Below are 72,089 nucleotides of genomic sequence, written 5' to 3'. Positions count from 1 at the left end.
TGAATTGCCACCTCCAAAAAGGAGGTGACCTGGTAAGGCAACTTATGAGAGAGCATCCATCAGAATTGGGGTGTCTTGTTCATCTTTAAGGAACAGGTGTAGCTGTACAATATTAAAAGACAGAACATGCAGATCCTTATTTAGATGTAGCCATTGAGATAATTGAAGTACAAGTCATAACTTTCCACTGCATCATGCCATGATCTTACCAAACACAGAATTGACAGTATTGTACATGAATATGCAGATCAAATTTTTCAATATTTTGTAGTCACTCAATTATCCTTCAGTTATTATTAATGAACATAATAAGGCAGGCAAATAATGATTCAGTGCCCTCTTATAATTCATCCAAAAGAGGTGCTATTTTTCTCCCTGAGAAAAGGTCAATGATCATTTTAGAGCTCTCAATCACGTGTTTATGGTTTATATGAAGGTTTGTTAGGTGCTAAGAAAAATGGCAGGAAATTCACATGCTCAGACATGGCTGTTATGTAATATAGCTTTGTGCTCATATCAATTACATTCATTGTCTCGACTTGAGTTCCTACAAGTTGCAGCAGGGATGTGACTTCCACTAAGCAAAGCATTAGCTAGGATCCAAACCTCCTATTGAACCATATATTGCAATCTGAAAGAAGTTGCTACAACTTGCTATCTATGGCCAAATCTACAAATTATGGTCATAAATACAACTTATCTATGCTCTGACTTGGCTGTTATGTAATCAAACTTAGTGTACATATCAATTACATTCCTTATGGTGAAGTGTGTCCCCAAAGGATGCAGCACGTCATTTGCACTAAGCAAAGCATGAAGAGCTAGGATTCAAACCTCCTATTCAATCATGCACATAGGAATCTGAATGAAATTGCTGCACATTGCGATCTATGGCCAAATAAATGAATATTGGCCATATAAACAACACAAAGGGTTCCAGCTAAGCATTATCACTTATTACAAGTTCGACACTTTCCCATTACTATGCAGAATAGGTGCTTTACCTAGATTTCACAGTTCAAACTCTCACAAAATAGGCTTCTTTCACCAAAAATTAAGAAATAAGGTACCAATATGCTGGGTTTGCTGTCAGACCATGGAGTAGAATGAATAGTGCATTACTAGCAAACGTTTCTCCAACAAAGACTTCAAATCAAGAAGGGTTAGAGACAATACAACTTGACATGAAATGGAAAACATAATAGGTCAAAAGAAAAAGGCCTAAAATTAACATCATATCACTCCTTTTGTATAAAATCTATTTGCAAGGCTGAAGCTCAGAGAAATACCTGTCATAGTAATGTTGTAACTTTTTGGTAGAAAATCTCAGAGTCTGCACATAAATCTGAGTGAGATAGCTCCACTGTTGCTGGGATAGTTCAAATTCAATGTACTTATCCCACACGGAATGACACAAGTAATCCTTGCCAACAAATGACAATCCCCTTCTGAACAATCTGTTAGTTGATGGTCCGTCAAAGGTGTTAATCAATTGAAGATTCATGTTGCTTTCTTTTGTTAGCAAAAAAAAAAAAATCTCAGAATATTATGATGAGGATGACAATGACGATGCAAGAAGTAAATTAATTGTTGAATCACACTATAAGTGATATACCTGGAATAGTCTTATCTCACTGCTAAGGTCGCTAATCAACCACTCATCATTCAAAGGTGAGGAATTCTAAGAAGATGAAAATGAGAATTAGGCCTCAAGCAACTGACAAAAAGAGGCTTGCCCCTCCACACTCGTAGCACTGGCGTGTTCTCAAGATGAGCACAAATAAGCACATGCAAACGAGCAAACACACACAGAGACAAGCAAGCACACAAACTCACACAAGCACAAGCATGAACAGAGAGAGACAGAGAACAGCCCCAAACACTCGCTTTGAATGGACTAGAAGATAAACCTTGTATGAGTTCAGCAGGCAGTAATCTAAAAAGATCAGATCACTAAATTAATAATTGGGTAACATATAGAGTACTCTACAATTGAAAACCAAATATTCCAATTTAAAATAGAGCATACAAAGTATCATCAGAGTAAGTTGAGGATAATTTTGGTTATTTTTCCATTTTTGCTAGAAAACGTTGCAGCATACACTCAAGAACATAAACAATAAATCCATCTCCAGTAATGGTTCCACATAGTACAAAACACAAGAAACTGATCAGCAGTTCAAAAAAGTTTCAGCATATGAGATTATGTGCAACAATATCACGTAGCTAACTAACTATATAATGTCAAAAGATTTATAAAAATTTTAAAAAGGTCTTGTTTTGCTAAAGGAATATATATCAATATACAAAGTGGCATAAATGCAGAAAGCAATGTAGTTTATGTGTGTCATAAATGGAAGTTCAGAGAAGCACATCTTCAAAATGATGACCATTAGAACACAATTTGACTTTTGTTGAAAATTTGAGAGATGCAATGAGAGTCTACAACTCGATCTAAACAAAAAGTGTTGTACCAACAAATCACCTCCGGATGGCACACCCACAGGGTATACACATATCTAGTAATCTTTTCTTTCCCTTTCTTTTTCAATGTTTGGAATGGAAAAATTTAAGTTATTTCAGTAATAAGAGATACTTCTCATTAAAAATTCATTAAGGATTCCTTGTCAAAGATCAGCTAAGAACCTAAAAGTAAAAATCCAAGTCTAATCCTCAAGTAGCACTAACAATCATTCATTTTTGCATTAAAGATAACTGTAAACATCAACAATATGGAAGCCTGGAAGACATGATGGCTGCAGGGCTATTGATCAAGTTCTTAAGCATGTAGAACTGCCATTACCTACGAACATCATCTGGATCCTCAAAAGCCAACATGCTGAAGTGACAGTACTCCACCCACACATCAACTGAATAAGTTGCTGACAGTACAGCTTGTTCAAACACATCAACAACCTTTTCAATACTGCACAAGCGCATAGTGTGATCTGCATACTTCCTCCAGTATCCATGGCACAATGGGAACTCACACAAGAAAGAGTCATACACCAGGCGTAATTTCTCTATGTCATCCTGCGCAATATATCAAACAAATGCTATTGACATAAGCAAATAATTCCATAATTTCTCGTAATGATAAAGAAGTTTCAACGGTGCTTGCTGATTCACACGGTGTTCCTTTTCCTTTATTGGAGGAAAAGAAAACAAAGGACCTTTGTGTTTAGCCGCCACCATTGAGTTTTACTTCAGATTGATGCATTCCCATTAAAAGGCATAATGGCCATTGGCGAGCTATTGAACTCTAAATCATAAAAACAAGGCAAATGTAGTTTCATCAATAAATTTAATCTATTGATCATAGACTGCATGACAGTACTTAATGCACATCTAATATAAATCATGACGCACTTAAATTGAGAATTTGCAAATAGAACTGCTAAATCAACAGAAAAGAACATATTTTCTTAGGAAATAAGAGATCTTGAATTAAATATGGACATTATTGACCACCAAAACTCATGGCTTCTAAGTGTCTTTCAGGACCATAAGTAAGTGAGGTAGTTAAAATTGCTTTTCCACTTTAAGGATGGTGGCTTACCCTTGAAACATGAAATTAGATCATAGATGACAATCTCATAGAACCAAAATAACATGACTTAATAAAGCCATGATTCCGTAGAACAGACATATGAGTAAGTATGAGGAGTGGAAGTAGATATTCAAAAGATCAACTTGATAATGCAGAATGCACATCCATACAAGTAATAACAGAAGCACTCAAGCTATTTTTGGAGTCATTACATCTATCTAGTTACTGAAAAGAAAAACATATGAGGAGCATGGACATATTTTGGACCAAGTTATGAATGTTCTTCACAGGAACCGACTTTTTAATCTAATCTTTTTATGAAACTCTGATCAGAGAAGGAAACAGCTATAAGGGAGTAATCCTTGTACCTCAAGCCATGGGTGATGCTTGTAGCTTTTGATGTATTGGCCTCATTTTGCAGGAGATTCTTTCAAAATTTCAATACTATCACTAGTCTATAAAAGAATGCCTGAAAAGATTTGAATTCGAGTGATCACTGGATGTGCACAATACCTTTTATCAAATTGGACAGCAAATCATTAAGGTGTTGTTTTGGTACTGCCAGAATCTTAGCAAGTTTACAAGGTGAAATGATTTAATAGCAATTTGATTTTTTAACTCTATGGAATAGACTTTAAAATTTATCATCAGCGATATCATCTAGCATTGAAGAATCCTTTCTGTTTACTCAGAACATGGCTCATATAATTTAAGCTTTCAAGGTCCAGCTTAACAACTGCTATTTATTGGAAGTTTAATTTTTCCATGAAAAAAATCTATGGAGACACAAAGTAGTAAATGCACTAAGTAAATTGACCATGTTATCGTTAGATATCAGCATGCAATTCACATGGTTTAAAGAGTTAGAGAGAAGAGGGTACGTGATTGCCATTCAAGATGCATGAAGGCCTTTTGGTTCGAAGAAATTAGAATGCACACAAATAATTCTTCTCGCAGAGAAATTATCATAAATCTCCATTAAAATGCTTGAGGAATTAGTAACGATTAATGATGGTGGAAGACAGCTATAATTGGCCCAAGATGTATAATGATGATTAATGATAACGTTGAGATTCCCATAACCAATCTAGGAACATGAACAAGTGCTGTGGATCAACACTGCAACATAGCAAGGGTAATTATCTATTCCAGAATGTCCACTTCTTTCATGCTGCTAAGATTTCTTTGAGTAGTAAGACAAGACTTGTTTGGAGTTGCCCTGATATTTGCACTTCAAAGATTTTCAACTGCTGGGTCATTCACTATTTCAAAGGAACAGATTCGGATGGAGTTGCTAGTGCTAACTTCCTATATGAGATTATGCTGATTGCCAACATCAAATAACTCCTAAAATAATTATTGGTGAATCGACTGCGTATCCCAGCTACCAACAATTAGTAAAAGAAGCTGGGGATAACATCTTTGAAGATGTATCCCTAGAATCACCAAAGCTTCCTTCTTTCATTAAATGGTTGCCAATGCAAGGAGATTGACATGAGAAACTGTGAAAACTCTAAGAGTGACACTATTCTTTTATGGTTAATATAATTTAAGGCCTACCCCTTCTTACTATACTTTCCCTAAAGTATACCTGTCTTCTTTATCTACATTGAAAAATGGAATCTCTTGCACGTGAGGTCATGTATCTAACATGGAATTTCAGTGCATTGTACCGGGGGAAATCCTGTACAAGAAAATCTGGGCCCAGGCTCATCTTAAGCCTTTTAGATCATTGATTATACGAGGATATCTAGACACTGGCCAATCATAGGGGAGGCAAACATCACCCAATTTTTACTCAAGCGAAACTAACAAGTGGTTAGAAGGCAAAGTACTTAATGCTTTGAAATTCAGACCTTCTTAAACACAACGGCAGATAGACATTCGGAGCATATTCTCACATCAACCCAACCGTCCAAACTTTTGGAATTCGAAAACTATCAAATTAGTAAAGCCGATATCCTCAAACAAAAGTTCCAGGCCTAGGATCAACCAAATCCGAAGGGAAACACGCTCTACTCCGCGACATTAATGTCAATTACACGCAGGCAGTGTTCAGTTCAAGCACGTCAAAATGCAACGTCCACAGAAGTTTCGGCGGGGAACTGTGGACTCACAGGATACGCATTCTCCACGGCCGAGATCAGCGAAGTCCAATCGTCGAAGCTCAACGAGCCGCCCGCCACGAGACCGCGAAGCTGGACCTCATCAAAACCACCTGAAGAGGGGAAAACAACAAAGACAAAAGAGCAGCAGCAGCAGCATAAGCCTGACGCTCGAACCGGCCAAGAAAGTAGTCAAACATCACGAACTCGCGACAACCGCAACCGCAACCGCAACCGCGTCGCGCGCGATTTGCTTCAGGCGAAATCGTCGGATTCCGGCTCGGAGTGCGTCGCGACGGCGAGCAAGACGCGATCGATAGCGCTCGAAGAGCTCGCCGGAGAGAGAGAGAGAGAGAGTACCGTCGAATGTGTGGGACGCCATGGGAGGGGGAGGAGGAGGAGGAGATTGGGGAGCCTCCACCTCCATCGGACGAGAAGAGCTTCGCGCCGCCGTCTGTCGCCGCTAGCCGGAGTAGAGACTGAGAAGAAGCCCGCCGGAGTGGCGGACTGTAAAAAGCTGCTTCCTTTTATTTTTCCTTTTTTTTCTTTTCCTTTTTGGGATATAAAAACAATTTAATTCGTTTCTCTTCTTTTTTCTAACTGTTTTTTTTTTTTTTTAAACCAAAAAAAAATGTGAATCACTAGGGTTTGCCAAGAACGACTCAAGGGCACGGCCATCGTCCCTCCATCTACGATCCTTCTAACATAGAATAGGGAGATGGGGATTTAAATCTCCACATTTTCAGGAAATTGGGGTGAAAATGATTTTGTTTCAAGAGTGGATTTCGACTCATACGCCCTGTAAGGATACAGAGCAAAATTCTAAGAGTGAACGTTAGAATAAGAATAAAGTAAAACCAACTAAACAAAAAAATGACGTACTTGATTTTTTTCCTCAAATTCAATTTTTTGTTTTACCGTGTTTTCCAAAATAAATGGCACCTTCAATCTAATTTTATTTGATTTTGACCACACGAAAAATCCAATTTATCTAATCAGAGCCGTGTGTGCTTGTAAATAATGTGTATGACGTTTCTTCATTTTTCAAATTTTAAAATCTCGCCCAATTAAGAAAAAATCTAAAAAGTTCCCTCTTCGGTAGCACCTAAAAAGTTGCTTATAGCAGATTGAATATTATGTATAGAGAACGTATCCATTTTTCCAGTTGGTAGCTCTTTCTTTTTTATGCAATGAGCATAGCAAGTCCGACATGATCATGATACATTTATATGTGTTTGTGTGTGTGCCATGTTGCTCATCACGAGCATGGCCACAATCACATCGCATTAAAATATCATACAAGAAATAAAGAAACCTAGCCAAAACCTACGAACCATTCATCGCCAATGTTGTGGATCGAACCACATGCTTGTAACCCATAAGCCTCTATCGTCATGTCACAAAGAGTGCTAAAATGGAAAATATTATCTAAAAGGAAAAAAATCACCAAAAATCTCAAACTTTGTCTAAAGTAATAAATTTACCCCAAACTTTCTTTTGTGACATGAAAAAAATCTCAAACTGTTCAAATTGTGACATATTTACCCCATTAAGGGTATTTTTTTTTTTATGTTTTTCCTTTTTTCTTTTTTTCTTCTTCTTCCCTCCACCGGTCATGGCGGAGGGAAGCCAGCGCCCGACGCTGGGTGTCCGACGAGAGCTGCCCTCGCCGGCGTCGGGCGAGAGCCATCCTTGCCCTCGCCAGATCTGGAGAGGGCACCCCTTGCTTGAGTCCGACGAGAGCATCCCTCGCCAGGCCCTCGCTAGCCCAGCTGAGGGTTGCCCTTGCTCGACGCCAACGAGGGCCGCCCTTGCCTGACACCAACGAGAGCAACCCTTGACGAACCCTGACTTCCCTCCATTGGCTCCACCATGGCCGACGGAGGGAAGAGAGAAAAAAAAAAAAAGAGAATTTTTTTTAAAAGTAAAAAAGACCAAAATGGCCTTTAATTTAGGGTAAATGTATTACACGATAAAAGTTCAGGGTTTTTTGTATTACCAAAAAAAAATTAGGATAAATGTGTCACGGTTAGCAATGTTCAAGATTTTTCACGTCACAAAAGAAAATTTTGGGTAAATCTGTTACTTTAGGCAAAGTTGAGGGTTTTCCGTGGTTTTTTCCCTATCTAGAATAACTTATATCTATGATTAGTGACTAAGTTTTACTTATATTATCATCGTGATTAAACTAATTTATAAGACTAAATTGACCACTAATTGCTAGCCAAATTATATTAAACTATGACATTTGTCTTTGTGACCCATTTCTATTTAGCTTTCATTTGCATATGATATAATACAAGTATTGCAAGCAACAAGGAGCTATAGAAGTCATCCATTCAGCAAGTATCACTAAAATTGTGAAATTAGATGCCAGAGTAGAGATCATTATGACCAGCAAACATTTATCTCCTTTTGTTAAAATATTCATAGGAATGTACCTCAAGAAGAGATCCAAGATGCAACTGAGATTCGCACTGTTGGAGTTCAATCGTTTAGAATGGGAATTCGAAAATGCTACGGTGAAAGATTAGGAGACAATCCAACAATATTGTGAAAGATTAAAAGAAGTTGTGGCAACTAGTTCACTAGTTAAAAGGTTGTAGAGAATATATTGATGACACTTGCAATAAAATATCATCTGGAGAAAATGTACTTATAAAAAAAGACTGCGTTTGGCAATCAGGATAAAATTTGGGATAGGATATGATAAACGTTTGGTGCTCGCTCAGAATAGGATAATGTCGAATATAATTGGGATATAAACAGGATAAAATTATCCCATGGAGAGGTGAGATAAATGTGGATAAGATTTCAAATGTCCATAATAGGAAAGTTATTTTTCTTGAATAACAAACTTATTAAATTAACAAAATTGAAATTATATTTCAATATAAATAATATTTGAATTCTAATTTAAGAAATTAAAAATAAAAAAATAAATTTATTTTTAATCAATCTTAGTTTAATTTATATATTCAACTTTAATTCTATCTTATAATAAACATTCAATATATAAATTAAATATATATTTATTATATATTTTAGGTATTTTTGTATTTTGGGTATGTTAATACGGTTTACTATTTGATAAAATTTTATTAAAGAATGATGAAAGGGGAAAAAAGAAATAATAACGAAAATTATATAAAAAAGAGGAAAAATAAAATAAAAATAAAATGAATTAAGGAATAGTGTCACGAAATATTTTCAACATCTCCGTTTATGAACATTTAGGTTCATTTATAATGATATGACATTTATATCAAAAAAATGTACATGATATGATGTGAATATATCCGACTTTAATACTGCAATTCACCAAATAATTGATAAGATATAAAAAAAAAAATCCTAGGATTTCATATCCTATCATATCTAATCATATCCCGATTAAGGGGTTATGGAGATGACTGTATTAATTGATAAGGGTCACCAATATTTCTTGTGCTATTCTTTGTTCAGTGGTATCTTCTCAACAAGCCCTCATTTTATTTTACTTGCTCTTTTACCCACCACAATATTATTGGAAGGTCTCATAATTTTCATTTAGCATTTTTGAATTGTCTTATAAGGGTTTGAAGTCTAACGATGCATACATTTATTGTGCCAGGGGACTCCTCTTATGGTAGTATATCACATGCCCTTTTTGTGGCCTTTGCTTCAATGATCCTTAGAAATATCATTTCCAAAAGTGCTTGCGAGATGACACATTGAGCCTTTCCATCCTTTTATAATTGCACTAATAGAACACTCGTATCTTCTTTACAAAGCCGCACATCTTTTCTCCACAATGTCTCACAAATTGTCTATCAAGAAAGTAATCATTTTAATGTTCTAGTGGTTATACTTATTTCCATCTAATGTAAGAAGCAAGTAAGTGTGAGGTAAAGTTAGCTATATTTATTAGGGATAAGTCCATTAAAAAATATAAATTTGTCACAAAAGTAAATTTGAGTCCTAAAACTTTCAATTTGTTTTTAACTTGCCTCCAAATCCTCATGCAGTAAACCAATTGATTGTTATCCAAATACTGATGGGATAATAGTAACAACTTGAACAATATTTGATTAATGCAACGGAATAAAATAATCTCTTATCTTGTATAAACATAATAGGAACTAATACAGTAGAGTAAAATAAATATCAAACATGTAAACACAATGTGATTTTTTACGTAAAAAACCTCCTCAATGTGAGGAAATAAAAAATCACGGGACCATAGTCCACCCAAAATCTCACTATCAACATAATTGGATGAACAAAGTTTTTCTCTAGTAAATACTAGAGATACATAGTAGCAAAGACCTAATGAACATCATTATTGATAATACCCATAAATTTAACACGAGATCAAGGATAAATATGACAAAAAAAAAACGTAAGTTTTGATCAACCTATGAAAAATCTAGTGTAGGTAGCTTCAAACAAAAATCAAATTGTTTATATTTGAAAAGAGTGCGCCACGAACAAGCTAACAAAATTTCAGCTCAATCGGACCACGCATTGACCTCTGATACCAGCTTAACATAATTCAGACCGAACCCTAGACCTTAGATCTTCTACTTTCTTTTTTTCTCTTGTTATTACGTTTATGCTAACTTCTTTGCAACTACTACTTAAAAGTTAGTGAGAAATCCTACTTCTCCATATGACTTATCATATGGACTTAAGTCTTTGGGGCTTGCAATTCACTAGGCTTCCTCCTCATAGGAGTGAATCTAGCTAACAAATCTTCCCCTCACGAAGATATGGAGGGATTTATCATCTCGGTTATCAATCGGCAATGTTCAAGCTTCTCCCTTTATAGAATTTTATCATCATATCTGAGTCATTACTATCTTTCTCAAGTTCCAATAGCTTCTCATCTAGAATATTTCTTATCCAATGATATTTAACATCAATGTGTTTCGATCTAAAATGAAATGATGAATTTTTATCAAGATGAATTGCACTTTGATTGTCATAAAATAATGCATAACTCTTTTGCTTGAACCCAAGTTCTTCCAAGAACTTCTTCAACTCTAGCATCTCTTTGCTAACATTAGTCGTTGCAATAAATTCAGTTTCTATTGTAGAATGTACAACATACTTTTACAATCTTAACTTTCATGACACAACCCCACTAGCAAAATTTTAAATAACTAGAAGTAGATTTACGAGTATCAATATCTCACATTAAGTCAAAATTTGTGTGTCCAACTAAATTCAAGTTCCTCAATCTTGAAATCGAGTTTCAAATTGGTAGTTCCTCGAAGATACCTCATGATCCATTTTACTGATTCTAGTGCTCTCTACTTGGATTTGACAAATAACGACTAACAATGCTAATTGCATGTGCTAAGTCTGGACGTGTACATTCCATCGCATACATCAAGCTTTCTATAGCTGAAGCATATAGAACACTTTCTATGTCTTTCTTCTCTTTATCAATTGCAGGACTTTGCTTCGTGTTTAACTTAAAGAGGGTAGCATGAGGAGTACTAACCATTTTAGTCTTGTTTATGTAAAAATTTTGAAGAATCTTCTCATTATACTTCTCTTGCAACAAGAACAACTTCTTAGCAACTTTGTCGTAGGTTATTCCAATGCCAAGAATTTGCTTCGTTGGGCCCAAGTCTTTAAAGGAAAAAGAGTTACTCAACTTGTTTCTTCAACAATTCAATTCGTGAAACATTCCTGCCAACAATTAGTATATCATCAACGTGAAGCAAGAGAATAATGAAGTCATCATAGAAAATATTTTGACAAATATACAATTATCCGATGAAGTCTTCTTATAACCTTGTTTTATTATAACAGACATAAATTTTTTGTACCACTATCTTTTTTTTTTTTTGGTGACCCAGGGAAACCCCGTACGCCGGCAACGTAGCGGGACAAACCCTGAGGCCGCATGGCCAGCGTAGCGGGACAAACCCTGAGGCCGCACGAGGGAACCACCACCCCGTGACAACGGTTAAGGCGCCAAGCGCCTCCATTGGGTTTTGAAACCTTTACCTTTGAGGAAAGGATTAGCAGAGCCTTATCCAACAGAGCCACCGCGGCGGGTGGTTCTGTACCACTATCTTGGTGCTTACTTTAGGCATAGATACTCTTCTTCAACTTGCACACATAGTCATTTTTCCCTTTCACTTTGAAACCCTCTAGTTATTGCACTTATATCTCTTCTTCGAAGTCACCATGTGAGAAAGCTATCTTAATATCTATCTACTCAATCTCTAAGTCTAAGCTAGCTACCAAGCCTAATACCACACAAATGGAAGACATTTTCACTACTAGAGAAAATATATCATCAAAATCAATATTCTTTCTCTGACCAAATTCCTTAACAATCAATCTAGCTTTGTATCATGATCATAAAGTCTATTTATCTTGTTTCAGCATATACACCCACTTTTTCTCTAAAGCTCTTTTGCCTTTAAGTAACTTCACCAGTTCAAAAGTACGATTATCATAAAGTGATTGCATTTCATCCTTATACAACATCAAATCATTTGCTTTTGTTCTCATATTATATTGCTTCTACATAGCACTCTGGTTTACCTGCATCGATTAATATACATACTCATATTCAGAATATCTAGTAAAATGTTGTCGGTCTCTAATGGATCTCCAGTTGAAATATTCAATAAAACATCTAATAGAGCTTTTGATTCAAGAACAATATCATCTGTTTCAATATGTCCAGGGACATGTGCATTATTTGGAACATTCACTTCCTGCTACTCCTCATCAACCAATGCAGGAATATGTGTAAAAGGAACTGAATCAAAGTTAACCAAATTATCACTGACTTGTGGCATTGAAATTATCTCCGATTTCTCAATAACCATTATTGCTTGATTTTCTATAAACACAACATCTCCCACTTCTTACAATTTTTTCTTGACTAGATCATAAATTCTATAACTAAATATATCTTGTCCATAGCCAATAAATATGCATTGTAGTGTTTTCACATCAAATTTAGACATCTCATCTTTGGGAAACAAATAATCATAAGAAACGTCTTTGCATGTCCAAACTCTATTAGAAACATTAAACTCTAGAAGAACACATTTAGTAAGATTTAATACATATACAATTGTACTTAAAGCCTCACCCTAAAATGATCCTGATAGCTTTGATTATGAAAGTAAACATCTTACATTTTCAACCAATGTCATCTTCATTTTCTCAGTTAACTGAGGCATTTTGGAATGTGTTTTTTAATGTCGAATATCCTATTGTTTGCAATATTCATCAAAATATCCAATATACTCTCTCCTGTTATCAATTAAAATATATTTCAATTTCTTTGCAATCCGTCTTTCAACTAAGCTGAAACTACTTAAAAACATATGATACTTGATCCCTAGTTTTTAAGGTATAAATCCATATTTTTCTTGAATAATCATCTATGAAAGTAACAAAATAAAGATAGCCACCAAGAGTTTTGTCTTCATAGGACCACAAATATTAGAGTGCATTAAATCAAATATACCTAACTTTCTTGAAAGAATGTAGCTTTTTAAATGCTACTCTATTTTGTTTATTTGCTAAACAATGAGCACAATTCTTCAATGCTAAACTTTTCATACTTAAAAGAAGTTTTTTATTGGCCAATACTGACAAATCATTCTCACTAATGTGACCGAGTTTCTTGTGCCATAACTCAACTTTCTCTTCGTTATCTACTACGTTAATTTTGTCTATAGATAACTTTGCCTACATGATATACAACAAAGAATATTTTTCACTTCTAGCCACAACCAAAGAACCTTTAGTGAGCTTTGATCGACCATCATTGAAGGTGTTGCAATACCCATCATCATCTAGCTTGCTTATGGAAATCAAATTCAAATGAATATTAGGTATATGCTTAACATTTATTCAATATTGACCTCGTGTTATTGCTAGTCTCTAAGCACACGTCACCAATGCCTAAAATTTCAGTTAGCCCATTGTTTTCCATATTCACAGATTCACATTCACCTGACTTATATGATGTAAAGAAATCCCTACGAAATGTAGCATGAATAGATGCGCCACTATTAATTACCCAACTCGTTTCATGACATACAAAATTCACCGCATCATCATTATAGACAATTAGTAAGTCTTCTACAAGTATAGCAACACGATTGTCATTGTTGCCATCATCATTTTTCTTCTCTTTACCTTTTTCTTTCTATTTCGCCCTTTTAAACTAATGGCAAAATCCCTGAATGTGTTTCTTCCAATAGCAATAATGGCACTCGACGTTAACAAATCTATTGCATTTGCTTCTGCTTTTATCTTGGCTTTTATCTCCATTTCTAGGATGTCAAGACTCACTTTTCCTCATTTTTCAACAACCAATGTATCAGAATGTGAAGAGGATGATCCATGTGTCTTTCTTCTCATCTTTTCATTCAAAACACAACTCTTAGCTAAATTAATGATAATCGTACCATCCGAGTCAAAATTCGACAAAAACATTCAAAACGTTTCCCACGAGTCCGGCAACGTACTAAGCAACTATAGCACTTGTGTTGACACCTAAATTTTAGTGACTCGATCATTTATTTATTTCATAGAAAATTAAGGATTAATTGTTAACACCTAAACAAAAATTATTGAAATTATTTTGCATATCATATAGTTTTAGAGCATTTTTTTTATTATTGTATCTGTATCGGACCGGAGATAGATGGGTTTAAATTGATAGTTCTGAGCTTAAAACCATGTATTTCATGCTTATGAAAATATTTTTGAGAATAGTAAATTGTTTGTTCTAAAGTCACTAAGTTTTTCATGCTTAAAGTTGTTAAGCTCCTTTGAAAGGAGAATTTGCACAATGATTTTACTTGTTTAACTCATCAATTTTATGTGGAAATTTGTCAAGATGGATAATTCAATGAATGATGTGGAATGGAATGAGCAAGCTAAATGAAATGCGTCGGGATCATGAAAGGCAAACCCTATCCTATACATAGTCCCCTACTTATACACTTGTGAGATAAGTGTAGTAAGGTTCATATCCGCAAAGTAAAGAGTTTTCTTGCAAAAGGTACGACGACCGAAATGATGAAAGGCAGTTCATTTTTCTATTTTAAATACTACAAGTGATCCATTGCTTAACCATTTTTTAGCCCCATACACTTGTGGAGATTTCTTTCAAATTATCCCTTGTCCATAACCACCTCATATTAGGGCTAAATCAAAGTAAAGTTGGCATCAGGTGATTAAAATAGATAAAAAAAAAAAAATTCTTGTTTTCACTTGCATCAATCTTTGAGTGTTGTTATTGCAGTTGAACTCACATGAAATTTAAGTGCCTTAAGATGACGAAGAGCATTTCTTTCTTTATCCTACACACTTATATCCATTACATAGCCCACTCGAGCTTGCAAATTTCATTTCTTTAAACCCAATTGGTGATCATCCCTCACACCAAGGCAATGCAAAAGACATTCATTCAAGCATCATGGTCTAGTACGCCAATAGAAGATGAAGAACACCAAGAGTCCAAATGTTGAATCATTCCTTAAAATAAACCAAAGCATGGTTGTTCAAGGTATGCGTTGTAGACGGTTTGTCAAAAGTCAAAAAAATAGAACTAGGGGCATAAAAAAAATAGTGTGCCTAGTAAAAGTAAGACTGATGCCCATGGACATAAGAGAAAAAAAAAAGAAAATGAAAATTAGGGGCTTGAAGAAGTAGCATGCCTAGTAAAAGTAATGCCAATGCCCATAAATGACTATTAGTTGTAAAAATTATATCACAAATGGAACTATACTCAAAGAGTCAAGAACAATAACTATGAAGATAATCCCTGATGGTGAAGAAGAAGAGGTAATACCAAGATGATCACCAATTCTCACCCATCTACACACATTTTGAGCTTGATGATCCTTTTGTTTCTCAACACGTGAACCTAGCCTACATTACATCCCTTGCAAAGTCTTTTCAAATTAGGGCACTTGAATTAACATAGGAGTTCATACTTATAATCATTGCTCAAAGAAGTGTGAGCAACATTAATTTTTTCTCATTTTGCAAGATTCTTAACTTGTAAACCCAGAGATGATTACATAATTGTTCTTTCAATAATCTTGACTCAAAGAGTCCCCTTGTTAAGCCTTTGACCAAGCCCACATTATGTTCTCCATTAAAGACCTCTCAGATCAGTAAGGTCACATCGCTTGTGAGAATACTCAAACTCTTGTCGATATGATGATGGTGAGTGAAAGTTCTTTCTAATTGAAAATCTCTCATTTAGCATTGTTAAAATATTCATGTCATGAGTGAAAATTGTCATGAACGACAATTCTCTTTAGTGGAAATTTTGGTGATGCAAATATGGTAAAATCATTATGCATAAATCTTGATAATTGATAAAAATTTCAGTAAACTTTGAAGCGTGGAGCTCATAAATAGCCTTAATTGCTTATTTCTTTGGTGAATGCATGCATTTTTTATCTAATCATGTTTGACAGGTAATGTTTTCTTGAAGACCCAAGAGCTCTTGACATTTAGGTTACTTTCAGAAGCCTCATGATACATCCAAAATACCAGGAGGTGAGAAAACTTCAAGGACATTTAAGGTGCATCCTTGATGTTCTAAAACTTCTTTTTACCAAGAGGTGAGATACCTTCGTGGATATCTAAAATACATCCTAGATATTCCAAAATTTCTTTCTACTAGAAGGTGAGAGACATTCATGAACATTCAAGTTATGTTCTTGATGTTTTAGTGCTTTTTTCTACGAAGAGATGAGAGACCTTCACGAATGTCTAAAGTACGTCCTCAATATTCCAATTTCTTTCTACTAGGAAGTGAAAGACCTTCATGGATATCTAAAGTACGTCCCCGATATTCCAATTTCTTTTTACCAGGAGGTAAGAAACCTTCACGAATATCCAAGATACATCCTCAATATTCCAAATCTCTTTTTACCATAAGGTGAGAGACATTCATGAATATTCAAGATACATCCTTGATATTCCAAAATACATTTACCAGGATGTAAGAAACTTTCACGAATGTACCAAGTTAATCCTAAGTATTCCCAAATTCTTTTTAGTAGAAGGTAAGAGACCTTCCCGATTATCTAATTTACCTCATTTCCAAATATTCAAGTTATTGTGTCTTTTAAAGATCTAGAGTGAAATCCAAATGCTTGTAGGTGTCCTGTATCTCAAGCTTACCTCATTGCGTCCATAGGTAACTAACTACAGGTATGATTCTATTTTCTATGTTAGCATTTGCATCATATTTTACTGCATTGGATTTGAAAATGGGAATGGGTTCATCAAAACACATCCCCACAAAAAGACTCATCACATTGTACTTGTATGGTCAAAATTTAAGTCTCAATTTGTCTTTGAATGTAACCTCTACGAGCTCACCTTTAAAAATGGACAACTGTTAACATCTAAATTTTGACGACCTAATCATTTATCTATTGCATAGAAAATTAAGGATTAATTATCATCCCCTAAACAAAAATTAGTGAAATTATTTTGCATTGCATATAGTTTAGGAGCATTTTTTATTATTGTATTTACATCAAACTGGTAACTGATGGGTTTGAATTGATAGTTATGAGCTTTAATTTGACAAGTTGGACTAAGCCCACAAAGAGAGGAAATTGCCCCAACCTTGTTATTCTCTAATGATTGAAAATTGACTTATCAAGAATGGCAATTTGATATTTTCCGAAAAGATTTGTATTATTCTTCAAATATTCGGTAAATCTTTTATATAGTCACGTGATATATGCATTGAGTGATATTAAATTTCATAGCAAATTGGAAGATTTCAGATAAAATATCAAAAGGGAATATTGCACGTGGGGCATATATTGAGTGATATATTCTTTGTCTTAAAACAAGAAAGATTTCATGGTCAAGGGAGATTTCATGCGTTAGCCGAAAAGGAAAGAACAAAATATTTTAAGAGTCTGATAGTTTGAGCCCTTTCTCTATAAAAGAGAGTCATTACACAACAAAGAGGAGGCCACACACAAAAGAACACACGTGAGAAGAGAGAGAGAGAGAGAGAGAGAGAGAGACTCATGGCCGCAAGGCAAAGCTTCATTGAAGAGAGAGCATGGCTGTGACCTCAATGCACATATTCAGCCAACCTCAATATACAAGTTGAGGGGAGATATTCAGGAAGAAAAGAGAGGAAGTGATGGTTGTGATTCAAAAAAATCAAGTGATGACAAGAGGGAAGTCCATAGAAGCACGAAGAGGAAGAGTCTCACAACTCGTTAAAAGCCAACTCTCACGGCTCCCATTTCACCAACCATAGCGATCCAACAAGCTCTCGGTCAAATAAAGCACATCCTTGATATTTCCAGCAAGTCTTTGAGCGTACAATAGTGATTGCACTGCAATAATTTGGTGTTTGCCACTATTTTTTGCACTTTGTTTTGCAGGCTAATATGCGCGCTCGTGATGCAGCGATGAAGCTACAAAGCATCTTGATACATGTATTGACACCTCCTACTTTGCTTCTCTGAGATGACGCCAACTTGAGCTATAGAAAATTATTCACATAAATAATTAATTAATCAAGAACAATTGGATCTATATATTACTGTAAAACACCGAAATCGATAAATACAGTGGAATCAAAACGTATTTGTTTGAGCAATCGTTTCACTTGAAGAAAAATAGATCACTATGATAATTAAAGATCTATTGGAATGCCGGATCTTCCTCTTTATGACTTATTTCAGTATAACAGCTTTCAATGGGATTAAGCAACTAATAAGTATAACCTACCCTTTATAGGCTAGAGATGGGACCTAACAAACCTAATCAATAGAGTCTCAATTGGGCTCATCCCATTACGAGTTTCAGTTAAACACAATTACTTACACCTTACTACTTAACTAGGTCCGTTATTAATAGATTTCAAAATCCAATTTAATAAGATCACTAAAAGGTTCAACAAATATTGGAATATCCATTAACTCAATTATTTAAAATAGAAAATCAATTAATTAATGTAAGCCCATATTATAGGAAATTTCCAGCATTCTCCCACTTAAGCTACATTAATTAAATTATTTTTATTTTGAAAATTATTTTATATTGAAAACGACACTATCGGGTTAATAATTGAAAATTTTGTTTTATGTGGCCACAACTTTAAAAAATAATATTCTAATAATGACATTTCAAAACCAATCCAATCTTATATAACTTCAGTATAGGACTATGGAGATCAATATGTTTAGAAAATACCACAATGCATGACCTTCCATAATCACATATAATAAACATTTTATTTTCATAGATCATGGACCTAGTAGTGTAGTAAGAAATAATGCCAATATGTGATCAAAATATACATTATTTCTTATCGGTCTTCAATGCAATTTCTCAACGACATGAAACTGCATTAATGCAATTTCTAAACAACAAGAAATTGCACAACTATGTCACACTCCAGCATGAGATCTCATAATTAGTGACATACAATCGTCTTTAAACTAAAATTTATTTGAAAATACTATTTTGTACTTCAATTTTTTAGTCAATAGGAGAAGAGATAACATAGAATCAACAATAATAATCATTGAGAATAAATGCTTTAATAAATATCATGAAAGCATTATCAATTTACATATAACTATAATATCCAGAAATACAAATTATATAACTCTCACTAACAAAAGAAATCAAAAGAATCTAAAACACATGTATTCTTCACATTTCTTTAAACAAAATGGATCGTAAATCTTTTGTTAGAGGATCAGCCAACATGGACTCAGTTCTAATATTCTCAATCATAATGTCTCCCTTTTTGACCAGGTCCTTAACGGTATAATATTTGATCCAGTTAACATTTCAACCGTGGCATTATTGTTGTTTACAGCAAAGAGAACTGTTTGTCACACATAATACAATAAGATCATTTATGGGCAATAAGCAATTTAGCAAAAATAATCTACCAATTTAAAGTACTTTACAACATGTGCTTTTCCAAGATCATATTGCATTTATCAAGCAACAATTTTGCCACAATTTTTTTTAAATTCTATTATTTTATTATTATTTTATTATTTCAGACCCTTCCACGGGCCCTGACCTTCGCCCAACCCGCAGACCCATAAGAACTAAAGCCTAGCTCTCTCCTTGGAAAGGATTGGGCTCATGCCCATGAATAGGAAATAAATAAATAAAAAAAAGGCTAAGCCCATTTATTTGGTTATGGGCTCATGCCCAGAACCTTTCTCATCTTTGGTTCATGGGTGTGAGCCCAGAACCCTTATTTTGTTCATGGTTTTGGCTTACGCCCATAACCCTTTTTAAATAATAATAATAATAATAATGAGCGTGAGCCCAATTTGACGGCTTGGTCCGGTTGGAGGTCTTCTTCAACCTCCAGTTAGGTCCTGAAAAAACTGTAAATTGGGTCACACGACCCAGTTTTGACCCGAAACTCCAAAAAAGTATAGAATAATTGATTTTTGATGAAATCTCTTCATGGTTCTTGCTTCTAACACTACTATAATTTACTATAATGAATTAAACAAAGAAAAAACGAGTAAATCTTCCACATACAAGCTTCAAAATTTCGAATCTAAGCCTCCCATGGCCGAATTTCGGATTTCTTAAATTTAAGCCCTAAAAACTTACCTTAATGTAACAAAGGATGCTAAAACATATATATATAACAATACCGATGTAACGATTTACAACAAACATCAATCAATTGCAAGTAATTTGAAAATTCTAAAACTTTTTCAAGGTATAAACTCTAGAATTTCAAATTCAAAATTCTCACTCAATTCTCAACGAAATTATACAAATTATATATGGTTAGAAAGATCTCAACATGTAGAACAAAAGCCCTAAGGTTTCAGAATCAATCAAGCAAAAAATCAACACAAAAAAATAACGCCCATATTTAGCTCAAAGAGGAAAATTTCAAATTTTGTTCATAAAAAAAATAATTTTGGGTTCTACAATCATTATGACTTGCTCTAATACCACATGTAGAAAATTATTCATATAAATAATTAATTAATCAAAAATAATCGGATCCATATCTGACTGTAAAACACCAAAATCAATAAACACAGTGGAATCAAAATGTAACTATTTGAGCCATTGCTTCACTTGAAGAAAAATAGATCACTTTGATAATTAGAGATCTATTGGAATACCGGATCTTCCTCTCTATGACCTATTTCAATATAATAGCTTTTAATGGGATTAAGTAATTGATAGGTATAACCTACCATTTTATAGGCTAGAGAGGGGACTTAGCAAATCTTAATCAATAGCGTATCAACTAGATTCCTCCCATTACGAGCTTCAGTTAAACACAATTGCCTACACCTTGCTATTCAACTAGGCCCATTAATAATAGATGCCAAAACCAATTCAATAAGATTACTAAAGGGTTTAATAAATATTGAAATATCCATTAATCCGATTATTTAAAATATAAAATTAATTAATTAATGTAAGTCCATATTATAGAAAATTTCCAACATGAGCTACTCCATATCGAGAAACCAAGTTGTGACCAACTGTCGAGCAGGCCATCATTGAGAATCTCTTACCATAAAACCATCAGTCCCGAACTATCAATATCTGTGTTGCCATGACTCGAGCTACCACTTGCGGCCATCACCATCGCGATATGTGCCAAGGCACCTATCATTGCCAATAGTGTAGACTGCGAACCATTGTTGAACATCACCATGAGCATTACCAATGCCACCATCTAATGAGTCCAAATTTGAGAACAATATCCGCCAAATAGGTAAAGATATTATTTGACTTTAATTTGGTAATTTCCTAACTTAATTTGTTGATATTGCAATGAAATTCAAATCTTTGAATGATGAATCTTATCCAAAGTTTCCCAAAAGCCTTTTAAATTAGGGATTATTTTCTAATTTCACAACGTGCATACGATTGACAGTCCGATTTCATACATGAAATATGACTTGCAATCGTATGGAAAAATTGTCAATCCAGTCTCATTCTGGATATATGATTCGCGATTTCGTGAAAAATTGGTCAATCCGATCTCATACCCAAGATACGATTCGTCAATCTATTTCCAAAATTAAACAAACATGGATGATATCTTGCCTGATTTGTTCCTGTGCTGCTCTTGATACCTAGATTGCATGTTTAGATGAGGTAATTTGTTTATTCCGAATTTTTAAAATAAAAAATACCAAAAACATTGTTTTTGGATGTTATATTTCATTTTTCCTTAATTAAAATTGCATGTTTAATTATTGGGTAATTTTAGTTTTGAAATTTTATTAAAAATAAAAGAAAACATAAAAATTATCCTGCACATGTCATGTAGAATTAGGTCATCAATTGCACGTTATCTAGTCATTGCATGATTAGGATAGGATAGTTTCATTTAATATTTACCCGTCATTAGATTAGGTCATTTAATTAATGTCACATGACATATAGTTTGCATATTAGCTTTATTTAATTGTATGTCACATGTCATGTTAGCATAAACTTATTGTTGTACATCATTTCATTGCATTGAATTGCATGTATATTAGGTTTCATTAAATAAGAGAAAATCCTTAAAAAAATTATTGAGTAAGTACGTGTTAATTAGAAATTATATCTAAGACTGTTAATATGAATTCTGAGCTAACATTAAAGATGCTTTTGTTAATATAAGATAAGTCCTACAATTTATTTATTGTTTTATTTGGTATTAAATTGATGGATTGCGTACCCACATGGTCATCTCAAATGTTAGGGAGTAATAAAATGAATTCAAGTTGCTTGATAAACATTTTTTCATTAAAAGAATGTTACTGAAAGGACATTTGAGAAATCTAGTATAACGAAGTCCCCATAAATTAGGTGCTTAATCAACTTACCATAAATTAATTAATAAAATTTATTTGCATGCTAAAAATTTGAACCTAAGTCATGAATTGGTATGGGCTTGGGAAAGCCCGAGCTAAGTTTAAATTTAGTAATCCATTAGCCAAACCCTAGGTGGTTTACTTGAAATTACGTCACGACAGCTTGTATCTCATCATCAAACTCAATTCCCATCATAGCCAACTAATTTATAATTCCTTGAAAAGAATTTAAATGATCAATCAAATGAGTACCATATTGATATCTTAAAACCATCATCTATTTTATCAAAAATAACTTATTATTCCTAGTTTTTTGAGTGTATAACAGTTCGAGCTTATTTCATAAACTGCATGCGTGTATTTCCTCAATGATATGGTTCAAAACATTATCATCCACCCACTGCTTAATCTAACCACACACTTGACATTGAAATATAGACCATTCAGCATCAATTTTATTCTCCAGTTTCTCTTAAGTAAATATGGACAGATAATAGTCATTCACATATAAAAGATCTTCCATCTTTCCTCTCTAAATATGATAATTTGAGCAATTCAATGTAACCATTCTACTCATATTCGTTTCCATTGTTTAACACAAGGCAGAAAAATTTAGCAATAATAAGAGCTCTTATATCACTTTGATAAGAAAACAGTAACAATCCGAACAATATCGGATTAACACAATGGAATAAAATAATCTCTTATTTTGTGTAAACCTAGTAGGAACTGATGTAGTATAGCAAAATAAATATCAAGCATGTAAACACAAGATGTGAAGAGATACAAAAAAAAAAAAAAAAAACCACAGGATCAAAGTCCGCCCAAAATCTTCACTATCAACAGAATTAGGCAAACAAAGTTCTTCTCTAGTAAATAGTAGAGGTACATATCAGCAAAGATTTCAAGAACATCATTATTGGCAATACGCATAAATTTCACAAGAAATTATGGATAAATCTAAGAATAAACATAAGTTTTTATCAACTCATGAAAAACTGGGTGTAGGGAGCTTCAAATAAAAATTAAACCATTCAAATTTGAGAAGAATGCACCATGAATACGCTAACAAAATTTCAGCTCAATCAGACCATGCATCAACCTTTGATGCTAGCTTGATCTAAATTAGACTGATCCAAAAACCCCAAATTTTCTACTTTCTCTTTTTCTTTTGTTACTGCATCTCTGCTAACTTCTTTGTAGCCACTTCTTACGAATAATGAGAAATCATATTTTTCCATATAACTTATCATATAAGTTCAAGCTCTTTGTTGTTTCCAATTCATTAGGCTTCCTTTACATAAGAGTAAATCCAACTAACAAATACCCGTCCGAAATTTGTTCTAATGGGATCCTGCATTGCAAGGTTCCAATGGAAAATGACCGGGTGGATCTTCCCCGAGACCTAATCGAACCGTTGGCCGAAAGTCTTCCGATTTAGGACCCTGTCATGCTTTGTTTGATGTGTTCCTCGTAGTGCTCCGCAGCGCTTGAAGCCCCAATTATTAGTTAGAATCCTGGCAAACAAGCTAATAAGCCTTGTTTGCATCATAGTCTTATAAGACAATGATTGTAGGGCAACAAGGACCTTCGAAATTATCCCTTAAGCTTCAATGGCTGCTTGAATTCATATGAAAACGACCCGATTGGCCACCAGTTGCAGATCAAATAACCATTGATGTTCACTGCGCAAATTGCTTTTATCTCCTCCGACATAAAGCATCCATTGGTCCATTTGGCGATCGGCATCTATATCAAGTTTCGTGAGCATGAATATATGGGTGGAAGGGAGCTTTCTAGTGGGTTCACATCATTATAAAGCTCCCACTAGGTCTATGCATTAATCAGAAAAAAAAATGACATCTTAATCATGCCGCCTTTTTTTCTTTAGTGTTATCCTTTTTCCTCCATCCTCTTTTTCTTTTATTTTTTATTTTTAATATTTTCTTTTGTTTTCTTTTTAATTATATTTTTTCTAAAGAGATGCTTACTGATACTTGTTTTAAGAAAGTAATAAAAAAATCATGTTAATATTTTCCCTTAGTCAAATAAGTTAGAGTTAACGAAAAAACTTGACTGCATCAATTTAACAAGTTTTATGATTAGAATGCACTTTAGCGTTAAATTTTAGTAATTTCTGGTGAATGAAAGATATCATGTAGTAATAAAATGAATAAAAGTAAAACTAGCATCTAGATATGACAATTAGTGAAAATGATGTTAGACTAACATCTAGAATTTGCCATAACAAACGTTATAAGAAATTAAGAAATATTTAAACAAACTAAAAACAAGTTAGACGATTTTATTATTTATAAGTTAAACCAAAAGTAAATGTAGCCAAAAGACCCTAACTAATCTTGAAAACTGCCACTATACAATTCATACATTTCATTTCCTTCTTTGAAGTTAACTTCGTTCAGACATATGCTTGCAATTCATACATTTTCATTTAAGCAATTCTGTTTAAAGAAGAATATAACTAGAATATTTTAATCCACTTGATTAAAAAAAATTCTAACTTGAATAATAGATAAGGATAATTTTTTAGTATAAATTAATTACATTGGAGAAGATTTCCCAGATATGCTTAATTCAAACATGAAAGTAATAATAGTTAAAACTATCCAAACATGTATCTTATGTTAAATATTTTTTCTATAAAATTGATATACTTATACTTTTTTGATGATAATTGTATTGAAAGCTCTAAAATTTATCATGAAAGTATAATTGAGTTTTCAAACTTTTAAATAAAGTAATCGACTCTTAAAAGTTTGCTTAATTTGTGTAATTGAGTATTTCCGTTATTTCCGTCCATTTGGCATTGTTGTGCCGCCCCTAGAACCACATAAAAAGATGGCCAAAATTAAAAAGGAAAAAGAACCAAAAGCTATAAAAATAACCAGAAACAGATCGAGCGTCCCAAAAGAAAGATAGAGCTCGGGATACTTCTTTATCTTTACATATGGGTGCACGTTGAAAGATACGCGTTACATCATTTCATTTTCAAAACTAATAGTCATGAAGCTTTTCAAGCAATAGGTCATATTGAATCCGGTTTTTTTTTTGCCTTTTTTTGGTGTGTCTTGATAGAGTTTTGAGTTCTAAACATGGCAAAAAAAAAAAAAAAAAAAAATTTAAGTAGTACTTTGATGTTTTGATAACATAAAATAAAAAATAAAAATTCAAAGCAACTCTTTACCTCGGATAAAGCATCATAATACATTGATATTAGCAATGGATGAAATTTTTAATTTGAAATTGCCAAGATCACTACCATGATGTCCTACAAAAATGAGGAAAAATACCAAAAAAGTCATAAACTTATAGTATTGATATCAATAATTCTAATTTTTCTAATTTGACCAATTCAATCTATTCGACCAAATTTGGCTAGCCGGCACTAACATGGATGCCAGCCGGTTGACAAACGCTGACATGGCTATTATTAAATTATTTTTTATTGATTTTTTTCCTTCTCTTTTCACGAGCATGGTCAAAGAAGAAGGCTAAGAGGAAGAAGAGGAAAAAAAATAAAAGAAGAAAAGGAAAAAAAATAAAAAAATAACAAGGAAAAAATGAAAAATAATAATTTAAAAATTACCACGTCAGTGTTCGTCGGCCGGTAGATGTCCATGTCGGCGCCAGCTAGCCAAATTTGGTTAAATGGACTTATTTGGTATCAATGTGAAAATGTTTAAAACTGAATTGGTTCAATTAAAATGTTTAAGACTGAATTAGAATCAATGTTATAGGTTTATTATTTTTTTTGGTAGTTTTCCCCACAAAAATGTCAAGATTTCAATGTGAAATTGCGTCTTCTCCATCCTGAATAATTTTAAATTTATTCTTCTGAAATAATCTAAATCCCGATTTATCTTCTTTATCATTTTTTTCCTGTTTTCATCACGCATAAGCACGTGCTTCTCTACAAGTAATAAAATAATAATCTTCAAGACCAATTGACGTTCGACTCGTATGTGTATTTGAGCCAAAAAAACGAAAACAAAGAAAATATTTTAAGGATGAAAAAGGAAACATGCACTATTATAGATATGCTCCAAAAAGGAAGAACCTGATCCTCACCTAAACTTTATTCTTTGTTTCCCAATTTGGATTCGCTATTAAAGTCCAGCACCTGCGAGCAGATTGTTTTTAAAGCCGGTGTACGAAAAGTTAATTCTATATCCGCCTTTTCCAGACTTTTTTCTCGATAGGTTTGCGAAACTCATGCCTAAATTAAATGTTAAAGTTTTTAAGTGCCCCAGACGAGCACCTTCTAGCTCTCAAAGACCATATGTAACCGTCCGCTGTCACATTATGGGGTTTCTCATTCAATTTGGGATCCTTACTTATTCTCCAAATACCTATCCGAAATTTGTTCCAATTAATTCCTCCATAGCCAAGTTTATACTAAGAAAGACGCTGCAAATTTTCCCTCAAACCGTTCGTCAAATCTCTTCGACCGAGGACTCCGTCGCGCTCTGTTCAGTGTGTTCCTCGTGGTGCTCCACAACGTTCAAAGTCCCGATCATTAGTTAGAATCATGGCAAACAAGCTAGTAAGGCTTGTTTGCTTCACGGTCTTATGATGCAATGTAGGGCAACAAGGAGCTTCGAAATCATCCCTTGAGCTTCAACGGCTGCTTGAATTGAGATGAAAACCACCCAATTGGCCACCAGTTGCGGATCGAATAACCATTGATGTTCACTGCTCAAATAGCTTTATCTCATCCGATAGAAAGCATCAATTCGGTAATTGGCATGTAGCTCAAGTTTCACGAACTTAAAAATGTTGGGGGAATGGAGCTTTCTAGTGGATTCAAATCATTACAATTTTGTCTTTTACCTCAAGCGTGAGGGGCTACTATACTTGTCTATCCAGCGGTAGCCTTCTCCAAAGAAAAGAATGGGAGTCTAACGGCTCCCCTATTCTTAGGTGAATCTTTGTCTTCCCCCGCCCAGCCGAATTTTACATTCGAGAGTTCAGACAAAGCATTTTAAAGATATGCTCAGGTCCAACCCACTACTTGAATTTAGATGAAAGCCACCTAATTGGCCACTGATTGCATATTGATTAACCATTGATGTTCATTCCTCGAAGAGCTTTACCTCCTTCGACAAAAAGCATCCATTTGGTCCATTTGCATTAATGCAACTTGGACAGTATGCTAATGTCGTTTCGTGGATAACTTTCTGATCATGAAATATTTTTCATTTGTTGATCTATCGACTTGCAATCCGTCGCATTATAATATGTTTTTGGTATGACTTTTACCCATTATGTTTTTTTTCCTCTTTTATTGTGAAATTTGAAGTTTCACTTTTCTTTGATGCCAAACACATGATATTTATTTTCCAAACATTTATATCAACAAATAATTCAAAAAAGTAACAATTTTTTTCTATTTCAAAAATTTGGAAGGAAAATAGAAAGTGCTTCAATTGGGGAAAAAAATCTAGAAGTGTTAAGTTTTTTCTTTGAGTTGAACCTAACAGGCAATTGGCTCATTTGATTTGCATATGTAGCACGAAGTTCTTTGGTGCCATCATTGATACTTCAACAAATCTCAATAGTTATTACGCCACTTGTAAATTTCATAACCATCATCTTTTACATGCAGAAAAAGTACAAAGAAATTTCTAAACGTATTACATTAGTACCAATTTAGTCATAAACCTTTTTAATTAAATCAATTTAATTTTAAAAATTTTCACATTGATACAAATTTAGTCAGTCAAGCTAGTGGCCAAATGCTAATGTGGCAATTTTTAAATAATTATTTATTTTTAAAATTTTTAAAATTTTTTTCTTTTTCTTTTTCTTTTCCTTCTTCTTCCTCCCTAGACTTTCTTGTAGTGGTCGAGGCTCACCAACCACTAGGTGAGGGCTGCAAAGCCCTTGCCGGCAATCGGTGAGGGTCACGGTCCTGGGTGAAACTGCCTCGCCCGCAACCCTAGGCAAGGCCAAGTGAGGGTTGCAACTCTCATCAGAGGCTCGCTGACCATTGTGAGAAAGTCCAAGGAGGAAAAAGTAAAATAAAAGGAAAAAGAAAAGAAAAGTTTATAAAAATTATTTTAAAATTGCCACATTAGCATCCGATCACTGGCCATCATCCACGTTAGCATCAACCGACCAAAATTAGTCGGATGGACTGAATTGGTACCAATGTGAAAAGATTTATGATTAAATTGGTCCAATTGAAAGGTTTATGGCTGAATTAATACTAATGTGAAAAAGTTTAGAACTAATTGGTCCAATTGAAAAATTTATGACTAAATTAGTACAAATATAATAGACTCATGACATTTTTGGTACTTTTCTCTTCACATGTAAGAATAATTCGAAGAGATTTGTTACCAAATGAAGACACCTTTGTAGGTGGAGCAAACCATCCTCTTTTTCGAGTGCCCAATGTGTTGATGACGGTAAATTCTTGTCCGAACCAGGATCCATATTTATTGAAATTCATCATCGTGGTTGATCACATTGACTCCACCTTTTTATCCTATTTGAGAAGTGACTTTGGGGCTGGTCTCCAGGTTGTGCCAAGCATAGTTGGCTCGAGCCTGACATTTTTTTCAAACTTAAAAATGGAATATTTTGTGGTAGAAAAATTGAAAAAAGAATAATAAAAATAAATCGAGAATTACTTTTTTTTGTTTTTCCAAATGATACAAGTAATTCAAGAATTATTTGAAGAAAATCAATATGTTGCTAGCGAGAAGTACCTAAGGACTTCAGAACTTATGCTGCTAGCACTTATGTTACGAGAGGTGGAGTAAAGTGACACACCCATCTCCTCACATGCCTTCTTCAACATCTATGTCGAGAGGAAAATTCTCAACTTTCCCTTCTTGCGTCATGTAGAGGTCGAATTCACCTATATATGGCGGCATAAAATCATAAAATTAATATAGATCACGCATTCAACATGGAAACCCATTTTAAATAGGAATCTGTTGTTGGAACAGACTTCGGATTAGTAAGGTCTTCATACTAACATTAACGAACGTGATGACAAATATTTTGTCAAAGATGCCAAACTTATTGCCACATGTCATTATTTTGGCAACCATAACAGAGAGCGGCGACATAGTACAATTAACTCGCAAGACTGATCTATAAATCAGAATTTAATGAGACTTGAAAGTTTCCAATCAACTATAGATGCACCAACGCCGCCTTTTCCCTTTGTACAACGACTTGCAGTTCCTAGTGTTTGTTGTCCGTAGAATAAGCCTGAACTGAGGTTGTACAGCCATTTTCATGGGATGAACGAAACGGGAATTTTGGGCAAAGCCAAACGGTTGCTCGACAGCAAGACTATAAAATGCAATATCCCACTAATTCCTCACCTTGTTGTACTTAAATGGTCTTCCTGTACGCAACATTGTACTTAAATATCTCCCCCAGGCCCTGGAGATCTCTGCATCATGTCTTGCTTGATGTCTCCTGAAATGGCCCGTCCCACTTCATGGTTCACGGGATAATTGGTGGGTACATACCGTGCAAACGACCCTCTTGACACCATTGGCATCAATCTCAAGCCGGAATGTCCTCCAAATAGCAAATGTTCTTCTCCACTAAGCCGTCATCACAATTGCTTTAGGGTCTTCATCCCCCCCGGTGGGGGGTGGGGTGTTCGTTCCATCTTGGCAAGGACTAATTTGTGGCGTTCACCCCTGCAATTCTTCCAAATTGTGGGGCTGTCGAGTCTCGTCGTCGAATTCGGCTCATTGTCGAGGTGGATCCAATACGTGTAGTTGCAATGGCTAAACTCATTAAACTATGTTGAAAGTGTTTTACCTAGTGAAATGGGTTGGGACAATCAAAAACAGTTGTCATTTTCGTTTTTCATTGCAATATTTAGAGTGAGATTAAATCGTTACAAGGAAATTGGAAGTAAATGAAATTTGAGAAACAATTTTAGAAAGTAAGAGCATTAGGAAGTAATACACGAGTGAGGTTTAGAAACTTGTGAAAAATGGAAGGGACGGGGCTGATTTGTGAGAGGAAAATTTTTTCCAGTGATTGGCTGTTGGGTTAGTGTCAGTCACTAGAGGGAAAATTGTCCAAAAAATCCTCAATATATTGTACTTTTACTAATTCAATCATAAACATTTTAATTTTATTAATTGAGTTATAAATATTTCCATATTTTATCAATTGAGTCCATCCAATCAATTTTGATCATAAATTACTAACGTGAACGTCGGCCGTATTATATGACACAATCATCACTAATGTTAACAATTTTTAATAAATTTATTATTTTTTTTCCATTTCTTCTTTCTTTTGCCACCCATCGACCATTGCTAGATAGGCTGGTCTAGCCTAGGTAAGGGTCTCCCTTGCCCGGCATAGGTAAGGCCTAGCCAAGCAAGGGCGAGCCTCAGCGAAGGTCGGCCTTGCCCATGCTAGATCTAACAAGGCCAGCCCTTACTTAAACAAGTGCGACCTCGTTTGGTGAGGGCAACGGGAGCACTCATTGGTCACCTTGACTAGGCTAGGTTTGGTGAGACCAACCCTCACTTGTGGTGAGCAAGAGCGGCCCTCACACAAGGGAGGCTAGCTCTCCCAACTATGGCTGCAGGTTGTTTGCTAGCAAAAGAAAGAAAGAAAGGAAAAAAAGAGAAAAAAATAATAACAAATATTATAATATTATAAGAAATTATCAACATCAACATCGGTTATGTTACGTAGAATGACTAATGTTTACGTCAGCAAATTATAGTCAAAATTGGCTAAATAAACTCAATTAACAAAATGTAAAAGTATTTAGGATTCAATTAATAAAATTGAAATTTTAAAATTGAATTGGCAACAATGCAATAAGTTAAGACTTTTTAGACAAATTTCCCACATCATTAACAATTGGTCACCGATCCATCAACCCAACTTTTTGGCGCCTCGTGTTGATTCATATGGACCGAACGATTGCATGCGACCGGGATCCTCTTGGGCCGGCTCATTAAGGCCCATGGACCCAACCCGATCAAGGCCCAGGAGCGGGCCCATGCGCGCCCGGCGGCCCGCCTCCAAAATCCAGAACCATGCGGGAAGCTTCTCGTGAAAAGACAAAAACAAAAAAAAAATTCCACGGAATGCCACGCACGTCTCCCGTAAAACGCCCACAACGGGTAAAAAAGCTAACGAACGCCTTCCTGTCCTGTAGCGGAATCTGGACTCTAGAGAGAGAGGACGACACTGACACTGTCACTGTCACTGTCACTGTTCGATCCACATCCGCCCACCGGCATTTACAAACCCGCTAAACGTCAGCCATCCACGAAGCTCCCTCTTTATCTTTTGAAGGAAACGCCTTTCCCCAGGAATACAGTGCGGATTCTCTTTGCGGTCGTTTCTCTCCTGGGTTGTCGAATAAAGCGGTCGGTTTTCGAACTTTACCCAGCTGGTGCTGTCTTCTCGGGGGCAACAGGGTCGACGTCTTTCTTAGCTTCGAAGCTACCAATGTCGGGTGCCTGAGATGACGGTGTTCCCACCTTCTTTACTGGGTCGTTGATCTTCGCTTAGTTAAGTGGTCGTGTCGTGAATTAGCTTCGACGTTGGTTCGTGAATGTTCGCGATCCATCCCGCCGGAGTTGGTATCGCTGTTGGCGTCGATGGAGCGGTGGAGGGGCGGTGATTCGGCCGATGACCAGTCGGGTTCTCGCGGGGATAACGTGAAGAGACCCGACAGCCGCGGAGGGTTTGCGGGTAGGGACACTGTCCCCCGGAGTGATCTCTGGAAGGATGGGCTCATTTGTGCTTTTGAATTTGTTAGAGGGCGTAGAAGATCGGGTCATTATTCGAAGTCGGGCTCGAAATTACTGGGCGGAGCGTCGACCAAAGCCGATCATTCGAAGGCGCCGGACAGTGCGAATGGCGGTGCGGTTGAGGCATTTCCTCAAGCAGTGAACAGAAGATGTGACAGTGAGGTTGCTGCTGGTGATGATAATGGCGATAGCCCAGTTCATGAGCAAGGCCAGCTTCGTGGTGTTGATAGGTTGGAGGGTAGTCACTGGGTACCAATTGGGTGGGAAAGGATCTCGGCTCTCGCCCAAACTGTGCAAGTAGATGCTGGTTGGGGGATGCAGCTAGATTCAATGGATGACGATGAGGACCTGACTGTTGCGGATATGGCGACTCCTTACTGGGAGAGGCCTGCAGGGCCGATATGGTGGTGTCATTTCTCGGCAGGTCATCCTGCTGTGGAAGCATGGCTCAGTAATGCTCAGTGGTTGCATCCGGCTGTCAGTTTGGCTCTGAGGGATGAAGGTCGGCTCATAAGCGAGCGGATGAAACATCTTCTTTATGAGGTGAATTTGTTGTTGGGGCCTAGTTTGGGTGTTTACTGCTACTGGTAGAAGCAAGTTGTGAGGTTTTCTTCTGTTTGTTGGTTGGATATAGCTTTATAAAATCTGAATTTCCTTGTTCTTGTTTGCTCACATATGCTGCTTAGGTGTTGAAGGACCAAATTGAATTTGCGTTAGGGTCACAGCAAGGTCCCATGGAGATGACTTTAATCTTTTTATTTTTTTATTTTTTTATTTTTTTGTCGATCCTACTTTATTCCTACTCTAACTCTCATTCTCAAACTTCATCTATTAGAATGCCATAGAAATAAGACTTTCCAGGAAGCATTTCCTTCTTTAACAACCATGAATTCTTTGTTACTCATACCACTGTTTGCTAGAATTAATAATTACATTATTTTCTCCCTCCAATTTGAGGGAAAAACTTCGGGGCATTATACAAGCTACTGTAGTTGATAACAATTCCAGCATATGATAAGCTCATCAAAATTAAATCAGATGCGATGAATATGACTGATTTTGAGATGGAGTTCTATTCACTTGTGCTCTCCTGCATCAAGACCCTCTGAGCATGCATAATGTTTCTAGGGAATTTTCTCTTTGTGAATTCTAATTTTACATGGATCGCAAAATCGAGTGATTTATGTGGTTACAGCCAAGCCAGCATCGTTGATCTTTCTGCAATGCAATAGTTCCACTTTTTACCCATTAAACTCTGAAGCAACAGAATGGTTTCAGCTTTTTTGCACAAAAATGTATGTGGCCCAAGTGTTCAGGCGTGTGCTCCATATGCTTTGTTGTCACACTGGTCTGAGGATAAGAATTGCCACTAATCCTATTTTGGTATGTTTCTTGGAGTGTGAGGGGGTTGAATTTCTTTCTTCGTGCTCTCTTTTTCCAGGTCCCAGTTAGAGTAGCTGGAGGACTGTTATTTGAGCTCCTTGGACAATCAGCTGGAGATCCATTTGTCAATGAGGATGACACCCCGATTGTGCTACGGTCTTGGCAAGCACAGAACTTCCTGATAACTGTACTGCACATAAAGGGGCCTGTGAAAACCCTGAATGTGCTGGGCATAACTGAGGTTCAGGTAGTTTATAGTCAACAAAACACTTCCCTGAGACCTATCATATGGCATTTCATGTTGATTTTCTGCTCTTATTTTGCCACGGTTTCAGGAGCTTCTTCTTGCTGGTGGTTTTAATGTCCCAAGAACAGCGCATGAAGTCATAGCACATTTAAGTTGCCGCCTTTTCCGATGGGATGACAGGTAATAGCACTGTCAATACACAAATCCGATGCACAGAGTTCTTTTGCGTGGTTGCTACACCATCTACTGGTTAATAGGACATATTATTGTCTTGGATTTTGAATGCACACATCAGAGGAACAATTTTCATCTCAAGCAAACAACCTCGCTGTTGGTTGTCCAAATCCGTCCTCTCCACCTCCAGAGTTTTATTAGTTGTATTGATAATGCTTTTGGCCAAGGCAATTGTGCTTCATTTAATCCAGGTCCATGCTTAATTATCAGCATTAGATGTTTGTGTGTGAAAGTCAATTTTGGTATGTTATGTAGACAGCAATTGATGTACTTACCTGGGGAATGTCTATATGGTGGTCTGCGTGCTCAAGGCCAGATGCTCTTGACCATTGGCATTAGCTTGCTTTTTCCTAAAGCAAGTTACTTGATTTATGCAAATTCCGCAATAACAATGGTAAACAGTGCAAGTGAAAAGTCTTATACATGATGCGATGGCAGGGATTGTTACAGTTGACCTCAGTTGAAGTCTTATCGTGACCATTGCTGGATGCCTTAGAATGTTGACACTCTTTTGTGTTCTGATCCTTCTACCTAAACTTAAAAATGAACTCTTGAACTAAGTGAGCCTTGACCAATGCGCTACTACTGCATGATCCATACAAAATTCATAGAAAGTTCTCTATTTGACTGTTAGTTTTCTATCTATTGGTCAGCAATCTGTGGATTTCCTTCCTTGGGCACACCCTCTGCATGCTGTTGTGTACTTCTGAATAGGAACTGTAATCTAGATGGATTTTCTCATCTGTCTTTATAGTGCATTTCCATGGTAATATTTCAGTCAAATGCATTCTTCGAGGAACTTCATTTAATTTCACTGATGAAACTTGACTTTACAGACTACTGCCATATTCTTCCACTTCATTGCCTCTACTTAATTTCAAGAGCACTAAAAACAGTAATTACTTAATTTCAAGAGGACTAAAACGAGTAATTCTGTCAAACGTGTCTGAACAGTGGCTGCTTGCTTCTCCTGGGCAATTTGTCTTGCCTAAAATTGTTTATCCTCTGTGTACACTGTCAAATGTAGTTTTGCTTGACATCTTTTTGTTGGCTTTATTACCTTGTTTTCCTTTGTTGCTATTCTTATCTCTAACTTCTGCTAGGTTATTCCGTAAGTCAATTTTTGGAGCAGCTGATGAGATTGAACTTAAGTTCGTGAACAGGTTAAGACGATCATAGATTTCTTTTGTGGAATGTTGTACCTTCATCCAATTTACCTGAATGACTGATAATTTTCATGATATATAGGAGAAACCAGGAAGACTTGAATCTTTATACTATAATTCTAAACCAAGAAATCAGAAGGTTGTCCAGACAGGTAAGTTGTCCTTTCTTGTTTTGCATTTTTTACTTTTTCAACAGGAACGAGATAATTCTCTCCGCTGAAACATGTCATAACATCATCACTGGTTAGCTCCCAGTGACTTTTGAAAATTGCCAGTCTTATTTAGTGTCAGTAATGCCATGCTTGTCGGACTCACCTCATCTGTTCTGTGCATATTTTGTGGAAGTCGCTGAATTAAGGATGCAAGACTTCTTTTTGGCCAAAAGAATGCAAGACCTTATAGTTCTATGTTTAGAATGATAATATCAACTTAACCATATTGCTATAGCTGTAATTGGTTGTTTCAGGAGTCAAGGCCACAAATTTTGTATGAGTGGCATTGTGAGAGTTGGACCATCTGTTGCAGGTCATAAGAGTGAAATGGTCACTTCATGCAAGAGAAGAGATTGTGTTTGAGCTGCTCCAACATTTAAAGGGTACTGCAACTAGAAATTTGTTGGAGGGAATTAACAAGAGCACCCGGCAAATGATCGACGAGCAAGAAGCTGTCCGTGGTCGCTTGTTCACCATTCAAGATGTGATGCAGAGCACTGTCCGTGCATGGTTGCAGGTGAGAATTGCTATTGTCATGGTATAGTATAATCTTCTTTTCATTCTTCTGGTTTGAAAGTTTCTCACTCAATCTGGCGACTCTCATTCAGGATAGAAGCCTTAAAATAACTCATAATCTGGCTGTTTTTGGAGGCTGTGGGGTTGTTCTTACGGTCGTAACTGGCCTTTTTGGTATTAATGTTGATGGGATCCCTGGAGGAAGCAACACACCATATGCATTTGGTCTGTTTTCAGCTATTCTTGTCATTTTGGGGATGGTGTTGATTGCAGTTGGCTTGCTTTACCTTGGGTTGAAAGCACCAGTGACCGAGGAGCAAGTTGAAGTTAGGAAGTTGGAGTTGCAAGAGTTGGTAAAGATGTTCCAGCATGAGGCGGAAACACATGCTCAGGTTCGTAAACCGCTTTCTCGAAGTAACTTGACACCCACAGCTGGAGACATCTTGCCTGAGGATGCTAATTATTTACTCATCCAGTAAACTTAGCAAATACAGGTATCTGGAAATCAAGTTCTCAAATTGGAATCACTCAATAATAGTTTTCTCTTTCTTCTTTTTTCCTAATATGATGCCTCTTAAAGGTGATCTTGTCTGTTAACTTTATACAAGTACAGAGACTAAGTTTCTGCAAAGTTTATATGTCTTGTGCAGAATTTCGGCTGAAACTTCAGTATCTTTGCCATTCGTTCTTCTTTCTGTCCAGTTTCAGAGCTAGACAACAAATCACTTATTCTGGCTTTTGATTTTCTGATGTTTAGCAACAGCACCTGAACCTTTTTTCGCTTTTCATTTTAGTTTCGTTGCCAGTATGCCTGGACAATTCAAGGTGGCTTAAGATAATTCAAACATGAGTATTGAGAGCCGTATTCCGAAGTTAGACAGAAAGAACGAGGGGGAGTGTAGCAGTAAGTTGGCAAAGATGGAAACCCCAGATGAAGGCACAAACTAGAGAGGAGAATGTCTGAACTCATCCTTCCTCTTGCTTGCATAAACACACAGCAAATGAATGACACTGTTTAAAGTTGGCTAGGCATAGCGGAAGAAGAGGGCGGAACTTAAGTCGAGTATTTAGGTTATGATTACCTTGGGAAGCTATTGCTAGAATTTGTGTTCTTGAAAACGCAGCGAGAGTAGTTCATTTCATTGTCCTAACTTGGTGAGACATGGTCTGTAATTGTCTTGATTATCAGTACTATTGTGAGGACTAGGGACACATGACATTAGGTAGAAACGTTGTATTAGTTTGAGACCTCGAACTGAAGAATGTCCGTCAAAATACTATAACATTGCTTTGATACCATGTTGAATGAGAGTTGGTGATTTCATATAGAAGTTAGTAACTATTTGAAGGGTTGGTAGTTTTAGAACAATCAAATAAAAGTCGGTGATTAATTCAGATATCAGTTGGCGGTATGATGTAAGAGTTGGTAACTTCAACTCTATTAACAAATGCTGAGAAATTTTTGGAATGGCTGGTAATTTTGGATATAGTTGGTAATTTTGTACGAGAGTTAGTAACTTTAACAGATACATGTAGGTAAAATATAGGAATAGTTGATGATTTCCAAAATAATCTATTGGTAAGTGGATTTATTTACAATTGGTAATTTCCTAAAAAAGTTAGTAACTTGAACAAGTTAGTAAGCTGTGCTAATAAATTTGGATAAATTAGTGGAACGGTTGGGAAATTCAAAAAATTAAAGAAAAACATTGGTGGTGATTCATATAAAAGTTGATAATTTCCTATAAGGTTAAGTAAATTTAACATTTAGGTAACTTTAGTAAATAAATGTTCGTTATAGTATTAGAATGGTTGGTAATTCCAGGGATAAGTGTTAATAAGTCATTCTGTTGACTTGTCACGAAAATGTTTGAATCCTAAAACTTGCAAAAAGTGCATTTAAGTCCAAAACTTGTCAAATTGTTTCAAACGAGTCCTAAGATCAACGCCGTTAGCCTTTTTCCGTTAAAAATACGACGTGGCATTTTAAATAATTTTTTATTTTCCACGTGAATTTTTTTAATTATTTTTTAATTATTTTTAAAAAATTAGATTTAAAAACTAAAAATCAAATTTATTCATTTTATATTATTTTTACCAAAAACTTTAAAAAAAAATTAAAATATTTATTAAAAAACATTTTAATTAAAAATAATTTTTAGTTAAAATATTTATTAAAAAACATATTTAAAAAGTTAACATTATTTTTTTAATTTATTTTTAAAAAATTTTAAAAATAACTTTTTAACTTTTCTTTTAGTTTTTGTTGAAAATAAGATAAGAATAAATTTAATTTTTTATTTTTAAATCTAATTTTTTTAAATGGATAAAAATTAATTAAAAAATAAACCTGGAAAATAAAAAATTATTTAAAATGTCACGTCAGCATTTTTAACAGAAAAGGCTAACGGCGTCGATCTTAGAACTCGTTTGAAATAATTTGACAAGTTTTAGGACTTAAATGCACTTTTTGCAAGTTTTAGAATTGAAATGTATTTTCGTGACAAGTTGTAGGACTTCTGAAACACTTATCCCTAATTTCAAACAATCAAATAACTATTGGGGACTCGAATGAGATTTGGTAATTTCGTATAAGAGTTGGCAAATGCAAGACGTCAGTAAGCTCCTCAAATAAATGTCAGTGAATAGTGTATCAAAACCATTGGCAATTTCGAAACAGTCAAGTTAACTTAGATAAGAGTTGATAAGGCTAAGCATTTAGTAACTTACCCCGAGAGGTTGGTCTATCACCCAAATTAATGCTGGTAATTTCTCATTAGAGTTGATAATTTTTCCGCATTGGTAACTTTAACAAACAAATGTTGAAAAGTTACTAGAATACTTGGTAATACCGATGTAATCAAATAAATGTTACTAAGTGAACTTGAATATTAGTTGGTAATGATACGCATTGGTAAGCGAGTCAGTAAATGCTGGAAAATTATGGAAATACTGTGCAATTTCAAACAATCTAAAAAGCTATTGATTCTTTTGCAAAAGTACTGGTAACTTACCAATGTTTTACTAACTAAAACAAGTTGACGGTTTAAAAAGTGCTAGACATTTTAAATGCCAAAACTTGGTATTGGTAGATACTTAAAGTGCCAAAATTTCCAAAAGATACACTTAAGTGTCAAAATTGGAGAAGAAATGAACATTGAAGTGCTAATGATGAGAATTTCCGGTCAAATTGCTAGTGAGGCCTTTTCCGACAAATTTTTTACTAATGAGGCAATTCTTTAAAAAAAAAAAAAAATTATCCACGTTGCATTGACATGGCTAGATAAGTCCAAAACGATGTCGTTTTGCCTACAAATTTGATTTTTAATATAAATTAGATTAGTTAAATTAAATTAAAAAAAAAAAAAGGAGGCAACATTTAGCGAGAGCCTCCACAGCCCTCGCCATCATTGCTCCACTATCACCGAAAAGGGCTAACGACAACAAGGCAAGGGTCAATTGGGGTCGGCGGCCCTCGGCTAGTGGCCGACGACCTTAGCTAACCGTCGACGAGGGCTCAGTAGGCCCTCGTTGCGCCGCCCTACCATCATAGGAAAGGGCTAGCAACGATGGGGCGAGGGTCAATCGGGGTTGCCGAGGCTCAGCTAGTGGCTGACGACCTTAGCCAACTGCCAACGAGGGCCTATAGGCCCTCACTGCCACCGCCCCACCATCATCAAGAAGGGCCGGTGACAATGGAGCAGAGGTCGGCTAGGGAGCGAACTTGGCAAACCACCAACGAAGGCCAACGATGGTGGGGTGATAGCGACGAGGGTTGTGGAGGCTCTCACTAAATGTTGCCTCCCCCCATTTTAAATTTATTTTTTAATTTAATTTAATTAATATTTGTATTGAAAATCAAATCTGGAGGTAAAATGATGTTGTTTTACATATTAATTGCTGAGTAAACAACTTCGGCGAGCCATGTATACCACATTTATTTTTAAAATAATGCAACGTTGGATTTCCTATTATCTTCGTTGAAATTTGCACTTAAGTGTCCAATTTTCAATAATAAAAAAATGACACTTAAGTGTACCTTTTGGAAGTTTTGGGATTTAAGTAGTCATCTATGCTAAGTTTTGCCACTCATTGTGTACTTTTGCCACGATTAAAACTATGCTACCAATCGGAGGATTTTTTTACTCTTGCTCAAATAGAAATCCAGAAATCTTTGACTCAAGGAGGATGACAACAATAGCAAGGTTTTATCTACTTCCATGATGTGAAGAAGTGTTCAAAACAGGATAAATCATCTCCAACTCGAGGATGGCTCCATTATTACCTAGGTGGGTGATCTTAAGAATGCAATCATATCATATTACCACCACCTTCTTGGTAATTCCAGGCGTCCACGTGTTTCTTATGAGAGGTATGCTTCTTTACTTCACGGAGATGTCAATACTTTAGTTACATTTTCAACACTTCAAGGATCAAATATTCTCAGAGTTTTAAAGGGTTTTAAAGGGTTTCAAGGACTTCAAAGCTCCGAGTCCATATGGTTTTAACAGTCAATTCTATAAAAGTGCGTGGACCATCATCGGACAAGACATTGAGGAAGCTATCATGGAATTTTTCTTGTCGAAAAGAATGCTAAAATCTATAAACTTCACTTTGATTTCCCTTGTCCTGAAGGTTCCAAATCATCTTGCCTCAAGGATTTCAGACCCATTTCATACTACAATATCTTATACAAAATTATATCTAAACCCCTTGCAGAACGAACAAAGTGTATGCTTCCTCCGATCGTCGACCTTAACCAAACTGCTTTTCATCACTAGACGATGGATCTTAGAGAATATCCTGCTCCATTTTCATAAGGGAGACAAAGGTAAATGTGTGGCCATAAAGATTGATCTCATGAAGGCCTACAACATGATCAAATGGGATGCGGACATTGAGGTCTTTAAAGCCCTAAATACGCCCCAGTACTTGGTTGATTGGATAATCGAGTGCATCAATAGCACTAATGGGATGTGGCAACGTGACCCTCTTTCTCCATACCTCTTTATCTTGGTTATGGAAATTTTCAATAAAATTGTCAATACAAAAGTTGCTACATCTTTTTTCAAATACCACTGACGCTGCAAAACACAGAGGATTACTCACTTATGCTTTGCAGATGACTTGTTCTTCCGTGCTCATAGAGATGTAGGTTCTGTTCATTGCCTGGTAGATGCCCTTGAAGAATTCGTTGCTCTCATAAGATTGCAGTTTAATCTTGACAAATGTCAAAAAAAATTTCTCTAGGTTCAACGAGGATGAGAAGCTCCTTATATTGGACCACACACCGTTTACCATAGGTATCCTACCTATCAAATACCCCGGTGTTCCCCTTGTTCCTAGAAGACTCACTCATACAAACTGCAAGAGTCTTATTGACAAGATCTTTAAGAAAGTTGAAAGTTGGGGCATGAAGCATATGAGTTATGCAGGGTGTCTACAACTAACTAAATCAGTCCTTATCTCCATTTGCTCTTATTGGATGCAAATGTTATTACTTCCAAAGCAAACTTTATATGAGACGAGAAGGGGATTCGATATTTCTTATGGGCTGGTTCTCCAGCAAATCATGGATCGCACAAGGCTGTGTGGTAGGTAGCTTGTTCACCTAAAAGGGAAGGAGGATTAGGATTACCCAATTTGCACATATGGAATAAATTTTGTTAGGCCGTACCCTATGGAACCTTATTAATCACCCATTTTCTTCCCTTTGGAGCATTTAGGGTCACAACACAAAATGGAGAGGTAATCCAATTATGCATCTTGACATTAGGGGTAGTGTGGCTTGGAGTTGGCTATGTCTTCTCAAATTATGACATGCTTTGACCTCAGTTATTTCTAGTTTAGGGTATTGTTGTCATGATATATAATTATGAACTCAGACATGGGGGTCTAATTGTGGAGTGGTACAACCTAGTTTGGAGTAGTGGCATTAGCAAATACAATTTCATTGGATGGCTAGTTTGTAGAGATAAACTACCGATAGTAGATATTATAGCACAATGGATGACTACAATTGATACCCAATGCTATGCAAGGCCAATATAGAAAACATATTCATTTATTATTTTGGTGAGAATGGATAGGTAGTATTTGGCATAGTATCCTTGTGCAACATGGAATTGGGCGGTCTTTAGGAAGATGGAATGAGGAATTTTAATGGATGATTAGGGTAACAAAGGGCAAAGATTTGGCGGCGCACTATCTTTTTTAGCAACCATATATTGTATTTGGATGGAGCGCAACCATAGACTGTTTCAAAACAAATCAACTAACATCCATATTATTTTGTTCAATGTGCGTAAAAATGTAAGAGGTGGAGCTTCACTTTACCAAAAAATTAAACCTTTCCAATCAAATGTTGTATTGAATAATATGTGGAGACTTCAGCTCTATTTGTAATGCTAGGGGATTCCCCTAAACTATTGTACTCCATTTCTCTACAATACTTACATATTAAATAGGGAAAAAAAATTGTGCTACCAATGGATTTCTACAACGTGTCTCACATTTTACTAGCACAGAATGGTGTTTCGATCTTTGCCTTGCGATCATGGAAGGCTTTTTATTCCCATGGCAAATAAATATTTTCCCTCTTTCTTCTTTCTGCTGAAAATGATATTTCACTTGATATGGGGAGCCATGAATATTAGCTTCTTTGTTTAGGGTGAGTTTCTTAATTTGGTTCTCAATAGAAGTTACTAGTGGCTACTTTGTATTGTAACAGTCATTGAAGATATGAAAGTGATTATGAGGTTTAGGAGTGTACAATGAGAACTGCTCGAATTGGGAATTGCTCGGATCGGATCATACCAAATTGGCTGGTTTTGAGCGGTTCCCATGAGTAGCGGTCCGGTTCATGGTTCCTATTTTTGGAGCTGGTGGCTAGTCGATCCAGTTCCTAGTTCTAGGACAGGAATCAAACCAATCGGACCAGACCGATTATATATATTATTTCTTTAACTTCTTACAAAACTCCAATCTTTCTTAGTTTCCCTCGGTCCCTCTCACATATTCCATCATCGTGCTTATTCCAAAGAATCTATTAAACTTTGCATGACTACATTTCACACTAGAAGACAAACGGGGACGACGAAGTTGTCATCCACAAGACAGTCCACTGTCGAATGCGAAAGTCCAAACTGTTGGACTTTCAATCACAGTGACATTTCCCGCTCAATATAAAATTCGAGTCCCATACACAAAAGTTTCTACTTTTTACGGACCAAAAAAAATTCATAAGTTCCATTGGAACCAGACCAGTTGATCCAATCTAGTTCCTAGTCCAAGGATCAGCGAGTCTTTCCGATTTGATTCTCGGCTCCTTAGTGGGACCAAACCAAACCAGGAACTAATTACCTCTATCAGGGTTCACATTTCTTATCACGATAGAAATGGTCATGCCTCGAGGGGAACCGCAAGCGATGTTAATGGCATTTTAAAAAAATTTCATGACCTTCTTAAAGTAAAAGTAACGTACAGAAAAAGAGAAGGGAAATTTCAAATAAGAATATGAATGGAGTCATTTTCACCAGAAATGATCCAAAGTTGACCTTATTTTAAATAAGGGTTTGAAGTGCCAAAGTCTATCTCAATTAAGGCATGAGCCCACTGGCCGATTGGCATGTGACTTTCCCAACAGATGAAATAGGGGCATTGTTGTCCAAAAAAAATCAAATAAAAAGAAAAATCAAATTCCTAAAAGTAAAAATCCCAAAATTGGTTCTTCTCTTCCCCCAACCCACATCATGATTGAAGGACCAAGGTAAGAAATGTGAACCCGAGAGTCACTTTCCTCATATCTCCTAGTAACGTTACCAGTACCAAGTAATGTTGCCAGCACCAAGCACCCACCGGTAACATCTATTGAGAACCAAACTAAGAAATTCACCCTAAACATAAAGACTGATTTTTCCGGCCCCTCATACCAAGTGAAATATTACGACCCAAAAAAAAAAAAAAATCAAGTGAAATATCAGTTTGAGCAGGAAGAAAAAAGAGTGAAAATATCCATTTGCCATGAAAAATAAATAAATAAATAACTTTCCGCGAACCATCATTGTTGTCCAAAAAAAATTCGAATAAAAAGAAAAATCAAATTTCTAAAAATAAAAATCCCAAAATTGGTCCTTCTCTTCCCCAACCCACTATACGAATGAAGGACGAGGTTCTGAACGGAGTGTTTGCCTTTGCAATGAGTCGGAATCACGAATTGGAAATGAACCGACCCGGGAAAACATTGATATGTGCGGTTTGGGCGGCCTCATTTAATCAAAGACGTATCGACCAAAAAAAGAAAAATTCAATTTAAGACGTGCACAAACCGAATTTTATGCTTGAAAACTACCACTCCAACACAAGAAAAATTATCTAAAAAAAAAATAGGCATTCCCTTATCATATTGAATTGACTATGTTATCCTTTATGGGTCATATTCTTAATTTAAGATCATCTCTTATATTGTTTTTTCTTATTTCAATTATTAGTGGAAACAAAATTACCCACTCTCCTCTTCTATAACATTTATTAGGGTTTAATGTGGAGACTACTCTTGATTTCAGATTTCTTACCTTCTTTTTCTTCTTTTTTCTGGATTTTTCCCTTTCTTGGAACATAATTGGTGTCCCCTTTTTCGAGAAGTAGTTTATTTAGCATATAGCTAATTAATTATTATGTTTATTGTATGTTCTACTTTTTTGTACTATTATTTGAAAAGTAACCCTAGCACAAATATGAGTAAAAAGAACCATATACCAAGTTTTAATACGCATTTTGTTTACGTTGTAGTCTTTGTATTCTGCTAGTTCAATTTTTAATTATTTTCCATGCCATCATTGTATGATGTTTTAAAACGTATTTTCAAAAAAATGTGACAAACTTAAGTATATAAAAAATTCTAAACATCCATTATTATCATGCGAATTAAAAAGAAAATGCTCCTTCTAAATGGTTATATATAAATAAGACGGGAAAAGTGCCAAAAAAGTCTTAAACATTTTGCCTTTGTGTCAATTTAGTCATAAACATTTTTTCGGTGCCAATTCAGTTCTAAACCTTTTTAAGTTGTGCCAATTCAGTCCTTTCCGGCAATTTTGATCGGATTTTGCTGATTGGACGCCGGCCGGTTGACGTGGCCTAATCGGCGCTGACGTGGACAACTTTTAATAATATATTTTTAATATTTTAATTTTTTTTTTTTTAAATTGTCTTTTTCCTCCAGCCCGGTCCACGGGGTCCGGCGACCGGCCGAGGCGATCGCCGCGAGGTCGAGCCTCGCCGACCCTTGCCCAACCTCACCGGATCGGGCCATGGGCGAGGGCGGCGAGGCTCGACCTCGCCCGGATTCGACGAGGGCGAGCCTCACCCATGGTCGCCTCGCCGGATCGGGCCATGGGCGAGGCTCACCCTCGCCCGCCTCGCCGATCCGGCGAGAGACTCGGCCTCGCCCGGCGAGATCCGGCGAGGTCGGCCTCACCTCGCCGGCGGTCGCTTCGGCCGGTCGCCGGACCTCGGCGACCACCGGGAGGAAATAAAAATAAAGAAAAAAATAAAAAAGTATTTCAAAAATTTTAAAAATATTATTAAAAGTTATCCACGTCAACGCGAGATCAGGCCACGTCAACCGGCCGGGCGTCCTAGTCAGCAAAATCCGGCTAAAATTGGCCGGAAATGACTGAATTGGAACAACTTAAAAGGTTTAGGACTGAATCGGCACCAAAAAAAAGTTTAAGACTAAATTGGCACAAAGGCAAAAGGTTTAGGACTTTTTTGGCACTTTTCCCTAAATAAGACCTCCATGGTTCTATAGCTTCATTGCGACACGAAGCATCATCGATCGATCTTGACATTCTTTTGCAAAGTCCTCGTTTTGCATCATCTACACATTTTTTCGTGACAACCCATGTTCTCTTCCTTGGGCTCACGGCTCTAGTAATTACTGTCGCCACAGCGGATACGAATTCCCTTCAGGATTTTTGTGTCGTGGACCCTTCCCATTGAGATAAACATCTTAAGTAATGTTTAAATGATATACATTGTGAAAACACTTGAAGGCATGCAAGTTGTGACGATAAATCTGTTGTCTCCTGTGTTTTTGTGAATGGGTTCGCACGCATAGACCCCGAAATGGTCCAAGCCGATGACTTCTACTTTGGGGGAATTCGCTTGGCTAGCAACGTATCGAACCCAGTCGGATCAGAAGTGACTCCTGTGACCGTGGCTCAGTTGCTAGGGCTCAACACACTCGGTATCTCACTAGCTTGCATCAACTACAAGCCGTGGGGCATCAACCCGATATGACAACGCCATCACCATCGCGGCTCTCAACGGCTAAAACCCCAGCATCAAAACAATGGCAAATGTGGTTTTCGGATCCAGTTGGGATATCGCCACGGACATTCTTGCTAAGGCATTCCAAGACGACGAGAGCATATCCAGTTCAAGTTCTAGAAACTGAAACTCGAGATTCAATGGCCTACTAGGGATTTCCTTGTGTGTTTGGACATTTAGAACCAGTTATTTTGTTCATTGTTTGTTGTCCATTATTTATTCAATCTTGCGTCATTATTCTTTCTGTAGAATCACGATAATTAAAAGCATTGTTTGTGCTCCTAGAGCAAAATTTTTCTCTGCTTGTGCAAGCTTTAATCAAGACAATTGTAACAAATTTACGATTTTTTTTGTAATTTTTCCTAACTTGTTACTCAAATTTCCAGCAGGATGTCCTGCCACCTTTCATCCACTCTTCAGTTCTATTTTTTCTTTTTCTTTTTCTTTTTTGGGCTGACGCCTAGTAGATACAAACGGGGCTTTCATTTTGTCCACGGCGTAGAATCAAACTTTACCCCTTTCTTGGATTTCGGAGCCTATTGTAACTCTACCGGAAACGATCATCAAAAGGAGGCAGGACGGGGAGAATTATAGAACAAGAATTTTCAAGGTACCACTTGAGATGGGGATGACACTTGCACCCAAGCAAATTCTTCCTTGTAACTCGCAGCCCCTTCGCAAGACGCTTCACAGGAATAAACAGCAATAGTAGCCCAGTCGAACGAATCTGCATCGTTCTTCACGCCGAAAAAGTAAAGTAGCTGAGGCAAGACCTGAAAAATTGAGGGCAGTAATCAAAAGGTCATCCACTGCGTGATGGTACACAAATTAGAGCTCTTATAGAGATGCATATCATTGTATAATGACAGAGGGGTTTTGGCGACTGCACGTTGACATTAAATCTTTATAATATCAAGATCTTTCAAAAGAAAAGGATGCAAAAAGATAACCTGAAATTCAAAACATCGGGGCTTTCCACAATAGCTGCATTTGGGAATATCAGCTGTTGATGGCTGACCACTTGACATCGGCCACAGGGGCCTAGAGCATACATTTCGACAGTACCTGTTCATTACAAGTAGAATAAACAAATAAGCTTTGCGATTTTCTGATTTTCCAAACAAATAAAAACTGTTCTTGTTTCAGAATGAGGAAGAGGAAAGAGAAACAACAGATATGGTTCTACGATGTACAATTAGAAACTACTGAAAAGTGGTTTCGAAGTGTCAAAACAGTAATACGACTGACCTAGACTTGGTTACATTCACTACAAACGATGCACAGGCCACATTCAGACAGTAAGTTAATTAATGTATAACCCATCTATAATTTATTCAACGAATTTAACTTCCAGTTAAATGGCATTACATCTCATCACAACTCCTATGTGTCCTAGTAGGACATCTACAGTAAGGTTCTAAATGTTGCCAAGACATCGTTACTCTGAAAACCTGGTCAGGCTCTTTTTGGATGTTGCAGAAAGCATGCTCCATCCAATAAAAATACCCAATAAGCATACTAGATATGCACATCCTCATTGAAGAATTCATGGATCTCAAAACCATACATTGCAATTTAAATTAGATAACCTTAAAACTTGTTCAGGCGCCCTGGCAATACGTTCTTGGAAGTTGCCCCAACTCCTCCTGTCACTGTCACCCTACTCACAGAAAAAGGCAAAGGATAAACCATGTGGAATATTTAGCAGAACTAATTCTCAATAACTACAGTGCAATTATACCTGGAAACTATCAATAAGTGAATTTATTGAGTCATCCATCTGGTTTTTGGATACCAGAAAATTGGCATTATCCAAATCAGTGGACACATCGACATTGTACTCAGCCTCATCCTCATTAACAATTTCGTGTTCAGGCCATGGACTACTGCTTGCAGCTGTTTGCAGAATTACAACATAGAGAACTTAACATTCCAAAAGTACAGAAATAAATAGCGGAAGTTAAAACATGATGCTGAGTTCAGTTTCAACTTCAAGCATAAGACTACAGACCAAAATCGTCACAGCTAAATGACTACATAAGTCTCTGGCAGTCTACGTACCAAGGCATGTTAAAATTACTCCGATAGGATCTCTACTCTGCAAACATGACAGAAAGAACAGAGCTGCAACTTCAAGCATAAGTCTCCAGACCGAAATCATCACAGCTAAATGACTACATCTATCTCTGGCAGTCTACGTACTAAGGTATGTTCAAAATACTCCGATAGGACCTCTACCATGCCAACATGACAGAACAGAGCTGTGCGTGTGAAGATGGAAAATTCATGAGACCTAAGAGGCACATATCTGCGCCTCCCCTGCAATACTGGTATAATTTATCCAAATAAATCTAAAATAATTGCTCACGCTTCTGGTCTTCTGCTGATGAATTTCCTGCATTTCTACTACTATTTTGGCACATAACTTTATGACCTGAGCGCCAATGCATGGCCTGCAGGTGAAGAAAAAAAAGTGTTACGGAAAAGATCAGATGGACAGTGAATGTGTATAAGGAGCTGAATAACCTAGAACCTGATGTTTTTCAGAGCAGTATCATGCTTCTCTGCAACTACCACAAAATTTATCTCCTTTCCATGTTCCACACCAGTTACAAAGTGGAGCTGCTCAACAACAATACATTTTGGCCAAAAAGAGATGGATTAGTACCATAATTACTCGGAGGCTAACACAATAAAAGTAGTCAAAAGCCCATATATGAGTTTTGAAATTAGGCCCTTAGAGACAACAACAGAACCAAGTCATAGAAATCTCCAATTAAACAAAGACAGAATAAACTGATAAAGAAACAGAGGATAGCATATTCATCTGCCCATATGTGTGTGCACTGTCATAAAGTATTCCATCCACTTCCAAAGACAAAAATCAGAACATGACTGACTGGGAAAAGACATAAAAAGCTACCTCCACTCCCTAAAGGTTTGTCACTCCCATCATGTCGTGGGGGTTCACTTGAGTAGAAGGGATTGTCGCAAGGCAATTGGCAACGAAAAACTTTCACACTTGAATACCACCAGAGGACCCAAAGAATGAGACAAATTAGATTAAGACAAGTGCACAAATAATAAACTGAAACAGGACTTGCTGGATTAAGACAATTGATAGTACCTTCGAGAGGCATTTACTGCAGGTCGCTTCCATTGTTCATGTTGATCTTTAAGTAGACAAGACATCGATGGACACATGAACAAATATAATGTGCGATGAAACGTGGATTCTCGATCAGAGGTCGGTGCATATACCTAAGGACGTCACAAACAATAACAAAAAGTACAAACATCTACTAAACAACATTAAAAAGGTTTTCAAAAAAAAAAAAATTAAAAAAGGGACACGTTGACTAAGACAACACTACCAATCAAATAAATACCCTATTATTGAGAGCTCATGGATGCGGCAAATGATAGAAATGAAGCCACTTTCATTGCTTACATGATCACAAAGGAAATAGATAAAAAGAAAATAGGACAATTTATTAAGAGAAGGACACACGGTCACTACACTGCCAAGAGAATAACAAAACCCTCCATCTAGTACATGCATATTCTCCACACACATGCAAATGACTAAAGCATAAAAAAATGCACTGTCTGGGAAAGAATATGCAAGTCAAGAACATATATAGTATCTGATAACAATGAACAGTAATGAAATTCCAATCAACAATATACAAAAATGAAAAAGATTCCCGCTCCAGTTAAGAGTGATAGGAAATTCCACGCTGGACACATGCCACACAGAAAGTCATTTAAGGCAAAAGAATAATATACCTGAAGCAAAAATTGCAAGGGTTGTTCACATATATCACAAAGGCGAGACCTACCAGATGGTAGATTAATTGGATCCAACCAAGCCTGCATTCAGGCAAAAATACCATAAACCACAGTGATGTCAAGATAATTCAACATTTTGACTTTTCTAATTACTTGTACTGAATATAACTACTTGTCCATCATAATACGACCTTTAGTTTCATATCTTACTCTTGGAAAATCATAAAAGGCAAATTGGAAGCTGGTGCAAGAATGCAAAAAGTATTCAGGCAAAAAGAAAAGACCACTGAAAAGGGGAGAATTTCACGAAAATAAAACACACCGGCACCCCCCCAGCTTTGCTAGGGAAGAGTTGACGAAGCAGGGACCATTTATTTTTTGGCTTCTCAACAAAACCTAAAGTTACTGGTTTTTGCACTTCATCATCATCCTCATCCTCATCATCATCATCATCATCATCATTCATCAGATCCTCCACTTCTTCTGGATCTGCATCATCATCCCGGTTGTCATTGTAGGTAGAGATATGAATATTCTTCAGCATCTCCACTGAATCATTGTTCTCACTAATCTCCACTGGCATTTTGAAAACTGCACCAAATCAGCAAAAGACAAAAGCACAACACCATATTTAATGTCAATAGGAAAAATTTGTGTGGGATAAACACCTCTGAGTAATGCAAATACTTAAATCGGCTGTCCCATGTAAGTAAATAGACACTCATACACACATATCGGTACAAACATGGAGTCTTGAAGGTTAAAATATCTCAAAACATTATGTTGCTATAAGTATATCATGGCTAAAAATTCCATGTATTATCACAATCTCAAAGATAAAGATACATTGTGAAACCACATGAGAAAGGCTCGTCAAAATCACATGTCACAACTAAGGGTGATCCGGTCTGGGTTGGGTAGGTTCCAGACCTGGACCCTGGATCCAATCCTGAATTAGGAGTGATCTAGAGCAAAGAACAAATGTCCTGTGAATAAGGAAGAGTTTTAGTTTTTGACTAGCAAACATCATGGGACAGATTGAATCCATTTCATGCCTTAAATGAACTACAGTTTTAGCTTGCAGCTTCAGATGAAAGTTGCTAAACTGAGAACCAGTAACTCTGGAACCATAAATAAGTGTGACTGCAACAGTCATTCTAGTAGCCTATGATTTGGACAGATTAGAAAACTTTCCCATATAATCTACAAAACCAGGGAATCAACAAAAAATTCAAAATAGCTTGCAATATTTAATTGGTTAAACAGTCGATGGCGAAAGTCTTCTTCCTACTAAGCAAATATAAGAGGCAACAACAAGCAGTCTGTGATCCAGCCAACAAGACCATGCCGTAGGGTCCATAACGAGAAAACTCATATGAAAAATGTCCAACAAGCAGTCCGATGTTCAAAAATGAAAAATCCAAGAAGAAATGCTCATCTCATTCAACAACAACAGAGTTCCAAAGGACACGCGAAGGACCGTGGTAACCAATCTGGGGTTCTCTCCCCAGCCAGCTGCTCCAGCTGTTCTCTTAAAGTAGCAACATGCTACAAAGCCAACATGACAACAGCATTGTAAAAGTGAAGAGATGCATCTAGCACTTCAAAGAACAATAAGAAGTAGAACTAAGAAAGTCACTAACTAGATAAACAAACAGAGCACGCTCAAATGAAACATACATTAGACAAACTTTTCCAAAAGACACCAAGACGTCCTAAACTAATTATCTCCTGGGAGACACATTTCATAGAGGTGAACTGCAGTACCTATCACTGAACTGGTCTTTATTTTCTAGATTTGGCACTTGTTTGGAACTTCAATATATTTCAATTTAGTCATCTCATTTAGTTTTCCTTTTCTACTTGTTTAATATGGAAGGAACTGATTCTCTGCCATAAAGATAATCACAGACAATAGAATGCTATTTTCTCCACTATAGACATATCCAATTCCATAAGATTAGACTAAAGGTTCACAACCCATTCTAAGTAATCAGTCAGCGCCAGAGAGGCATGCAACGAGCCCAATCTCGACTTCCTGGATACCCAACAACCCACAACATGCACCGAATGAAACAACATGGAACCACCAACAATATCATTCAAGAAAAAAGAACACCAAATGAAGCAAACCAGTTCAGGATTCATCACGGCACAAGAAAACACAGGAAAAGGCAAGCATCTAACCAGAATGTCAGTCGCAATGAGCACGGAATGGAATTGCTCGACCTCCCCGATATCGCAGCAACCAATTACGAGTCCACGTTAATCTGCATTGCAAACCAAACAACATTAAAATCCGAGCCCATTCCGCACGCAAGAATGCGAAGCTCATGAAAATGAATCAAATTCGAAGCCCGAAATGGAAAATACAAATAGGAATGGGAAAAAGCGAGACCTTGGCTAGAAAGAACTCATCGTCGGGGATAATCGCCTTGCCAGCGGACGCGGGCTAAGCGGAATCGGCCGCTCTCGCAACGAACGCGAGCTCGCGAGTCGCGAGACCGACTCGCCTATCGCCGGCCGAGATGGGCGGCCACGATCGGAGGCCGACGGCGCGGGCGGTGGCCGCAGATGCCGAACCGGCGGTCGTGAGCGCAGGCGCCGGCAGCTCCGTCGGAGATCCTACCGCGAAGCGAAACCCTAGAATGCGAGCAGCAAAGAAGAGGGCGGCGGCGGAGTCGACGAGAAGGCGCAGCCGTGGACGGCGGCGGAATCGACGAGAAGGAGAAGGCGCAGTCGTCGGGAGGAGAAGACAGAGTCGGCGAGGGTCTGACGTTTTTGACTTCGGGTAACGCGAGGGAAAGTGTTCGTTTCATTGTATGGAGGCAATAATGTGTTTTGAGACCGAACAATGTTCGGGCCCTAACTCCGTTCAAAGGATGCTTATTTTCTGTGCTCGGTTTGTGTTCGGGTCAGATCGTTTTTTTTTTTTTTTTTTTTTTATCGGTTTTACTCTATACTTATTTTCAGACTATAGGACATGAGAATCGAAACTCACCCCTGAAACTTACGCATCCCCACCTCATTCCCCTGAGAAGGTGGAGATTCACCTCCCACTTTCATATTGAAAAGATGACCAATGGGGTAAAGGGTCGGATCGATTTTGGACAGCTTCCTAATTACTAATCTTTGGGTGCAATACCGCCCGCAGTGGAAGCGTTGGTTAGGGCTTGGTCCCCCAAACGCAGGGGGAAGGGTTCGAACCTTCGTGGAAACGATGCTTCAACGCATAACGCGCGTCTTACCTGCGCTTGGGGTCGGCGGTGGGGCCCGCTCTAGGGTTTTTCTCTCGCGGCGCGTTCGGAGGTTCCCTGATTCACCAAAAAAAAAAAAAAATCTTTGGGTGCAATTAAATTCCCACACATACTAATCTTCAAGACCAATTTGACCTCATTAAGAGAGTCGTGTTCGATACTCATGAGCTTATAAATTTTTTCTATATATTTCTAGTATTAAATGAGTTTTGCTAACAAGTGTCACGAGAACATTGGTGTAATGTGCTGGACCAAAAAACGTTCAATTTTCATAACGTAAGGCCTCTTTTTCGGTTTTCTTTTGTGGGTCGACATCGATAGTAACCGTTACGAAACATTACCATATTCCTATATTTGGTTACTTCGAATTATTTTGTATGACGATGACGATAGCAATAATAATCGCAATAATAACAAACAAAAAAAAAAGCCGAAACGACGCACCAGTCTGGCTAAACGACACGGACGCGCCACAGGACGGGCTCACGTGAAGAAGATAGAGAAGAAGGGACGAAGGCGGCCGGCCTGCTCCCCCGCGTGATTTCAGCGTGACGAGCACTCCACGCGCCCGGCGCGTCGCGCAACGGCCCCTAACCGCCTCTCTTCTTCCTCCCTCGGAAGAGAGAGAAAGAGAAGACACAGAAGAGAGAGAAAGTGACAGTAGAGAGAGAAATTACAGAAGAGAGAGAAACAGAGACAGAGAAGAGAGAGAGAGGGAGAAGTGACAGGAGAGAGGGAGAGATCGTCACTCCCATCGCAGCGAAGACCGAAGCGAAACTCTCTCTCTTTCTCTCTCTCTCTCTCATCTCTCTTTCTCTCTCTTGCCGTGGCTTCGTCGGGAACCGATTCCTGCGGATAGTCGCGGCTCGAATCGAGCCGTGCAGGCATGGACGACGAGCCTCTCCTCCAGGGCCTCGTCCGGCCGCCGCCGCTGTTCACCCTCCCCGAGGACGACGAGATCGCCGTCCCTCCCCCTGCTCTCACCCCGTCCGAGCTCAAGGACCGCCTCATCTTCGGCCCCTCCCCGCCCCCGCGCGACGCGTCCCCGATCGCCGACACCCTCATTTCCCCGCTCCACCCCGCCCTGCCCTCCTCCTCCTCTCCCCTGGAGGAGCCGCCGCCGCTGCCGCAGCAGCAGCCCTGGCTAATCGACCCTAACTTCTTCTGGAGCAAGAGCAACCTGCACCGCTCCAAGACCGCCCCCGCCATGGCCGTGATCAACGACCTCAACAGGCAGAGCGCGCCGCCCAAGCTGCAGTTCGCCTCGCCGTCGATCATACGGCAGGCCGTCGTGCTTCTGGTATTGTACCTGTCGCTCGGCGTGGTGATTTATTGGTTCAACAGGGATAATTTCTCTGCGACCGAGACTCATCCGGTTGTGGACGCGTTGTATTTTTGCATTGTGACGATGTGCACGATCGGTTATGGGGATATCACGCCGAACAGTGTGGCTACGAAGCTTTTCTCTATTATGTTTGTGCTGGTGGGATTTGGTTTTGTGGATATTTTGCTCAGCGGGATGGTCAGTTACGTGCTCGATTTGCAAGAGAACTACATGTTGAGGTCAGTGAAGGGTGATGGAGAGAAGAAGGATTTAGCGGGGACATATATTTTCGATTTGAAGAAGGGGAGGATGAGGATAAGAATGAAGGTGGCATTGGCACTGGTTGTGGTTGTTATCTGTATTGGGATTGGTGCTGGGGTTATGCATTTTGTTGAGGACCTTGATTGGTTGGATTCGTTTTACCTTTCTGTGATGTCAGTGACCACTGTCGGCTACGGTGATAGGGCGTTTAAGTCGTTGCCTGGTCGTATTTTTGCTTCAATTTGGTTGCTGGTATCCACTCTTGCCGTTGCTCGAGCATTTCTGTTTCTGGCTGAAGCAAGAGTGGATAAGCGCCAGAGAAGGATGGCCAAGTGGGTTCTAGGTCAGGACATGACCATTGCCGAGTTTCTTGCAGCTGATATTGACAACAATGGATTTGTAAGGTATGCATGCTTATTACCCAGTAGTATTCGTTTAGGCTGGCTTCTGTAATGACCATAACTCTTGGGAAGACATTGCACGACTATGCTTCCTTTTCAGCTGTTCTTTAATTTCACCTTACCATTTGAGATGCTCTGAGCATTTCCCAACTTCTAGCTTCTTAGTAATTGAAGTAATGTGAATTAGTGGGAATGGTTGCTTCTGTTTAATATGTCTTGTAGCAGTTTAGTGGATAAATTATGTAGTATGAATGATATAAGAATCTTTAACTGTCTGAGTTGTGGATATGTGACCTGGACAAGTAAAATTCAGTATAGTTCACAAAAAGAAGAGTTGAAAGTCATATAAACAGTATTGAGTTATGCACAATAGTGTAATATTGCTAGCTGAAACCTTAAACCTTTTTCAGCCATTTGAAGCAGTTGAACAGATACGAAGTTTTGTGTTCAGTTATGAAGAAAATACTGAAATGATGGTGTTCATTCACTGTAGAATGAAAATGCATGTTGTCTTAAGTAAATGTTGACAGCACGTCTATTGGCTTTTTTTCTTCTCTATCACTGAGTTTGTACCACTTTTCCCATCCAAAAGAATTTTGAGCAGGATAGCCTTTAATAAACAAACATTGCATGACCTTAAAATCTGTTCCAGGTGATGTCCAGCTAGTCTACAGTCTCCACAGAATGAGTAATTGAGTTAATATAAAATATATCTCTTGGGAATTTTGTGACAGTAAATGGAAATTGATACTTAGGATTGGGAATCCTTTTCTGTTCTCCATCATGTTTCATATATTTTCCAAAGAACAGTTTTGTTATCTTTACTTTCAATGCTTGGATTTTCTTTACTTTTCAGCTGTGCATTCTCAGTTCTTAGATAGAATTTTCCTGCCAGCCTATGACATGTGGAAATTTTTTATTCATTTCTTTAGAGTGACATTATCATACAAACACTAGTCCTAAGGTGTACCATATCATCAGTCCACTGATGAGCTGCTGAACAGTGAGAAGAAGTTCAAAACTCTTGTTTCCTTCCATTCCTTATTACTGCCTAATAAAAGGAAAATAGAATCTATCCCTCATCAGAAGTGTGAGATTATTATTTTTTTTTTTCCGACTTCTATTCTCCTTTTTAGTTGAGTTCTTGACTAGAAAGTAGCAGGGAGAATGTCAAAGTCTTTGCATTTAATGGTTTCATTCCTGTAGAGCATAAAACCAAGGTGTTTTCTTAGTACTAAGTCATGAATCTTATTTACTGTGAGAGGAAAACGCACCTTCAAGTTATGATAGCAATAGCATTTTTATATCATAGAATATGATTTGCTTATGTCGTTTTGGGTTTCTGCACTTTCTGGTTCTGTGACAGTCAGGAATATTATATTAGGAATTTTCCTTATCCTATGTTGCTTCCCATATTGCGTGCATGATTTTTTGAAGATTGAAAGTATTTCTTAACTTACATAAAGGTTTAGTGTAGATAAGTGGGGAGTATGTAGCTTTAGCAGGGAGACACAATTTCGCTGACCAGACCACCCTAGTGGAAAAGGCTGATATGTTAAAGAGAATTAATTGCGATCGGACTCACTGTTTGACTGCTCACTCTGGCATAATTGGGGCCAAAGTCCAACTTACCCTGAAATTCATTCGACTGTCTCTTCTATGCTCATGGAAAGATCTGTTCAGTTTGGGCTAGAGAGGGATTGGATGTTGAGTCTCTTTACTGACAATTTAAATAAACAATTTCAAAAGATGGGGAGAACTTCAATTGTGATAATCAGTATAATCACTATGGATTCACTTTGCCATTCCCTTAAAAGGAGTTTATAGACTGATGCATCAAAATTTGCATCATTTTTAAATTTAGTGGAGTATATAGGATGCATCCAAATTCGCATCATTTTTCGACTAAGTGGAGTATATAGGTTGCCGCATCCAAATTCCCACCAGTTTTTATTGTTTGAAGCATGTCGTACAATTGACTGATGATCCTAGGGACAAAAATCCTCTTAGTTGGCACCCTCTTGGTGCAGCAAAAGGTTACACTCATTTGAAGCATCAGATTGAGATCCCCATTTTTAATATATTGGCCAGTGACTGAGGTCCCAATTTAGTAAGTCGTTCTGTCAAACCCTTTACAGTAATTTGCATTGAGAAAAAGTTCAAGTTTTTGCTGGTGTTTTCAACTGTGTGAAACTGTTTGAGCAAGTTCACGGTGTGTTACGGAGTGTATTGTGGCAGCAGAGATGAGCTACGCCCACCACGCGAGTTGTTAGCTTGTTTAACTTTTCACTTGGTATCTTTGTACTTTGCAAGCGCTTGCTCAGAACATTTGCCATTTAACTTGATGGAAATAGTCTTCGAATATTGTCTGTTATGGAATTAATTAATTAAATTTGCTCTACACCTATAAGTTTGTTAAAGTTATGGAAAGCCTAAACTGGATGTATGTGATTCTACCTGAGTGTAAGCTTATATTTATATTCAATATAGCTATCAAAACCTTCTTTTGCCAATTTCTAAATGTGTGCATCTGTCAGACTTGGAGCTCTAATGAAATTCACTGCTGGTGTCTTTGTGCAGTAAATCTGAGTATGTCATCTACAAGTTAAAAGAGATGAGAAAAGTTTCAGAGAAAGACATAATGCAGATCTGCAATAAGTTTGATCGGTTAGACAACGGCAAATGTGGGAAGATTACTCTTGCTGATCTCATGGAAAGTCGTAACTAATCAAGATAAGCTCTTCTCTTTGCAAAATGCACCGAGAAGTGAAGAGAAAATTGCAAGATAATGCTCGTCTTAAAGAAGGTAAAACAATGCCTGTGGTGTTGATATTCGGACACAGAAATGATGCTTTTGGAGATTGGTTCCTGATTGGTCAATCCCCCTACATTGTATCCTCCTCATTGAACTGCTTCCCCATATTCTTGTCGATATGCATTGCATATCCATATTTTGTTGGGCTCATCTGTCAATTGCACTGCCTGGTTGATGACTAGAAGCATTTTCACGAGGCAAGGTTTTGCCTTCATTCTGCCTTCTTTGAAACGTGCCTTAGGTAGAGGAGGATTCATTAGGAAAGCAAACACTATTTCAAGCAGGAATGATTCTGCACATATTCTTTCTTTTTATGAGACTTGCTTGAATTATTCTTTGACAAAGGCCAGAAAATTAGAGGGATTTTGTCACTTATGTATAAAGAGTAGTGTATCTTCGGCTATGCACCAGCGAACCTTTTATTTGCTCTATGAAGTGTATGTATTTGAAGTAGAAATAAAAGTTCTATACGACTCTCTCTCTCTCTCTCTCTCTCTCTCTCTCTCTCTCTGTTGTACTCTCTCTCTCTCTGTGGACTATTCGAACTTCCCTGTGTTGATTACATCCATCATTTGATTAGGGCCTTTCTGGAAATAGGATCAGTTCTTGTGTAATATCTTCAAGGAAATTAAGGTATGTCTGACTTTTTGCCGTTAGCTGCTTTTGTTATATTAAGAAGTGTTTTTGGAAGCATTTCCAAGTGAAGTGGTAATATATCTTCAAAAAGACAATCTCTCGAGCAACTCCATAAAGGAAATTTTTCGATTTAAAAAGAGAAAACGAAGGAGAAAACATACTCAAATCAGATTTACATGGGGAAGTGTGTATCTCTTATTTGCATTACATACGTACATGTACATGATCCACTGGGGTGTCAAGGGGTCAGGTCAGGCATAATTTTCATGATACCCGACCCGATCCGAAACCCTACAAGGGCGTGATTGACCCAATCCGATCTGTTCGAAACCCTAAATTTTAAAGTCAGGTCGGGTCCAATCGGCTCAAGCCAGCAGGAGCATTTTTGACAGCTTTATGATCCAGAGGTTATTTCATTTTTGCAACTCTGCGTTTGAACAACTTACCACAAAAAGCTTTAAGAGGATATCTCCTTGTCCTTTTATGATTAGACGGCTTCTTGTGTGATGAATGGGAGGAATGGATGATCACCCACAGGATGATTCGTCGCTTCGGAGATTGAGGAAGTAGGAGAAAAAAAATTGAATTATTGCACCCTTACTTCCAGGACTTTCCTTAACTTTTGCAATGATTTGACTTGTAAATGTAATCTTCTTTGTTCTTTTCTCCATATCCTTTTTCTTCCTTTCTTTTCCCTTTCTCCACAATCAACCATATATATATAAGAGGAATTTTAAGTAATTCATGTTTGGTGGAATTTTTGGGGAATTCTTTAAAGAAAGCAAAGAATTTTAGGTTTAATGGATTTCTCAAAATACAAATTGTGTTTAGTAAAGTGTAATTTAAAAGTGCATTGAGAAGCAACTTGGTTTAAATGGTGTTTGGAAAAATTACTTGTAAAGGGGGAAAAAAAAGAAATTATACTCTTAACCAGTGTGTAAAGAAGGGCTTCGGCCTTTGGCGAGCTAGATCTAGCATTAGCGATCATCTTTTGAGGTTGCATGAGCACGGCTACCTCCCACAACAACTGTTTGTCACACAACCCAAGGCAACTATCGCCTTAGGTCACGCAATCCTAGGCAAGACTCACCAATGGTCAAATTGGGCATCACCAACAACATCAGATGAGGTGGTCGGTGGTCAAAGTGTTTTCAGAAATTTTGAAAATTTAGTGATGGCAAAATTGAAAGAAAAAATATATAATAGCATTGTAAAAATGTTGAAGCCTACAAAACTACCTTAGGGCCCATTTGGTTCGGTTTTGGGGAAATGATTTTGGGAAAATGCAAATATCTTTGGAGTAAAGGAGATTTCCAAAATGCTACATAATTTGGTAAATTGTAACTTTAAATAGTATTAGAAAATAGTTTTGGCATAAATGCGGTTCGGTAAAACCCACATTTATAAAGGGCTTTCAGTTTTTTTTTTTTTTTTTTAAGTTTGAAACTTAAATTTGATGTAGTTTGGTAGTTTGGCCATCGGCCAATTGCCAAACGACTACTAGACAGCCAGGCAACTACTTGAGGTCATGCACTCAAGCAAGATCACTTGAGTCTTAGGCCACACCACTCCAAGCGATGGTTGCTAGGGATGCGCAACCCCTAAGCAGCAGTGACAATTGCTGGAGAAGCCCAATTTTTAGGTGGCAATCAGAGAAGATGAACAGTCATGATAAACAGGGAAGAAGATAAACAGCAATGGATGAATAGTGGACTTGCATTTCAAAAATCCTTTGCAAAAGGTGAAAGACCAAAGTAAGTCCCTTTTTGACCTACATTGGGTTTTCAACATTTGTAATGATAAAATTAATTTCTTTTGCATTTTTAAATAAATTTTAAATAATTTCTTTACTTTTTTTACTTTTTTTTTTTTTTTCCTTTTCTTTCTTTTTTTCTTTTTCTTTTTCTTTTTTTCCCATTTTTTTCCTATTCTTCTTCTTCTTCATTCGGTCCGCCCTCGGCGAGGTCGGCCTTCGTCGGCCGAAATCTAGAAAACACTTGCCAAACGCTTTGTATTTTCCCCAAGGAGTTTGAAGGCCCAAAGTCCTTTGCAAAAGGTGAACTAAACAAAGCCTTAAACTAAGAGACTTTTGTCCAAAATTGGGAACTTTGGAAATGCAATCATTTCCTTGAAACTCTCATTTCAAAAAAAAAAAATCGTCAAATGCTTTATTGTTTAGCCAACAACCTTTAGGAAAGTCATTCCCAAACACACTCTTCATCTCTTAAATATCTTATTTTAAATATATTTTGTAAATAGGGATAATTTCACCCCTAACCCATTTGGTTTAAATTATTGGACAAATTAATCTTCAGTTTTGTTGAAGCATGTGGGGACATTTGTTAACGCCTTTTTAGGCAATTTAGGGTGCATTTGCTAATCATTATGTTTAAACAATTTTTACTTAGAAATGGTTTTTTATTTTATTTTGTTCCCTTGAACAATTCACGATTGAAGGCGCTTGGTAAAACCCTTAAAATTTTATTCTTGTAAGGAAAATGTGTTTGGTAAAATCTTTAAATTTCTAGTCCAAACCATTTTCTTTTCATCGTTTAATAATTTTATTATATTTTTCTCTCTTTTCCTTTTTTTCCCCTTTCATCTTCTCCTTCCACATGGCAAGCCAAGGGCTGGCAACCTTGTCGGAGCGTCGCCAACACCTAGTGACCTGAGCCATGGCAAGGCTCATCAACTCAAGCCTCGCTGTGCGCTAGGTGAGGCTCGACCTCTCCGAGCTACCTCTAAGTCGGCATGGGCCTTGCCTCAACCTCACCCAAATCTGGCGAAGCCAAGCTCACCCAGCCACCAACAAGACTTGGCCTTGCCGAGCCACCGCCAGCTTGGCCTCACCTTGTCTCGGGGACATCAACCTAGAGGTGACTCAACAAGGCCGAGCCTCCTTGGTGGCTGGGCGAGGCTCGATCTCATTAGATCTGAGTGAGATCAACCTCGCCTAGCCATGGCAATGTTTAGGTTGATGAGCCTTGCCGTGGCTTAATGCCACCAACCCTCGTCTAGTTGATCGCCGGCTATAGCCGAGGGTAGTGGCGACCGGCCAAAAGGAAGAAGAAGAAGAGGTAAGAGAAGAGAAAAGAAGAAAAGTTAGTTTGATTCTAAAATTGTTCTCGAGAACAAAAAATGACTTCTTCTTTTTTTTTTCAATTTCTTGATTTTCATCCAATCTATTCTTAAAAAAAAAAACAAAAATTATTCCTAGGAACAAAAAATTCACCAGAAGGATTTTTGGTTTTTTGTTTTGTTTTGTTTTTTTTTTCCAAGGAATAAAATAATAGAATCAGACACTATTTGGAGTGTTACCAAATAGGGCTTTATTGATCCATGGATTGCTACTTTCTTGTCTTTTACGCTGGAACTTTCCTTTTTTTTTTGTCCATCATGTTAGAAAAATTAACTTCTTTCTCCAAAAGGACAAATACAAACCCCATCGGATGTGTATGTAGTTAGAAACTCAATTCACGTATTAAATTGATGGTTCCTTCCAATGTCAAGACCATAAAGTCTAGAAATGCTAAAAAGGAAAAGAAAATAAAGGAAAAGGAAAGGTGCTTAACTGAACCTTTCTAGACATGTTCTACCATGAAAAAAGTCAATGACACTTCTCGTGATCCTATGGTTCAAGATGATCATGTATATGTAGACTAAGGGAACCATGCCCTCAAAAATCTTTTTCTTTCAAGAAACATGAGATCGTCTATGAAGAGATACGAGTTTGGATGCAAAAGAAGTTATAACTAGGCTCGAACCTCTATCTCAATCATGTAAAGCTTGGAAAAAAGCATAAATGAACGGTTTTCTGATAACACGAATCGATAACCTTATATTATTGACATATTATAGAGTTCATGATTGGATGGGGAGAAATTATTTTTTGCCTTTGACACATGATTTTGCTCAAAAATGCATTTTTTTTTTATCAATGCTAGTTCACATGTCATTGTTATTCAAAACGAGAAAAAGTACCAAAAAAGTCATAAACTTATTGTAATTATGACAATTGAGTCCCAAACATTTCAATTGCATTAATTGAGTCCTAAGCCTTCCCATGATTTGCCAAATGAGTTATTTCAAAAGGATTTTTTTTAGTATTTTTCTCTTCAAAACAAAACCTAGAAGAGTTTACTGATTTTTTGAAAACTTAACAATAATAGTATGCGAAGGAGAGAGATAATGAAGTGAATGAATGGATGTGAGAGAGAGGGGGTGTCAAGAGTATTTGTTTCCCAAAAAATGAATGATTTGGAAAAAGATTATCTTCATAAATGATTGCTTATACTCATTATATAGATGAGCGAACGGAAAATAATTTTACCATTCATGAAATTGTTAAACATTAAATTGTTGTTAACAATAAAAGCATTTTTCATTAACTAATTATTTCAAGTGATACAAGTAATCATTTTTTAGGAAAATATTTTTCAAATAATTAATTTCCACGAAACTAACGGAGCCTATGAATGGAATGTATGTATCGGATCAAAATTTATCATTAGAGGGTAATTTGGTAAGTGAATTTGATTATGGACAAGTGATTTCAAGCTTTTGAAAATGAAAATCAAGCATTGTTTCCATTTGTCTTTTCATTTTCTCTTCCTCTTTAAAAAAACATTAAAAAAAAAAAAAGAAGAAGAAGAAGGAAAAGTCACATAGACTTCTCTACTTATTTGTTTTATAAATTGACAAATAGACAAAGACATTGATTTTGAAGATCGACAAGACTCCCATACAAGAATCACGTTCTGCACATGCACCCGTGCGTGTATGTATCACCACTCTATTTACAATACACAACTCCTCATTCCAAGTGCTTTGGCATAAAATTACAAGTAATCAATTAACGTGTCTCATGTGTTCCATCCGTTACAGTGCTTCGGTCTTTGTAATTCATGTGCGCCGTGTCCTTCAACTCCAAATAGTAAAAACACCATTCTCACCTGTTTGCACACATGATGCTTTTGACTTTTGGTTTTTCTAAAAAGCACATGCGAGTTCCAATAATTCTTGCTGATCAAAAGCACCTTTTTTGCTTGAAAGATCAAAGGCAACCTCTATTTGCCAGTTGCAGATTAGTGGGTTACCATGTCAGGACTAATCTCGAATTGGACAAAAGCAACCAGCTGACCCAACCTTTTACAGAGTGATGTTCTCGGAGAGCTTTTTGTCCTCATTTTCTCAATCTGTCCAGAAAAGGGAACATGATCCTCCCACTGGACCTCCCTCGGCAGAGAACTAAAGACAACACTTCCATGAAGCCACAGTGGTCTAAGACTTGACAGGGAGGTGATAGAAATCCCACAGTAACGCAGACCAAGTCATCGGTCTTCGAATTATGTGACTTTATACGAGAATCATTGGAGTGCCCTTTTGAATTCTTGGGGCGGGGAGGTAGTATTTTGTCTTCACTGACCTTGACTAGGTGAACCCAGAGAGAGAGAGAGAGAGGGGCACTATTGAGTGAATGAGTACATAGCGTTTGATCGAAAGGAGGGAAAAGAAACATTATTAAAAAGGCAAGCTGGAATTTAATGCACCTGGCCTAGTCAACTTGTCCTATTGCAATCTATGACAGTTGATGACTCAATCAAACCTTGTTTTTTCTTTTTTTTTTAATGTGGAGCAACCTATTCTAACTATAAAAACAACGGGGTCCTTTTCTTTCTTTTTTCTTTGCATAGTAGTCAGTAGACTGGTGGGGCACATAATTACGGGATTCAAATTAAAAAGAACTGTTTGCGGCCGATGAATGTGAAGAAGGCTTTGGTGGTTAGAATCAGTCAAATGTGCTTTTAGCCTTGGAAAAAGAATCAAACCCAGTAGACCTATTCACATCTGAGAGGCAATTATCAGCTATATACATTGAACAATTAATTCGTATTCATATTTCTTACTTAGGAATTAGTTCAAATCACAACACCAGTATTGCTCTCTTGAGAAAATCACTCATAGCACGACTCGTATACTGTAGAATTTGTTTCACTACGTGCATTTTCAGGATCTTTGAACATTAGATATTAGTTGAATACATAAAAAGACTTCTCGTAACTATGCCTATCACTAATAAGGAGAAAAATAATTATGAACTATCTAGATGGGTTAGATGGAAAACACGATTGATGTTGAGCTCATTGTAAAGGGTGCAACTTCTACTGCCATTTAGCATATATTATACAGCCACGAGGGCTATATTTTAACCTCTATAGGAACATTCCTAGTGGAGTATTTGTTGAATAGTGACGAGCAATTTGACTTCATATGCAAACAAGTCAAAGTAAATGATAAGCATCACAAGATGGCAAAAAAAAATAAACTAAGGGAAAAAAATATATATATATATATTTGGAATATAATGATAGAGGTTTTGGTCAAGGTGACCAATTTGACGTGATGTGTTCTTCACTTTCCTTTTAACTATTGCAAAAATTCTGTCAACGTTCACAGGTGGAATATGAACTTGGCAATCTCAACTAGATCTGAAAGTCAATAAATTTTTCAAGTGGGTGATCTTGGCGGTAACTTGATGGGAGGTCCTCAAAATGTTTTCTTTCTATTTTATTTAGTTCACTTTATTAAGTGAAAGGGGACACCCCGTGATGTTGCAGGTTGATAACTAGAATAAGTCATGTATGTTTGTCATTTATATCTTTTACACGTGGCAGTTCCACAAGTAGAGACTAAAATGATGAATCTGATCATTTTGAATGTTTGTGTTGATTATATGACCGGTTAATCCAGTTTGGTGTGCATGAATTGCATAGTTTGATGGTCTCGCCTGCTTCCAAAAAAAATCGTCCATACTAGGAGTTTCTTAAATGGGAAAGACATTAATGGGGGTAATTGTGGATAATCAATAAGATTGGTCTAGCCGTTAAGAAATCAACTTTTTATTAATGTGGATTAAGCGCATGTCATAAACTCAATCCTCCAAATTTCATGGTCGGGTCATCTAACTAAGTTTTGGCTCGGTCTTAACTAATTCATGAGATTAACAAGATACTTCATGAATTTAGAGTTTGCTTATTTGAAATGGATTTTCAAATCATTAAAAAAGAAAGAAAGAAAAAGGTCTCAGACTATTTACAAATATAAATATAGTGACTGAGATCACTCAAGTAAATTATTATAAATGAAGTATTTTCCTTGCCTTACGAGGAAGCAGCTTTGAAAAGGCTAATCCTCTCTCTTTTACGCCCTTTTCGGCATTTTAATTTTCCATATCTTTTTCAGTTTTTTAAAGTTATCTATTAACTTTTTATGATATTTCCAATTCAAATCAAGCATCCTTAGTTTTATTCTTTTGTGACCTTAGTCCCTCCACTTGGTATGAGGTTAACATTTGATATTGTGCATGTTTTGAGCTTGGTGTTATTATTATGGAGCATATCATATGACTCTATGCATTATGCATAGTTTATATGGTCTACCATAGCAAATTAGGCCTTAATTAGAATCCTAATAATACAACATATAATTTAATTAGTTTATTGAATCCTAATAATACAACATATAATTTAATTAGTTTATTGATTAATTACTCTTATGAACCTACTTATGTTGGGTAATAGGTTCTTCGAGACCAAGGATATAAACATAGTAAATTAATTCATACAGCTATCTTAGTATCCTAAAGTTCCTTTTTCTATTCTTTCCTCTGGTGTTTCTAAAAAAGTAAATAGCTTGATATTATTCAATGTTTTTCAAATCTATTCCCGCATTTGATTGTTGAAATGATAAATGAATACGAAATCATAACTACATGCAGGTGAAATCTACTCAATATCGTATTCTTACCATTTTAATGTTCGTGAGCAAAGGGAACTGGCTAAAATCGACAATGCATCCTCAAATTCTAGAAGGGTCAAGCCAATGACACAATTCTAAATTAGTGAAACTACGTATAACTTTCTCTTCACAATTTTTCTTATTCTCTTAATTTGAAAGAGAATTTGGAGACTTAGGGAACCGGGCCACTATCAACCCTCTTATGTTTGCTAGTGTCGGTGAGCGGTAGTGAACTGAAAGTCGTAACAGATGTAGAATTTGATAGGTTAAGAAAAAAAATCGAAAATGAAATTATCGAACTAGACGATCGAATATAAAATTAGCTGGGATAATAGAGGTCTAGCAAAGATGATGCGCTCCAATGTGACTACATCTCAAGTACCTTTATGGAATGATGGAGGGTAGTTCACATGAGTTTGGAAAATGAAAAATTAGGTGTTGAGCTCCAAAGCCTTTTTGCGCCTCAAATTTGTGGGATTTTGCCGCCAAAGAAATGCGTCGCCGTCTCATAGGTTACACACCTAACAAAAAACCTGCCCCCCTTCTCTCTCTCTCTCTCTCTCTCTCACACATACGAAAGTGACTTCCAATAACGCAATAATTTTTAAAAGAAAATGAGAAGAAATGTATTATAAAAAAAGACCATACTTTTAATTTTTTTTCTTTTATGGTTGAATATCGACAATACTTTATGTCACGAATAATGGACGCAACTTAGGGTCAACAATTTCATGCTCTTTTTTTAATACTAGAAAGTCCTCCTTCTTAAGCTAACCCTCCCATTTGATCAACCATTACTTTCACATACATATCAACGTCTCTTCATCCTTATGTCATGCCGCAATAACATCTTACCCTTTCTATAACCCTCCCTACGATCCACATATCATTCATCGATGTCGAATTTTAATCTTTGAAGTTATTTCATTCTTGCGTCTTTAGTTGGGTCATGTCGACGGCGAGCCATATGGAAAAGTTGAGGAGCATGCAGGACGTCATCTTACTCATTATCCAGACCCTATTATTTTTCAAGACCGAAAACTCAATTTAAACAGATAGATCTCAAGTTTATGAAATAGCCATTTGATATCGTAAATCGGGTATGATGGGAAGCAAGCCTAAGATGGGGATGAACCCCGTTAAAATCAAACATTCATTGCTAAACTGTTTCCAAGTTAACCAAGATGAATTTTGGGTGGTTGTCTATTCACTCATATGTGAACAATCTTCAGCTTTATCTTCTCACTGAGACTTTTTCCTTGCAGATAAGGACACTCCTGTGGTAATCTAGTGGCCAAATGTTCTTGTTGCTCAACAACTAACCATATGAGAAGGTTGGTAGCTGTCACACATTTTTGCCAGGGAATATAGTAGACCTAATAAGTCCTATGGACACCTAAAAGGAAGAGATAGAGAGAATTACAAAAATCAACATTGAGTTTGAATCATTCAACTCAGTTATGTCAATAAATATACATTATTAATCACCTGATTAGATCTATGTTTTTTAGTGCACGGTCAAGTAGATAGCCAATGGGAAGCTTTGGTCCTTCTATTCCTCTAAAGCTAAAGTTAGCTTTTGATGGGCTATGATGGTGGCCTGCTGAAATCATGATATTGTATGGACGCAATTAGCCGCAAATTATGGCGTGGCCATTAATATATCTTTTAAATAATTTCAGCACAAACTCATATTCAAAAACCATTTCGCCTCTCTTCTGCTTTTAGATCAAAAGGACCCTTTAGTCTTACTTTTCGTTTTTGATATGGAGATTCTTGATTATTGTGGGGACTCTATGCACGTTTTCTCCATATAAGTAGAGCCCGTGACAATTCTCGATCACATTTCTCTTCAAAGAAACCAAAATTCAAAATATTACCCGCTTTTCCCTTTTTAGCTAAATTTGTTTGTGATTGATATCCATACAATAGGTATATAACTACTAAAAGACATCTCTTAAGTGTTTTTACTTTTAAAAAGAATGAATATGAACTTTTAGTATAAGGTAGGATATGTTACGTATCAATTTACTTTGGTTGCGCTGAAAATTTATCTCGTATGATTGTCAATTCCCTAAATTCTATCTATACGCATATCCATCATTTGATATCGCCCGATGATCAATGTTTGGGTCACCTCAATGATCACACTCCGAAGTGTAATTTGATATCGGGAATTAACCAATTCAATGACGCATCTGTTAATCTTATATGAATTATCTAGACGAATGGATTTGCTAGTGTCCTTAACATGAATATCACTTTAATACAACAAAAAGGGTGTCCATTAATTCTTATTCTAACTACTCTCTGGCTGCTGAAAACTTAAATGTGAAATTAAATTGAGAGTTAGTCCAAGCTTTTCGCCTTTTTCTGATCTTTGAACAAATTTTGGTAGCTCTCAACGACCGAGTCCCAAAGTTAGGGGTTGGTTTTCTTTCTCTCATCATTTCGAGGCAGCATTTTTCCCCCCTCCTCTTTTTGCCTCCTTGGGATTTGATGATTGCTAGAAATTTGTATTATTGTTGACCATATAAAAAAGTAGAGAAATTTTTTAAAGAAAGGGGTGGAAATTGTTATTTTGTTCTAAAAGGCTAATTATCATTATCTGATTGAACAGAAATGAATGGGATGGTGGAGAACAATCCCAGTGATACGATCTCACACGTAAGGAATCCGATTGTGGACACAAACCTAATTGACGATGAGTCACGAGGCCCTCGATTTAAACCATTTTTATTATATCTTTATTTCTAATCAATCACGTGTCAAATTCTACTTCCTAATCTTGTCTTTCTTTTCACCCCTTGCTTAAATCGTACTCATATTACTCACTAAATTAATGAGAAATTCTCAAAAAAAAATTTGATAGGTGACGAGTGTCGGTTGACAAGAGATTTCGACTTCAAGATAACTCTAAATTAAACCAACGTGCCCGAGGTAGATTTATAATAATCCGAACTTTTGGGGGCATTTTGTGGGGATGAGAGTGACATTGCTATAATTGCAATTATGACCCTGAAATTTTGCCAACCTAATAAATAAATATGTATATATGAAAGTTAGCTCCAGCCACCAAACAAGCAGGCTGCTCTCATGGTGCCAACGTTTACCGACTCAATGGAGCCGTAATCAAGAAAGGAGAAAAATGACAAAAAATAATAATAAAAATAAAAAAAAATAATAAGAAAATAAACGCAGTCAAAAGAAGAAATGAGAAAATTATAAAAACATATAAGTGAGTCAATTTCATTGTGGGAAGCATCTTTTGAAATTGCTAGAAGGCCTAGGTCATTAAATTTTAAAGCGATTCCACGTCTATATTCTCCTGACACCATAATGTCAATGTGATGAATCATTATTTTAGAAGAATGAGAAGAATAATAATGATAATAATATTTATAAAATATTAACAGCGTTCAACAAATAAATAAAAGGAAAGAGAAATAAGAAAAGATATGGTAATGACCGAATTGAGACGAAAGGCGTCACAAGATTCCAGAGATTAGACGATGACGTTCGCTACGTGTCAGCTAACGGTAAGCTTGTTTCCTTCCAATCATAATTAAGTTTTAAAAAAAATTATATTATTTTAATTTTACTTCAAAATACTATATAAATTTCATCAGGCTATAAAAGAATTTATGCGAATTTTCTTATTAACATTTATGTATTGTCAAAGTTTAAAGATGCTTTTTTGGCTTAAAGAATGTCAAAGTGCATATATATCCCAAAATTTGGATTAAACAAACAATAAAATAAAAATAAAAATCAATACAGGCATCTTAAAAACTCGACAAAAATGGAGAAATAACGGGCTCTTAAGACATGAGTTGACCTCATTAACTATATAAAGTGTGCATGAAAATTCGAGTGCGCACTTCAATAGGACCACCTACATTTGACGATGTGTGGAATCGAACTTAAATGGTTCGTCCAATCACAGCATAGTTCTATTTCGAAAGTACTAAATTAACGTCTAATCATCTTAAAAACTCGATGAAAATGGAGAAATAACGGGCTCTTAAGACATGAGTTGACCTCATTAACTATATAAAGTGTGCATGAAAATTCAAGCGCGCACTTCAATAGGACCACCTACATTTGACGATGTGTGGAATCGAACTTAAATGGTTCGTCCAATCACAGCATAGTTCCGTTTCGAAAGTACTAAATTAACGTCTAATCATCACTTCTAACTGAAATAAAAAATTTAATCGTCACTTATTTATTTAGATAATACCCTAAATTGTCTCCACCCTAAATGCATTTCTTTTGTTCAATATCAAGGAATACTTGAGACTTTAGATTTAATAAATGTGTTGTGAAAATTTAATTTTCCAACGCAAAGATCATTACTGGATTCCAACACAATATATAAAACGATTTTCTGCACCATCAAAAGCGCGATTTAAAGATCAAATATATCTTGCTTTTAACCTTCATATGTACAATTTGAGGCGTTATTTATCGAATTGATTTTTCTTTCTTTGGAGAAAAAAAGAAGACTCTATGACTCTGTTCGTTTCGCGGAAAATGTGACGTTTTTCGAAAATATTTTCCAAGAAATCATTCTTCAAAAAAATGTAATTATTTTTCAGTGTTCGGATGAAACTTGAAAATAAAGTGGAAAATATCATTTGTTGTTCGGTAAAGAAAATTTCTTCCTCCATATACTCTTTTTAATTTATTTTAGGGTTAATACCCTAAAAAACCCCAAACTGGTACACTTGTGACAAATTTACCCCAAACTATTTTTTTGATCATGAAAAACCTCAAATTGGTACACCTTTGACAAATTTACCCCGATTGACTGTTAAAAATCATAAACTAGTATATTTATGACAAATTTACCCCAAACTAATTTATTCGACAATAAAAAATCACAAACTGGTAAATTTATGACAAATATACCCTCTCCTAAATTGGATTAATACCACAAAAAAATTACAAAAATTGTAAACTGTGACAAACGGAGCTTAAAATTCTAAATTGGTATATTAATTAACTGTCACGTGTCATTTAACTTAATAATTTGATAGTAAAATTTAACGAAAATTAACAGTGGGTGAATTTGTCACAAGTGTACCGTTTGGGGTAAATTTGTCACGGTGTACCGGTTTGGGGTTTTTCATGATCAAAAAAATAGTTTGGGGTAAATTTGTCACAAGTGTATCGGTTTATGATTTTTAGGGTATTAACCCTTTATTTTATTTTTAAAATGGATTTTTCATATATTTTTAAAAATCGATTTTAATTATTTATAATTTTAAAATCTATTATCATCATTATTATTTTTCTTTTTATTTCTTTTCTTTTTCTTTGTTTTCCATTTCCTTCTTTCTTGGCCGGTTGCCGGCCATAACGATGGCACGCGACTGGCCATCAATGAGCCTTGAGCTTGCCGACGAGCACGAGGCTTGCTACTC

The 72,089-nt window shown here is 36.6% G+C and overlaps 4 protein-coding genes across 9 annotated transcripts in view; 2 read left to right on the top strand and 2 right to left on the bottom strand.

Annotated features, from left to right (window-relative positions):
- Nucleotides 1-6,180, bottom strand: part of LOC104440826 — a 14,854-nt gene extending 8,674 nt beyond the window's left edge. For 3 of the 5 annotated variants that reach the window (XM_010053807.3, XM_010053806.3, XM_039311394.1), the window contains exons 1-4: nucleotides 6,016-6,180; nucleotides 5,668-5,768; nucleotides 2,804-3,033; nucleotides 1,290-1,457 (exon numbers count right to left, since the gene is read on the bottom strand). In XM_010053807.3, the coding sequence (XP_010052109.2) occupies nucleotides 1,290-1,457; nucleotides 2,804-3,033; nucleotides 5,668-5,768; nucleotides 6,016-6,082 (566 nt within the window). In that variant the 5' untranslated portion in view covers nucleotides 6,083-6,180. Of the gene's footprint in view, nucleotides 1-1,289; nucleotides 1,458-1,615; nucleotides 1,682-2,803; nucleotides 3,034-3,918; nucleotides 4,020-5,667; nucleotides 5,769-6,015 lie in introns of those variants that run through there. The other 2 variants (XM_010053808.2, XM_039311395.1) reach the window with 2 other exon arrangements.
- A 25,575-nt stretch (nucleotides 6,181-31,755) lies between these two features.
- On the top strand, nucleotides 31,756-36,784 carry LOC104440825 (zinc transport protein ZntB). The gene is made up of 7 exons (XM_010053805.3): nucleotides 31,756-32,830; nucleotides 33,729-33,917; nucleotides 34,006-34,097; nucleotides 35,255-35,314; nucleotides 35,400-35,469; nucleotides 35,843-36,046; nucleotides 36,138-36,784. Exons 1-7 carry the CDS (start codon nucleotides 32,135-32,137, stop codon nucleotides 36,522-36,524), a joined length of 1,698 nt encoding a protein of 565 aa, XP_010052107.2. The 5' UTR covers nucleotides 31,756-32,134; the 3' UTR covers nucleotides 36,525-36,784.
- A 9,911-nt stretch (nucleotides 36,785-46,695) lies between these two features.
- Nucleotides 46,696-53,018, bottom strand: LOC104440823 (programmed cell death protein 2). Its single transcript, XM_010053803.3, is given in 12 exon segments — nucleotides 46,696-47,150; nucleotides 47,328-47,442; nucleotides 47,967-48,037; nucleotides 48,119-48,273; nucleotides 48,746-48,830; nucleotides 48,911-48,999; nucleotides 49,301-49,398; nucleotides 49,505-49,638; nucleotides 50,167-50,250; nucleotides 50,492-50,760; nucleotides 52,357-52,439; nucleotides 52,568-53,018. Coding segments are annotated over 10 exon segments (1,260 nt in total). The 5' UTR covers nucleotides 50,753-50,760; nucleotides 52,357-52,439; nucleotides 52,568-53,018; the 3' UTR covers nucleotides 46,696-46,982.
- A 928-nt stretch (nucleotides 53,019-53,946) lies between these two features.
- LOC104440822 (two-pore potassium channel 3) lies at nucleotides 53,947-59,558 on the top strand. 2 transcript variants are annotated; one of them, XR_724760.3, is made up of 3 exons: nucleotides 53,947-55,415; nucleotides 57,993-58,218; nucleotides 58,808-59,558. XR_724760.3 is itself a non-coding variant. In XM_010053802.3 (2 exons), the coding sequence occupies exons 1-2, from the start codon at nucleotides 54,313-54,315 to the stop codon at nucleotides 58,138-58,140; spliced, it is 1,251 nt and encodes a 416-aa protein (XP_010052104.1). In that variant the 5' UTR covers nucleotides 53,947-54,312; the 3' UTR covers nucleotides 58,141-58,717. The 2 variants fall into 2 exon arrangements, 1 of the variants encoding a protein (XP_010052104.1); XM_010053802.3 differs by lacking the exon at nucleotides 58,808-59,558 and having other exon boundaries at nucleotides 57,993-58,717.
- The last annotated feature ends 12,531 nt before the right edge of the window (nucleotides 59,559-72,089 follow it).

This window comes from Eucalyptus grandis, chromosome 4 (genome assembly GCF_016545825.1).
Source record: "Eucalyptus grandis isolate ANBG69807.140 chromosome 4, ASM1654582v1, whole genome shotgun sequence".
Classification (NCBI taxonomy): domain Eukaryota; kingdom Viridiplantae; phylum Streptophyta; class Magnoliopsida; order Myrtales; family Myrtaceae; genus Eucalyptus; species Eucalyptus grandis.
The sequence above is the reverse complement of the archived record's forward strand: the minus strand, read 5'-3'. Positions and strand labels throughout refer to the sequence as shown.

Coding starts and splice junctions, on each gene's coding strand:
- LOC104440822 (XM_010053802.3), top strand. CDS start 54,313: ATGGACGACGAGCCTCTCCTCCAGGGCCTCGTCCGGCCGCCGCCGCTG. Junction 55,416..57,992: donor GACAACAATGGATTTGTAAG/GTATGCATGCTT, acceptor GTCTTTGTGCAG/TAAATCTGAGTATGTCATCT.
- LOC104440825 (XM_010053805.3), top strand. CDS start 32,135: ATGGAGCGGTGGAGGGGCGGTGATTCGGCCGATGACCAGTCGGGTTCT. Junction 33,918..34,005: donor TGGGCATAACTGAGGTTCAG/GTAGTTTATAGT, acceptor CCACGGTTTCAG/GAGCTTCTTCTTGCTGGTGG. Junction 35,315..35,399: donor GAACTTAAGTTCGTGAACAG/GTTAAGACGATC, acceptor CATGATATATAG/GAGAAACCAGGAAGACTTGA.